The sequence below is a fragment of the Pipistrellus kuhlii genome, unplaced genomic scaffold (genome assembly GCF_014108245.1).
Source record: "Pipistrellus kuhlii isolate mPipKuh1 unplaced genomic scaffold, mPipKuh1.p scaffold_m20_p_1, whole genome shotgun sequence".
NCBI classification, from domain to species: Eukaryota; Metazoa; Chordata; class Mammalia; order Chiroptera; family Vespertilionidae; genus Pipistrellus; species Pipistrellus kuhlii.
The window spans coordinates 62,190,843-62,262,931 of NW_023425404.1; the positions used below are offsets into that span (position 1 = coordinate 62,190,843).

General features: G+C 39.4%; 1 pseudogene and 6 gene segments (V, D, J or C); 6 read left to right on the top strand and 1 right to left on the bottom strand.

Annotated features, from left to right (window-relative positions):
* The first annotated feature begins 12,393 nt into the window (after window positions 1-12,393).
* On the top strand, window positions 12,394-13,273 carry LOC118714278. The segment is given in 2 exon segments: window positions 12,394-12,503; window positions 12,669-13,273. Coding segments are annotated over 2 exon segments (657 nt in total).
* Window positions 13,274-20,959: 7,686 nt separating this feature from the next.
* LOC118714329 lies at window positions 20,960-21,542 on the top strand. The segment is given in 2 exon segments: window positions 20,960-21,059; window positions 21,238-21,542. Coding segments are annotated over 2 exon segments (351 nt in total).
* A 14,272-nt stretch (window positions 21,543-35,814) lies between these two features.
* On the top strand, window positions 35,815-37,123 carry LOC118724764. The segment is given in 2 exon segments: window positions 35,815-35,977; window positions 36,149-37,123. Coding segments are annotated over 2 exon segments (648 nt in total).
* Window positions 37,124-46,696: 9,573 nt separating this feature from the next.
* Window positions 46,697-47,352, top strand: LOC123652745. The segment is given in 2 exon segments: window positions 46,697-46,801; window positions 46,946-47,352. Coding segments are annotated over 2 exon segments (459 nt in total).
* Window positions 47,353-62,360: 15,008 nt separating this feature from the next.
* Window positions 62,361-63,063, top strand: LOC123652748. The segment is given in 2 exon segments: window positions 62,361-62,476; window positions 62,645-63,063. Coding segments are annotated over 2 exon segments (474 nt in total).
* Window positions 63,064-66,182: 3,119 nt separating this feature from the next.
* On the bottom strand, window positions 66,183-68,155 carry LOC118714377 (annotated as a pseudogene).
* A 2,584-nt stretch (window positions 68,156-70,739) lies between these two features.
* On the top strand, window positions 70,740-71,845 carry LOC118724781. The segment is given in 2 exon segments: window positions 70,740-70,858; window positions 71,263-71,845. Coding segments are annotated over 2 exon segments (438 nt in total).
* Window positions 71,846-72,089: the final 244 nt, after the last annotated feature.

Below are 72,089 nucleotides of genomic sequence, written 5' to 3' on the forward strand. Positions count from 1 at the left end.
TAGATTTCTCTGCTTTGGCCTTTATGTAAACAGAATAATTTGGCATATTCTCTTGTCTCTGTTTTTTTACACACTCTTAGCTTTGTGAGATTTATTCATATTATGTATAGCTGTTATCTTCATATTCAGACTATACGCATGGCCTTCTATTTTCATTAATTATTTTATTTGAATATATTTAGCCTCTCATAGCATATTAGTGTCCAGCTAGTCTTTGTTGATTACATGTCTCAGGCTATTGTCAGTTGAGAGTATGTTGTAATTTCAGCTATCTATGGCTGCCGCTCTGTAACAATTAGAAAAGTATAAACAAATTTTTGCACCATCTAGAGAAAGGACAAATGAATTTTCTTTGTGTATGTTTTAATTTATTTTGGTTCATTTTTTATTGAGTTATATTTTTTCCACAATGAAATTCAGATCTTAAATATTCAGTTCAATGTGTCTTGAAAATTATATATATCTGTGTAACAAAACATTACAAAGAACATTTTCTTATTTTAAAAAAATATTTTTATTGATTTCAGAGAGGAAGGAAGAGGAAGACAGAGAGAAATATCAATGATGAAAAAGAATCATCGATTGGTTGCCTCCTGCAAGCCCCCCACTGAGGACTGAGCCACAACCCAGGCATGTGTCCTTGACCAGAATTGAACCTGGGACCTTTCAGTTCACATACTGATGCTCTATCCACTGTGCCAAACTGGCTAGAGCTAAAACATTTCCTTCACTTCAGAAGCCACCCTGTGTCCCTTTCCAATCAAATCCCTTCTACAGACAAGCACTTTCTGATACTTTTATCATTAGTTGAACAGTACTAGCATTTTATTATTTATTTATTTATTATTATTGATTTTGAGAAAGAGAGAGAGAGTTTGTTGTTCCACTTATTTATACATTCATTGATTGATTCATATATGTGTCTTGACCAGGGATCGAACCCAAACCTTCGCATATCAGGATGATGCTCTAACCAACTGAGCTACCCAGCCAGGGCCCATCCTGGGCTTTAACAAACTTTTAATTTTTCATAATGCGTCCTGGGCGTAAGATGTCACTAAATTTTATACAGCAGCTTATTAACGCCAAGCAAATCAGGCACCAAATGCCAGGCTGCTGAAACGGAAAGCTATTGAGTTGCTTCTCCTCGGGAAGGCCTTGGAGCCATAGCTGCTGCTGCAGTGGGATGAAGACATACTTGCAATTTCTGAATGGCTACATTTTTGATATAAGAAAATAAGAATGCATGGTCTGGCGGGTTTGACTGCACTCATTTTGATGTAGTGTGCAATATTGGAAAGCCAGATTTTTCTATCAGACTTACTAGTAGTTGCTGTTAGCCACGTGGGGCTGGACAATCAGGGAACTTGCTGTGATAGCATTAAGCAGACAAGGAACCTTATCCGGTGGAATTTCCCCAGACACCAGTGCCTTAAAGTACAGGGAGAAAAGTTATGGTGATTGGGAGTAAGGTTTTGTCTTCCTGTATGGAGGAAAATTCTGTGAGCATATTTTATTGTAGAGTTGGCTGGAGACAAAAAACAAACAAACAAACAAAAACAAAAACAAAACAAAAAACAAGAACAAACCACACCATACTGAAAGATGGATGACTATTTGCTCTCAAAAGCCCCCATAATAGTAATAAATTGTATTTCTTATAAAACTTACAAGTAATCTTAGATGCATTGTCTGAATATGGGAAATGGTTGCATCATTAATATCCTACAATTCAATTTAACTCATACATATGTCCATATGTAATTGTTAATGAATTACAAAAAGACTAAATAGGGCCAAAACCAGTTTGGCTCAGTGGATAGAGAGTGGGTCTGCAGACTGAAAGGTCCCAGGTTTGATTCTGGTCAAGGGCATGTCATTGGTTGCAGGCACAACCCGGTAGGGGGTGTGCAGGGGGCAGTTGGTAGGGGGTGTGCAGGAGGCAGTTGGTCGATGATTCTCTCTCACCGATGTTTCTAACTCTCTATCCCTCTCCCTTCCTCTCCGTGAAAAATCAAATTTTATTTTGATCAGCTGCCTCTTGCACACCCCCCACTGGGGATGTGCCCGCAACCAAGGTACGTGCCCTTGACAGGAATCAAACCCGGGACTTTTCAGTCAGCAGGCTGAGGCTCTATCCACTGAGCCAAACCGGTTTTGGCTAAAATATATAAATAAAAAAATAAAAAAATAAAAAAAAGACTAAATAGGCAGGTTAGAATCTCCAACCCATGGCATCACACAGACAAACTGGTATCAGCAAATTACACTATCCTACTGCTCAGTGACTGTGCACATGCCCTGTGGGGTACAGGCCAGGCATTTGAACCTGACCTTGAGATAGAACACAGCACATTTCACTCAGAGGAAGAACTTCCAACACGCTGCTCCCAACTGGCTGAGGGCAGTCACAGTCTCCATCTGCCTTGGTAAGGCTGGCAACAATGGCCACAAACACAGACTCAGGCTCCTCTCAGCTCCCCAGTCTGTGGGTAGAAGCAGGTTATTATTGTCTTGGGGGGAGGGCACTAAGGAGAGTAGAGTAATGGGCAGGAGAATCAGAACTCTCAGACCTACATCAGTTCCTTGTAAGACTATGGGACTGCCAGGAGAATCAGCTTCATTCTCCATTCTCTCTCTCTCTCTCTCTCTCTCTCTCTCTCTCTCTCTCTCTCTCTCTCTCCAACATGACCCAGAAAGGCCAGACTGCAACTTTTATGCTGGATAAGAAGACTGTGACCTTGAATCGTGTGTATGAAGCTAGTAGCTATAGTTGTTATTTATTCTTGTACAAACAAACACCAAGTAGGGAAATGATTTTCCTTATTGATCAGGAGTCTTAGAATGAGCAAAAAGCAACAGAGGGTTGGTATTTTTTGAACTGCCAGAAACCAGCCAGTTCCATTAGCCTCACAGCTCGAGGGCTCAATAGTGTATTTCTGTGCTTTAAGAGATGCTGCAATGGTGTGGGCACCTGTGGGAGCCCCAGGCAAACCTCAGATCACAGCGTAAGACATCCTCCAGCTATGAACACCTGGGCAAGAGTCTCAGTTTGGACAGGAAGAGGCGGAGATGTGTGGGCAGAGGAGAGGGGTTAGAAGCAGAAACCTTACTCTAAGATAAATGCAATCTCCCTGGCTCAGAGAACACGCCTAAAAGTGCCATTCATCAAAAGCACCCTTATCTTTAATTCTTTATTTTGAAGAAGATCATTTGGCAAAATATTTAAAAAACAAACAAACACCTAATTAACAATACCTAAATGGCTTCCTTGTTTGAACCAGTACTGTAAAAAGTGTATGCTTGTCACACTGTATCCCAGGTCTGTCTTGCTGTTGAAAAGGGGAGTCCAGGATTGGGAGAATTTAGTACTGAAGCTGTGTTCTTTGTTGTTTGTTCTTTTGCTCTTCAGAAGCCTCCCTAATGTCCCCTTCTGTTTACTACCTGCTCTTCTGGAGAAACCACAATTCAATAACTAGATTAGTTTGACCTGTTTTTGAACCTTATATAAATAGAATAATATAATTTGATTTTTTTCTCTTTGGTTCCTTTTCTTAATGTTATATTTCTGAGATTCATCCATGTTGTGTACAATTTACTTTTATTTTCATTGCTATTTAATGGTTACTTGGATTTTTCTAGACTTCAGCCATTATCAACAATGTTGTTATGAATATTCTTATACATATTCTTTGGTGAACATGTTTATACACTGCTATCAGGCATATAGGTTATAATTGCTAAGTCAAAGAGTTTACATATATCTGGCTTTTATTCCTCTATTAGGTAAGCCCTCAATAAGAGTACTAATGACCTCTGTTGTAAATCAACAAAAATTTTTACTTCTATCATAGTTAACTTCTTAGAAGCTTTTGACACATGAATTATGACCACTTATTCTTAAAACTCTCATTTCCCCAGGCTTCAATGACAAACCACTCTCTGAAGGTTTTACCTATTTGTTGGTCTTTCTCTTTGACTACTGCACAAACTCTCATCTACTTTCCAATCACTAACTGTTGGAAGTCTGTAAGGTTTAGCTTAGGCCATATTTTCTCCTTAGGTTATATTCTCTCTCTCTCTCTCTCTCTCTCTCTCTCTCTCTCTCTCTCTCTCTCTCTCTCTCTCCTTTCTTCCTTCCACTATCCCTCCCTCTGACATTTTAGTCATATCTATTTGATTCACATATTTACATCTCTGCACCAGGCCTCACCATCTACTTTCTCTTGTCTTTCATTCAAAGAAAGTCACCTCTCTGTCAAGTATAATGCATATAAATAACAGGAAAATCATCCAGAAACCTAGTAAAGTGAGATAAATTGTCATTGCAACCAGGTGGAACCCTTGAAATCCTTCAGACCATAGGGTACTTATTTTAACCTATCTTAGCAATCTCTTGAATCTCCCCTAACTTGGCTTGAGGAAGACTAGAAATGCCAATTCCTCCCTATGCTTTAGTGAATTCTGTTTTCTCATATATCTTTATTGTGGACAATAGGCTAAGGAAATTTTTTAAAATGGAGTTCATATATGTCTTACAAGAATCCACAAGCATATATTGTGTTCTCTCTTTATGTGGTCTCATATATAGAGGACTCTCTCCAAAGTCCAAGAAAAAGGGAAATGTTTCAATTATGTAGTATACTTTATATATCTATGTTTATATTTATACTTATGTTTAAATTTTTTTTAAATTGCTGTTATGCCTATATCTGTGAGCTTCATAAGGTCAGGACATATGTATATATTGTGCATTGCACAGTACTTAACACATAGTAGTTGCACATTAAATATTTGTTGGTTAAAAAAGAATAAACTAATTGATAGTATCAACAGATATAAGGCTTCTATCCTTTGGATGCTGTTAGAGAAGTATGGATCAATTATTTCTTGTATTTGTCTACTCATCACCATGAAAACATTCCTTTTATTTGCATATGCCATAAATTCACTTTCTATTTTTGTATATTTTCCTTACTAGGAACAATTTTCAGCTTTGGAGACACAAGTCCTATGAAATTAAGAGTGGTGAGGGGTGGGGCTCAAAGCTAAAAGAAAATCATAGGTAACTCAGTTCTGTATCCCCATACTTTTCCTTTGCATCCTAATTTTCTGGGGCACAAATGGAATGATCTTTGTATGGTACGTGTTCTTCAGATACTATTTAATGCTCCTGTATATAATTGAGGTCAACTTTTCTGTTGCCATTTGTCTTCATCATTGCCATGACTTGCTCTACTTCTTTGCATATATTTTTTTCTTTCAGGTCTGGTGACCTTGCTGTTGATTTATTGATACTTAGATTGGGGGTAGATAGTCCTATCATTGGGAGTCCTAGTCCAATACTTAAGAAAAATGAATCTGTTTTTCTAATTTACTAACTTTGGTTCCAAGGGTTGAACTGTCTCAATTGAGGACCTTTTAAAGCTCCTCAATTATTAACCCTTAAGAAAACTTTTAGAAAGTATTATCTTGTATAGCTATGGTGGCTCAGTAGTTGAGCTTCAACCCAGGAATCAAGAGATCATAGTTCGATTTCCGTGGCCCCAGTTGTGAGCTCAATCCCCAAAAGAGGGTGTGCAGGAGGCAGCCAATTGATGGTTCTTTCTCATCATTGATGTTTCTATCTTTCTATCCATTTCCCTTCATCTCTCCAAAAATAAATAAAAACATATTAAAAAAATAAAGTCTTGTTCTTAATTGTAATGTTGGTCTTTTCAAAATCCTCCTTATGAAAGCAAAATCAGGACTCTGCCCCCAGGACAGTAGGAAGAAGCATTTCCATGTTCTGTAGGACCTGGGCTAAAACTTCATGAAAAAAGTAGGTGAAAAGATGTAATTTTAGCAAAAAATAATAATAAAAAGAAGGATTTTTCATTCGTGGGACAATTTGTGGAGGATATTCTTTTCTTCAGGGGACAGTTACTCAATTACCAAGAAAGAAGACACAGAAGGAGAATTTCGCTTATAGTTCAGTGTGTTGACCTAAAGATGAATGTACATTTTCCTCAGAAATTTTAAAGTTTAAAAGAATGTGAATGTTCAGAAGGATTACAGTTACCTTGATTGTAAGATAGAAATAACCATTTTTCCAAATCCAACCTAAAAAACATTGCCCTGTGATTCATGATAGGTGATTTCAGAGGCTGATGAGTTGAGAATGGTTTGGTTTGGGTACTACATTTTAAAATTTACTTTTTAGATGAAGAAATCATCCTACCTAATAAAAAGATAATATGCAAATTGACTGCATCTTTGCTACATCCAAGCCACGCCCATCAGCCAATCAGGGTGAGCATGCAAATTAAACAAACCAAGATGGCGATTAATTTGCATATCAAGACAGGGTAGAAAAATGCCAAGTGCTGCAGAGAAGCTGCAGAGAAACAAGTGGGGCAGGGGAGAAGGAAGGGAAGCAGGTAAACTGGGGAGAAGGAAGGGAAGCAGGTGGGGTGGGGAAGAGCACAGCAGAAAGTGCTATTGCAGGAATCTTCCTGCAATGGGCTACTAGTAGTAAGTATAAAAAGGGAAATTTGCAGGCTCAAGGTAAAAAGGTTTTTCACTCCTCTCTGAGAATCTCTCAGCCTACATTTTAGTTATGCTGCTTTGAGCTGGTTACTTGATCACAGCAAATAGGTAAAACCTAAAACAAAGACAAGGACACATTCATCTTTTTAAAAAATAAAAGTTACAAAAATTAACTCAAAATGGGTAATGAGCTTGAATGTAAAACATAAAACTATGAAACTTTCAGAAAAAAAAATAGGAGAAAATCTTCTAGACCTAAGGCTAGGTGAGGAGTTCTTAGATTTGACACCAAAAGTGCCACACATACACACTCACACATTGACTTTATCCAAATTAAAAATATGTCTGTAAAAGACCCTGTTATAAAAATGAATAAACTCGAGAATTGGAGTAAATATCTACAAACCATATGTCTAACACAAGATCTGTATTTAGAATATATAAAGAAGTCTCCAAACTCAACAGTAAAAACAAACAAAAGAACCCCGCAAAAAAACAAAAACCAAACAATTAGAAAATAGGCAAAATATTTGCATACATATTTACCAAAGAGGGTAGGTATTCAGACTTCAGTAAGCAAAGGAAAAGACATGCAACATTATTAGTCATCAAAGAAATTAAAATTTAAGCCATATTGAGATTTAATTATACCTGGCTAAAATTAAAAATAGTGAAAACACCAAATGCTGGGAAAACATGTAGAGAAATAGGATTACTCATGATTTGCTGGTGGGATACAAAATGGCACGGGTATTCTGGAAAATAGTTTGGCAGTTTCTTATAAAACTAAACATACCTTACTATGTGACCCAGTAATTGCACACTTGGGCACTTATACTAGAGAAATGGAAACTGATGGTCACACAAAAACCCATACATAAATATTCATCACAGCTTTATTCCTAGCAATCAAAATCTGGGGGAAATGTCCTTCAATTGGTGACTGGGTGAGCAAACTGTGGCGCATCCATACTATGGAATATTAGTCAGAAAGATAAGGGAACAAACAGGTTGGATACACACAATAACTTGGGTAGGTCTCATACTTTTATTACCTACACTGAGGGGGGAAAAAGCAGTCTCAAAAAGTTACTGCTACATAATTTAATTTATATACTATTATTGAAATAACACAATTGTAAATATGAAGAACAGATTAGTGATTGCCAGTGGTTAATGATGGGGAGAGGGGACGAGTGCAGATACAAACAGGTATAATGAGGAAGCCTTAGGGTAATGAAACAGTTGTGTATTGTGGCAGTGAATTGTGGCAGTGAATCTGTACATAGGATGCAAATAAATTCATGAATCTGTACCTATTATATGTAAAATTGCATAGAACTACAAACACACATGCACACACACACACACACACACACGTGCATGTAAAAGTGTGGAAATTTAAATAATCTCTGTGGATGTAGCAACATTAATTTCTTGGTTGAAACAGACAGGAGATGGGATGAAGACCTTCCTGTACATTTTTGGAACTTTCATGAATCTATAATTAACTCAAATTAAAAAATGTTTTTAAAAATTAAACACAATTTTTGTAAAGCTCACAGCTGTGAATCATCTCCTTTGGCTCTGTTACACATCACCATTCTGCCCCTTGGTCTTTTAGTTTCTATCCTGCGAAGAGCTCTGGCACTAATCTTGCAGTTATCTCTCTCATCTTCTATCTGAGATCCTCATATTTGGAAACAGAGAAAAACAGCCCTTAAAATATGATTTGTCAGCGTCAGAGTTTGCTAAGGGTGGCTAGAATAAATCAAATCAATGATAAATTGTATACAAGTCAGTATCATAAATTTCACTGAAAAATAAATCAGTCCGCAAAGAAAAAGCCAAACAACAACAAACATTGTTCATTCTGTCAGTGCATGAATTATGTGTGGCTTATTTTTTCTTGCTCAAAGTGTGAGAAGGGATGGAGTGATATCAAAGTAGTGTATCTGTGAGTTGATGCTCTTTTTCTGAGTTGTAGCTAATGGGAGCAGAGTGTGGTATTATGACAAGTTCAAAGGGAATTTATATGAAGGGTGACTAATTCAATAAGAAAAACATATGTTCAATGACAAAATCCAATAACGTGTCATAGAACCAAATAAACTAGGCAACTAGTTCTGCCATACATGTCTTAGCCTAATGTATGACTTAAGTTATGTATGTTAAGAAACAGCTTGGAACTTAAGTCAGGATATTATTGAGGTTAATTTTCATAAGGCAACCATTCTCTAAATTCAGTAGCTCTTGTTTGTATAGTAATGTAATATTGTCTAAATATGATTACTTTGAAAGTTTTACATATTTGTTTAAAACTAGACATGCTGATTCTAAAATTCAAGTGATAACTAAATATGCAGAAAATCAGAAACAGTTTTAAAGCAGAAGAATAATGGAGGTGGAGTAGAGAGAAGCTGTATCACACATTAAATAGTATTATAAAGCTTGAATAATTAAAAATAGTTTGTACTAGCAAATGCATAACTAAACAGGTTGATAAAAGAGAAGAGAGAATAAAGAAATAGAAATGAAGTACTGTAGAAAACTCTTATACTATTGTACAAAGCTAGTTCTAATTGGGGGGAAATAATAGATTATAGCAAATAATGTTGGGGCAATTGATGAGCCACATATAAAAACATCAAATGCCTACTTTACTTTTTAGATCAAAATAATTCCAAATCCTAGACTTGAAGTGTTAAATTTTAAACAAAATAAACATTTTCAGGATTAAAAAAAATAGTGTTGGAGTGAGTCAAGACAAGGTTCAAAATTCAGATCAGAATAAGGAGAATGCATTGAATAAAGCAATAAATATATGAAGCAAACATTTCAACATGGCAAAATACCAATAAAAAGCCAAAATCAAATGCAAAATTGAATAAAAAGATGCAAAAATAGAGAAAATATAACTTTAATGTGTTAAGAACTTTTGTAAACAAGATTAACTCTCCAAAAGAAAATTGCATCAATAACATAATAGCTATTATAAATCATGTTTGCTATACTTTAGGCATTTCTTTATTTTATCTTAGAATCTAGCTAATCTATTTATTTGCTGTCTAATCTCTGTCTAAACACATATTTCAAACGATATGGCAATTCTATAAGATGTGTACTATTTTCTCTCAATTACTCAGCTGAGGAAACTAAGTCACAGGGAGTCCCTGAGCAACTGGTTCAGAATCTCATAGCAAATAAGCCATAGAGCTATAGTGTTGACTCCAAAACTAACAAACAGAATTTTGAATAGACTTTTCAAAGAAAAACATGCAAATAGATTTAAAAATCATTTTTAGCCCAATCAGTGTGGCTCACTGGTCTCTATGAAACAAAAGGTCATGGTTTGAAACTAGGTCAGGGCACATGCCCAGGATGCGAGCTCAATCCCCAGTACCAGGCATGCAGGAGGCAGCTAATCAATGATTCTCTCTCATCATTGATGTTTCTCTCTCTCCCTCTTCCTTCCTATCTGAAATCAATTAAAAAATTTTTTTTAAATAATTTTAAAATCCCAGCTTCACCAATAACAGATTTTAAAATGGTAGTCTGATTTAGCATTTTTCATCCACTAAATTAAGAAAGTTAAAGAAGTTTGATTATATTATTTGGTGGCAAGTGAGTGGAGAAACACAATGTAAATTGCTATTATTTGTTTAGGGGCATTTTGCTATACTTATTAAATGAAAAATGTATGTATTCTTTGTCGTAGTTTTTATACTTTCAAAAATTTTATATTCATGTTGGCAAAAATCTTTGTATGAAGGTATTTATTTTAACACTAGAGGCCTGGTGAAATTCTTGCAGGTGAGGGGGTGTCCCTCAGTCCAGCTTGCAATCCAGCCTGCACCCTCTCCAATCTGGGACCCCTCCAGGAATGTCCAACTGCCTGTTTAGACCTGATCCCACGGACAGTCTAAACTGGCAGTCGGACATCCCTCTCACAATCCAGGATTGCTGTCTCTCAACTGCTCGCCTGCCTGCCTTCCTAATAGGCCCTAAGTGCTTCTGCCTTCCAGCCTGATCACCCCTTAACTACTCTCCTGCCAGCCTGATTGATGCCTAACTACTCCCCTGACAGCCTGTTTGCTCCTAACTGCCATCCTCTGCAGGCCTGGTCACCCCTAATTGCTCTCCCCTGCATGTCTGGTTCCCCCCAACTGCTCTCCCCTGCAGACCTGGTTTCCTTCCAACTGCCCTACCCTATAGGTTTGATCACCTCCAACTGCCCTCCCTTGCAGACTAGGTTCCTCCCAATTGCCCTTCCCTGCTAGCCATCTTGTGGTGGCCATCTTGTGTCCACATTGGGGCAGGTTCTATGACCACATGGGGATAGCCATCTTGTGTGTTGGAGTGATGGTCAATCTGCATATTGCTCTTTTATTAGATATGATAGAGGCCTGGTGCACAGGTGGGGGCCAGCTGGTTTGCCCTGAAGTGTGTCCTAGATCAGGGTGGGGGTTTCCTTGAAGCATGGGGCGGCCTGGGCAAGGGGCCTGTGGTGGTTTTCAGGCCAGGCACACCCCCTGGCAACCCAAGCAGAGGTCCTGGTATCTGGGGTTTATTTACCTTCTACAATTGAAACTTTGTAGTCTGGAGCAGAGCCAAGCTTTCTGCTTGCTCTGTGGTGGCAGCCATTTCTGTTGGGATTTATGTATCTTCTATAATTGAAACTTTGTAGCCTTGAGTGGAGGCCTAGGTCGGCAAGGGCAGGCGGAAAGCTTGAATTCCTCCATTGCCAGGTAAACCCAAGTATCCCTCCTGCTTTCTGTGGCTGTAGCCAGCTTAGTTGGGTTTATTTGCATATTTGCTCCTTGATTGGCTTGTGGGCATGGCTTGTGGTACAGCAGAGTGATGGTTAATTTGAACATTACTGTTTTATTAGATAGGATAATATGTGGTAGTAGAAATTCAGAAATAATCTAAATTTGAAAAATGTAAAAATACTTAAGGAAAATTTGGTATATTCATATAATGGTATGCTAAGTGGCCATTTTATATGGGGAAAAAAGCAAATCACAGAATGGAAAATATAGATTTGCTTGATAATGAGTGTGTGTGTTAGATTACTTGGCTCTGTGCATGAACTGTGGCACTAAAGGATAAATGAGGAAGGAAGACTTCTGCACGTTATTTATAGTGTGTAAAGTGTTTATAATTTGCATGGATAATAATCACCCCTCCCCACAAACTGCCCACCTCCACAGTGACTTTCTGATCTCTCTGATGTCTAGAAATGGAGTTATTTTCTCTCTGGGTGCTATTCTCTCCCTGCCTCCTAAGACCTGTCAAGTCTGTGACTCAGTTTTGGCCACTCTTGGTCCCTGTAACCAGGCATAAAATTACTTGAAGAAATGGATTTCTTAACTTATGTTCCCAATTCTCTATCAAAGAGGTTTCTCAACATATCCATAACCTAGTTAAGTCCCCCATTTTCAGTATGCTAATCCTTTTAAGATTTCACCTGCTGAAATTCTTGTGTATTATAAAGAGAAGCAATAATCAATTACATCTACACTTCTATGACTCTTTTATAACATCTGGTAGTAGTTACGTTTTAAAAGCTATATAGCGAACAATGAGGCAATTAAAAGTGCAAGTAAGAGAAGGCTTTTCTGGTTACTCTTCATACCTCATCTATATCACCAAATCCTTCCCTCAATCTTTGCAGCTGGGATGAAGTGGGTACCATGCAATTGTGTTTATGACCACAAGGTGGCAGTGGTTTCATTCCTCTGATTCCAGGAATGTCTTGCATGTCAAACGCATGACAGCTACTAGATTTGCTTTTGATTGGCTCAGCCACCAACAGAAAGGCTTTCTTGGGCATGGGAAAATAAGAACTAAGACACAGAAACAGTTCTTCAGAGAAGAGACGTCTTGGAATTGTTACAAGCCGCATCAAGACAGATATCAGATGGAGAACATGCTGGAGTGTGCAATCATAGTCTTGTGGCTTCAGCTTGGCTGTAAGTTAGAGGTTCAGAGATGAGAACCATAAGGTCCATTTATCCGAGGCTGGGAAGATGAGATAAGGGTTTAGTTTTGGCTCATCCCAGGTTTCTCATTGGGATTTTTCAAAGCTGCTGAACTTAAAGCTGTGTCTCATTTCTGTTTTTTGTTTTCCTGAACAGGGCTGAGCGGAGAAGACCAGGTGGAGCAGAGTCCTCAGACCCTGAGGGTCCAGGAGGGAGACAGTGTCAGTCTCACCTGCAGTTACACAGTCAGTGGTTTTAGAGGGCTCCAGTGGTACCGGCAGGATCCTGGGAAAGGCCCCAGACACCTCTTCCTCCTGTACTCAGTTGGGAAGGGAGATCAGAAGGGAAGACTAAGCGTCTCACTATCACAGAAGGAAAGTTCTCTGAACATCACAGCCCCTAAAGCTGAAGACTCAGCCACCTACCTCTGCGCGGTGGAGCCACAGTGCTCCCCGGGCACCTGCAGCCTGCACCAAAACCCTGCAGCGGGACCCTGGCATAAGGGCTGTTGGTTGTTTCCCTCCTCGATGAGGTATTTACTTAGCACTCAGAACCGCTTTCCAAGTGGTCCTGTGGAGAATGAAGTCTGTGACACGGCCGGGTGGCAGAGACTACTGTTCATTCTGCCCAGGCATCCTGGGCCCCTCTGCCTGCTCATAGGTCAGTCTGCTTTTCATAGCGGCCCAGAGCGCCCTTCACCGGGACGGAGATGGCGTAGCTGTGATATGGACAGTCTTGGTTTCTGGACTTGGGCCACTTGAAAAGAAACTTCACAGGAATACACTTTTCCCTGAAATTTCTTTATTTTTTTTATCTTATAACAATCTGATCACATGTCTATTGATAAGTGAATGTTTCCTATTTTAATATCTTCTTGAGGCTCCCATATCCACAAGCCACATTTCTGCATTTCTCTTCTCCTTAATAATCAGAGTAGATCAAAGAATTGTCTGCACCGTACTGTCTCCATTTTCTCAACTCCCATTCCTCATCCACTTGAACCTGACCTGTGTTGGCATCACTTCAGATGCTCTCACTTTAATACGAATGTCAGTAATGTCACCTGAGAATTAAGGAGGAGGCGAGACTGGAGTGTGTCTCCTCCTCCTTAATTCTCAGGTGACAGCACTGACATTTATCTCATTATTTTAAAGTGCTATTTATTTTCTTTTTATTCTCTCATTTCTTAACTTTAATCACTTTATTATTTTTTAATTTTTTATTTTTTGTTTTGTTGTTTTTCTTTTTTAATTTCTTTATTGGTTGTTTTTATTTTTGATTAAGGTATTACATATGTGTCCTTATCTCCCCATTCTTTTCACCCCCCAATCATGCCCCCAAACTCACCTTCACCCCCTGTTTTCTGCATCCTTTGGTTATGCTTATATGCATGCATACAAGTCCTTTGGTTGATCTCTCCCCCTCAACCCTACCTTCCTCTGCCTTCCCCCTGAGGTTTAAGCACCTGATCAATGATTCTCTGTCTCTGGATCTGTTTTTGTTCATCAATTTATGTTGTTCATTATAATCCACAAATGAATGAGATCATGTGATATTTATCTTTCTCTGACTGACTTACTGCTCTCCAGCTCTATTCATGCTGTTGCAAATGGTAGGAGTGCTTTCCTTTCTCCTTCTTCTTCTTCTTCTTCTTCTTCTTCTTCTTCTTCTTCTTCTTCTTCTTCCTCTCTCTCCCTCTCTCTCTCTCTCTCTCTCTCTCTCTCTCTCTCTCTCTCTCTCTCTCTCTCTCTGTAATAAAAGTACAATGCATAAAATAAAGTGCACAAAACTTACAAGCCTACAAATAAATAAAAATTTACATTTGTTTCTGTCTATGTAATGCCACGCAGATCTACAGTATATGTTGAATATTTCTGTTTCTTCAAAAGATTTCCACATGTTCCTTCCCATTCAGCAGCTCTTTCTCCCAATTCTCCACTCAAAGGGACCACTATTCTGACTTCTTTCATCAGTTCTTGAGCTTCATGTGACTGGAGCTGTATAGAACGATGCATTATGAGTTCTCATATCTAGCTACCTCCACTGAACATTTTCTCCTTCTCCCCCTCCCCCTTGCCCCCATTGACCTCCACCCCACACCTGCCCCTCCCAGGCTTCACCACAATATTGTGTTTGTCCATGGCCTATACACATAGGCATATACTGTAAGTTCCCCAGTTGATCTCTCCCCCTAAAGAAGAAAGTTTTAAACAAGAATGCACTGAGATTTAGTTAACAACTGACAGTGGCCCAGGGGTCTTATGGTTTTCTTTTGAAGATGTCTTTAAGCGGATACAGCTCAGCATGCCTCCACAGGCTTCATCAATACTTAAGCCTCTTTGCTTTTCTTTGATACTCCTTTTTTCTTTGATATTTTTTCTCTGCCCTTGTTTCACTTAGAAATGTTTTGGATCCCCCCTCCCCCTCAGGTAGGCAAACTTGTATTATTTTATTGTATTACCTCCAAAATCTATAGTTTATGCCAGATCATTCCATTTGCTTATACAACTGAAATTTTGGAAGTAAAATGGTAAAAAGGACACCTTTATTTTTTCTTTTCCAGTTGTACATCCTTTCCTTGAGCTGCCTGAAGAAAGGAAAGATCATTTGGTTTTAAAAAATCAAAAGAAGCAAAACTCTGTCAATATTGCAAAAAAAAAAAAAAAAATGTACTCACTGCAATCATTCTGACCAAAATTCCTTTTTCTTTCTGTTACATTATAAGCACACATAAACTATTCTTATCCATATCTATAAAGTGATGTTACCAGTCCAGGTTGCTGGACTTGCCCGGGATCTGAATGAAGGCATTCACGTGGTTAGTCACAAGAGGGAGCTGCTATATCAGTCCATAGCATCCCTAGTCAGTGGGGGAAAGAGTGATTGGCTCACATTCAATCTTGAAGTTATGCAGAAATGGTGACAAATGCAAATGATATATTCCATTATCTTTGCTATAAGCAGAACAGTCTGTGCACAGCTTCCAACATTCAATGATTCTTGGCCTTGTCCCAACACATTATGAAAAGTCTTCTTTCCACTCAAAATAAGATGGCACAGGAGGAAGACAGGAAGTGCCTATGCAGCTTTCAAGGTTAATTTATTTTTGTCAATATTTTGTAGTAATGGAGAAAAGTAGACTTTTTTTTGTTACAAAGGAAATTACTTTATCTATTTCAGTTCTCTTATATGAGAGGAGGTAATAAGAAAATGGTTTTAAGGCTACTCCCCCCCCCCTTTTTTTTAATCCTCACCTGAGGATATTTTTCCATTGATATTTAGAGAGAAAAGTAGAGAGAAGAAAAGACAGAGAGAAATATGGATGTAAGAGAAACTCATCGATTGGTTGCCTCCTGCATGTACCTGACCAGGGTCCAGGCTGGGGAGGAGCCTGCATCCAAGGTGCATGTCTTTGACTGGAATCGAACCTGGGATCCTTAGACCATAGGCTGATGCTCCATCCACTGAGCAAACCAGCTAGGGCAGCTACTCCCTCCTTTTTTTCAGTGTCTTTCTTTTCCTCCCTCCATTCTCTTCCACTCTGTGTGTGAGACCTCTAGGCTCACATGGAGAATGCAGAAAGGTGGGTTACAAACAGGGTTTGTGGAGTAAAAGGGTGAGTGCCATTCCAGGTCTCTGGTTTCTTTATACTAAGACCTGAGTCTACTAATGCCTCCCTAGAATCACATGATCCCCAGAGGCATTTTAGGGTACCAGAGAATTCCCAATTGGCTTTCATTAGACTCTGACCTTAACCTTCCCAGTCACTTTCTGCACATCACACCCACATCTGAGTTTTATTTGCTCTTTCTTGTCGTTTAGATGGGCTTTCTCCATTTTCTCATTACTCTAAAAGACTTGGTGGTTTTCCTGGATGTAAAGAAAACTTTGTTGAACTCCACGGAGCATCAGATCACCAATAACATGTAGTCTTTCTCTTGGGCCATGAAAAAGCAATAAGAAAAGGATTCTGAATGGATGCTGTCCTTATTTTCCTTTTTCAGACTCATTCTCTTAGAGTTTAAAAATAGTCAATTCTTTCAAGGAACCCTGGGATTGAGAGTGGATGCTTGTTTCATTTTTTTATCAGGGACATGACTAAACCTGGGGAGTTGTATCCACTAGGGAGCTACCATCTCATTGGCTGACTCTAGGCCTTGGGACTCCTCAGCCTGACAGCAGCCAAGTGAGGGGAGGCACTGGCAGCAATGCAGCTGATATATCTGTTCTGTTACCTCCCCCAGCCCAGATTCAGACACAGAAGCTGAGCTATGTGCCCTGAGTGCTAGTGTCTGGTTGAAATATGAGGCAGATGGAAGAGTCTGTGCTTCTGGCTCTAGGTGAGCCAGGAGCCTGAGAAAGGATGGTGTTGAAAACTAAGGAATCAACAGACAGCCCTATCTCCATTTGCCTCACTGTCCTTTCTCCAAGATGCTTATAGCAAGAATTCAGATCATAGTTGAATACTTTTTGGAGAAGTCATATTCCAAGTGTGAGGGCTGTATCCAGTATATTAGTATGGGAGTGTCATGACAAATACCAGAGATTAGCTTACTAGCAATATAAATTGATTGCCTCACAGATATGCAGGATAAAAGTTGGAAATCAAGGTGTTGGCAGGGTTGGTTCCTTCTGAGAGCTACAAGGAGAATTTCTGTTCCCAGCTCCTCTGCTTGTCCTATAGAAAACCATCTTCTCCCTATGTCTCTTCACAGAACCTTCTCTCTCTGTGTATCTCTGTGTCCAACTTTCCCTTTTTATCAGAATACCAGGCATAATGGATTAAGGCTCCTCCTAATGACCTCATTTTAATTTACTCCAGTAAAGACCTTATCTACAAATAAAATAACTTTCTAAGGAACTGGAGGTTAGGGCTACAACCTAGGAATTTGAAGGGGAAACAATTCAATCCATAAACCTCAGTGATCACAAAAGAGCTTTCGCTGCTATAGAGAATTTCTTATATTCATTGGGCCAAAGGGGGAATGGGAGAGAGCATGGAGTTCTGACTCTTGGTCAGTGAGTCTAGATAGCGACAGCCACATTTTGTTCTTTCTATAGGATGAAAATGAGAGAAAGTTGAAGTAGAGAATGGGAGCCAGGTAGGAAAGTTCTAGAGATATTGTATCTTGACCTTAAAAATCTACCCTGGTCTGGAGACTATCTTATACATATATTTTCCCTTCTTAGGAATTATGTGTAATGCTAAGGCCATACAGCCCAACTCCTTGAACAGTTACTGAAGGATCAGGTGTGAACATACCCTGTTCCCATTCCACCTTTGGAGGAAATGAATACATCATCTGGTAATGACAGTTTTATAAGTAAGCAGGGCCCACAGTATTAGATTTGAGATTTAAAGAACAATGTGGTCAATGATGTGGCTTCTCTGCCCATCACTGTGAACAGCAAGTTCAGTAGTCTGATCCTATACTAGGTCACCTGGAGGACCGCTATGTATTATTGCACTCTGAAAGTTGCACAGTGTCTCTTTCTGGTGAAGGGGAAATCTCTATTCAAAGGGGACATTACACAGAAAATGTAAGTTTAATGCAATAAGGTAAAAATAAAAAATAAGAAGAGAAGAAAAAAGAAGAAAAAAAAAGTAAAAACTACATGAAATTAAGAATTTGGCCAGGGAAAAAAAGCTGGGAGAAGGAGGAGTCTGGATGTGTGGCCTATCTCCACTCAACCATTCTCATTCTTGTTGAAGGTCTAATGTGAAGTTCATAAATGTAACATTATTCCTCTGAGCAATGTATGTATTCTCTCATTTTTTTCAACTATAGTACCTGCATTTGAGAAGTAAATGAATCTTGAATGTTTGCTAGAAAGGAACAATTATATAAATATCTCTTATTTTAAAATTCTCCTTAGTTTGCTATATAGCTGTTAAGTTCTTTATTTTATGGTTAAACAAGTTTTAAGTTAATATTTAATTGTTTAAAGTATTGAAGAAATTTAAAGCACATAGAATGAAATGTAATACTACCTTGATTTGTTCTTCACAAGTCCTAAATTATTAAGTTTTAGTGAGCACATTTCAACTGTTTTTATTCATTTACATATATATTCATAATAAACGTACTGTTTAAAAACATAAATTACATTTAGATTTAAAGTACTATGATCTAATTGAATAAGCCAGAAAATTTTTGCAAGTCAAAAAATTCAAGTCTACTTATTCTTTTTCACAATTGTATGGTATGCCATACATGTATTAAATATTTGCATTGAAGATATTTCTTTTTCAAATTTTCCCCTGCTGCATACAATGCACAATATTATATGTCCTATCGAATAAAAGAATAATATGCAAATTAACCATCACTCTGCCACAAACCACAGATACATCCACCAACCAATCAGGAGCGAGTATGCAAATTAACCCAATCAAGATGGCTGCTGCCACGGAATGAGCAGGAGGCTTGGGTTTCCCTGGCAATGAAAGAAGCCAAGTTTTCTGCACACCCTGGCTGGCCTAGGCCTCCACTCAAGGCTACAAAGTTTCAATGATAGAAGATAAATAAATCCCAGATACTAGGGACTCTGCTTGGGTTTCTGGGGGGTGTGGCTGGCCTGCAAACCACCACAGGCTGCCTTACACCCCAAGGAAACCACCACTCTCATCCGGGACACTCTTCAGGGCAAACCAGCTGGCTTCCAACTGTGCACCAGGCCTCTATCCTATCTAATAAAAGAGTAATATACAAATTGACCATCAATCCAACACACAAGATGACTGCCTCCATGTAGTAAAAAATGGCTGCCCTGTGTGGACACAAGATGGCCACCACAAGATGGCCAGTAGGGGAGGGCAGTTGGGAGAGACCAGGCCTGCAAGGGAGGACAGTTGTGGGCAATCAGGTCAGCAGGGAAGGGAAGTTCGTAGGGACCAGGCCTTCAAGGGAGGGAAGTTGGGAGGGGGACCAGTCCAGCAGAGAAGGGAAGTTGGGAACAACTGGGCCTGCAGGGAAAGGCAGTTGTGGGAGACCCAGGCTTGCATGGGAGAGCAGTTGGGGGGGGGGGGGGGCGGAGACCAGGCCTATAGGGGAGGGTAGTTAGGTGCAAACAGGCTGGCAGGGGAGCTGTTGGGCATCAATCATACTGGCAGGAGAGTGGTTAGGGGGTGATCAGGCTGGCAGAAAGAAGCAGTTAGGGGCAATCAGGAAGGCAGGGAGGCGAGCAATTAGGAGTCAGTAGTCCTAGATTATGAAAGGGATGTCTAGCATCAGGCCTAAACAAGCAGTCGGACATCCCTCGAGGGGTCCCTGATTGGAGAGGGTGCGGGCTGGGCTGAGGGACACACCCCCTTGCATGAATTTTGTGCACCAGGCCTCTAGTATTTTATAAGGACATTTCTTGAGAAAAACTTCCCAACCTAGCAGGATTTTTGGCATATCCATAAATATTGGTTTTGCTTCAGTTATTAGATACAAGAGTGGTAATTTCCTTACATCACACATATTGGATAATAATATTATCCTAAATAATAAAGAGGTAATATGCAAATTAACTCTCATGCCCTCACAAAATGGCTGCCTACAACCTTGATGGCAGGGTTTAGTGAGGGATGGCCAAATGGCTGAACAAGCAGGCTGCATGGGGCAACCAGGCTGGTGGGGAGTTGTGAGGGGCAACCAGGCCAGCAGGGGGGACATTTGGGGGCAACCAGGCCAGCAGAGGGGAACAGTTAGGAGTGACCAGGCTGGCAGAGGGGGGCAGTTAGGGACAACCTGGCCAGTGGTTGCAATTAGGGGTGACCAGGTCAGCAGTGTGGAGGGCAGTTGGGGGTGACCAGGCAGGCAGGTGAGTGATTAGGAGCCAGCAGTCCAGTATTAGGAGTAGGGGATTGGGCCTAAACTAGCAGTTGGACATCCCCAGAGGGGTCCCGGAATGGAGAGGGTGCTGAGCTGAGGGACCCCTGAGCATGAATTTTGTGCACCAGGCCTCTAGTTATTTTATATTCTTTGCAATCTGTGGGTGATAAATGATATAAAGGAACTTTTCAAGGAAATATAAGTTAAGGGAAACCAGACATTAAGTGCTTGAAGTGATAAGAGGAGGGAACACATATAAGAAATTGTTTAAAGTACTTCTTTTCTAATATAAGCAGTACATTTCTTTTTATTAACTGATTTATCTACATTCTACAAATTTGATATATGTATGTATGTATGTATGTATGTGTATGTGTGTATATATATATATATATATATATATATATATATATATATATTTAAATTGTTTTTATTCAGAAGAGATAAGCATTTTTCTAGCAATGCTGGGCTGTGTCCCTAGATGGCAGTGCTTCCATTTCTGTTCCCCACAATGCAGATCAGTGTGGGTTTGTGTGTGACTTGTTTGTGATTGGTTGGGCTGACTATGTGTTTCCTATAGAAATGTTTGAACATTTGAGATAGCAAAGTAGATCCTTTATCTGTGAGCCTTCAATACTACAGACACAAGGATAGTTCCCGGTGAGTTTAAGTGACGGAAAAATGGACAAATTCCTGAGCCTGCTCATCATTTGGCTGCAACTAGACTGTGAGTTAGAGGGATTTGGGAATGGGCAAAAAAGGAAAAAGAGAAAGACAGGGAGCTGTACTAGTGTAATTTTCTGGAAGTTTCTTTAGAAATTTAAAAAACTAAATTAAAAAGTAATTTCCAGAGAATAATCAGCCACTAACCAGTCTCTCTCTCTCCATGTTCTCTTTCTAAACAGGGGTGAGCAGTAAACAGGAGGTGAATCAGAGTCCTGGAGCTCTGACTGTCCGAGAGAGAGACAGCTTGTTTCTCAACTGCAGTTACACCGATAGTGCTATTTACTTCCTTCAGTGGTTTAGGCAGGACCCTGGGAAAGGGCTCACACCTCTGCTGTTAATTCAGTCCAATCAGAGAGAGGAAACAACTGGAAGAATGAAAGTCACGTTGGATAAAACGTCAAGACACAGTGCTTTATACATTGCAACTTCTCAGCTTGGCGACTCGACCACCTACCTCTGTGCTGTGAGGCACAGTGCACAGTAAGCGCCTGTCACCAATACCCAAACTGTGCTGAGGCTCCAACCACATGTCCTTTCTTTTTACTTTTATTTTGTTTGATTTTAGAGAAAGGGAAAGGAAAAGGGATAGAGAGATAGAAACATTTATGAAAGCGATCCATTAGCTGCCTCCTGCTCACCTACCACTGGAGATTGAGCCCACAACCCAGGCATCAGCCCTGATGGGGAATCAAACCCATGACCTCTCGGTCATGGGTGGATGCTCAATCACTGAGCCACCCTGGCCAGGCCACATGTCCTGTCTTGAAGCTGAAGAACTTTCCTCCATTGGGGGATTTTTGAAATTGACTTACTCTGAGATAGAAGCAATTAAATATACAAACCCTGCTATCATGAAATAAAATGAAATTGTGAATTCTTTTATTTTTAGATTTTTATCAACATCAAATTAAGTACCAGCTTTATTGAAATTAATTTACATGTCATACAATTCACTCTTTAAGGTGAACAATTGAGTGGTACCTGATGCATTCACAACATTGTGCAGCCACCACCTCTATCTAGTTTTAAAACCACCCTGAAAGGAAACCACATGCCCATTAAGCAGTTGCTCACCATTCTCCCCTCCCCTAGCCCATGGTAACCACCAGCCTGCTTTCTGTCTCTATGATTTACCAATACTGTACATTTCATATATTCATACATTTCATGTGGCCTTCTGTGTATGGCTTCTTTCACTCAGCATAATATTTCAGAGGTTTGTCTAACTCAGAATCAACTGGAAAAGGACAAACATTTACCGCTCATCAGTCACAAGATTCCCAACTTCTAGTTAGCTTGCTTACATCTTTCCCATTTACCCCTTCATTTTGCTAGAAGTTTGTCAGTTACATTGATCTTTTAAACAAACCAGCTTCTTGTTTCATTGATTTTTCTCTGTTGTTTTTCTAATTTCAATTTCATCAATTTCTGCTTTTATTTTTATCATTTTCCTCTTTCTGCTTGTTTTGGATTAATTTTTCTATTCTATTTCTAAGTTCTTGAGGTGGGAGCTTAGAACCATTAACAAGTCCTTCTTTCTTTAAAGGCTTGATGGTCTACTGTCAGCAACCTTCCAATATTGAAAATTATATCCCATCTCTCTAACTGGCTCTAATACTCTTATAGTTTTACTAGAGGCCCAACACACAATTAAATCGTGTGTGTGCATGTGTGTGTGTGTGTGTGTGCGTGTGTGTGTGTGTGTGTGTGTAGTCCCCTAGGCCTAGCCTGCCATCAGAGCCATGTCTGCCATCCTGCAAAGCCTCACACTCTTTGCAGACGCTGCCAGAGCCCATGACACTCCAGAAGTCCCACCTGCTATGGCTGCTGTGGGTCCCATCAATGCATCTTCTGTTGAATCCAGTTGTTTGTCATGATGACATTATGGTGTCATGACCACAGGCCTTTTATGCAATAGACTAGAGGCCCCGTGCACAAAATTCATGTACAGGGGCAGGAGGTCCCTCTGCCCAGTCTGCATCCTCTCTAATTCAGGACCCCTTGGGGGATATCCAACTGCCTCTCGCAATGAGAGACCACTGGCACCTAACCACTTGCCTGTCTGCCTGCCTGACCATTCCTAGCCCCTCTTCTTCCCTGCCTGATTGCCACTAATTGCTCCCCTGCTGGCCTGATGACCCCTAACCACCTCTGCCTTGCACCCAGGACCCAAATTCCCTCCTCTGGCCAGCCACAGGCACCTAGGACCTGAGCTTTCCTCCCTCTTGCCAGCCACAGACACCCAGGACTTGGGCCAGCTTCACCCAGGCTGGCCACAGCTTCAGGGGACTGTGGGTGGCCTCACCCAGGCCACAGCTGCAGGTGCTGGTGCCCGTGACTGCGGGGTGGGCAGCTTGTTCTTCTCCTGGGCCACAGGTACAGCTGCTGGTGCCTGGGACTTCGGGGATCATGGGGTGTACAGATTGTCCCTCTCCTGGGCCACAGCCTGGCTGATCCCCATTCCTCTCTTGTGAGCTCATTTGTGCCTGACCAGTCCCCATTACTCTCTCCCCAGTGTTGGGTGTCTGAGCCTTTATGGCATGAGGGTGTGATGACCATTTGCATATTAGCCCTTTATTATATAGGATAGCCCGCTGTTGCCATGTTTATGCATTCTGCTCTCTATAAACTGGATTCCTTACCTTTGCTGGAGGTTGACTTTCTTTATGTTCTTCCTTTCCCTTGAAATGGCCTTGCTCAGGTGTATCTATTAAGGTTTTTATTAACTTCTTGCTGATTGGTCACAAAATGTTTACATTTATGGGAATAATAGAAAACTCATAATATACCTGTACTGTGAGGATACAACTGTCATAGACAGAATTCTAAAATGGTGCTCAAGATTTCTGCCTTTGTGGTATACATGCCCTGTAGAATCTCCTCTCCTAGAACTTGGACAGGACCTAGAGGTGATGGGTGGCACTTGTATGATTAAGCTTCATTATTGACAAAGATGAAGGATTTTTGACAATGTTATTGAAGTTCCTAGTCAGTTTGACTTTAAGTTAATTAAAAGGGAGATTGTGGGCCTGATGTCATTGTGTGTGCTCTTTAAAAGAGGTCTGAGGCTTTTCCTGAGATTAGAGAGACTCTCCTGCTAGTCTTAAGGAAGCAAGCTGCCCTTAGTTCTACAGCTACAAGGCAGTGAATTTTGATAACAACCACATGAGCTTGGAGGAGAACCCTACTCTTCAGACCACATAGCAGCCTTAGTTGACTCATTGATCGCAGCCTTGTGAGATCCAGCTTAGCTCTGTCCAGATTTGTTACCTACAAAAATGGTGGGATAAATGGGTGTTGTTCAGGGTAATTTGTTACACAGCAATAGGCAGCTAATACAGAATTAATATACTGGTTAATGAGTGTCATCAGTTCATAATATTTAGGGTTTGTTACAGCATAAGAAAACTAGAAATGCAATGAAATGTTACAGCACATAGTAACTTGGTAGACATTTACCAAAATTTGACTATTATTCTAAAAATGTACATGGTACTAAAATTCTCCGCAAATTAAAAAAAAAAAATTGAACACTGGCTGGTGTAACTCAGTTCGTTGAGTGTTGTCCCACGCACCAAAGGTCATCAGTTCAAATCCTGGCCTGGGCATGTGCCCAGATGGTGGACCCCCTCCTGGTTGTAGACCCGGTCTCCAATGGAGGTGTATTTGGGAGGCAACCGATTGATGTTTATCTTTCACATTGGCATTTCTCTCTTTCCCCTTCTACCTTACTTTCTTTCTAAAACTCAATAAAAACATTTTTTAAAAACCATAAATTCGATCAGCCATGCTAAGAGTATACTGAATTATCTTTCTTTTCTCTTTATAGGAAGTATTACACATGTATTGTCATATGAAGAAACAATTTAAAAGTATGGAGCCAAAAAACATAGAAACAAAAAGTATTGCAGAAATGTGTAGAGAAATAAGCAATAAAATATTATGTAACTTTTTAGATTTTTATGATGTTTGTGGTATTTGTTTTTCAAAATTTGTACTTTATTTCTCATTCTGAAAATTATTTTTTTTAAATATATCTTATTGATTTTTTATAGAGAGGAAGGGAGAGAGATAGAGAGTTGGAAACATCGATGAGAGAGAAACATCGATCAGCTGCCTCCTGCACACCCACTGGGGATGTGCCCGCTACCAATGTATATGCCCTTGACTGGAATCGAACCTGGGACCTTTCAGTCCACAGGCCGATGCTCTATCCACTGAGCCAAACCGATTTCAGCCTGAAAATTATTTTGTATGCAATTTTTATCCATAATTTTGTGCTCTTTTTAACCCCCCCCCCCCACTTTATAAGTTTGCCTGCAAAACAAAAATACTCCTCTGTACATAATCCTAATGCTTTAAATGTCAACTATTGAGAGCAGAAAGGAGGTGGGGAATGTTCACAAAAATTGTGACTATCTCCTTTGCTCTTTATTTGGCTCCTAGAGGGCATTATTGCCTAAATTGGAAATGGCTTTTCGGAATAAGCTCATAAAAAACTTCCCTACAACTTAAAGAGGTGTCCTGACTGCAGTTTTTAAGATAATGACATACAGAGAATTTCAGATGCCTGGGGCAGGCAGTTTTGTCAAGAGAGCATTTCTTCCTAACAGTCCCTACAATGTCTCTGAGAAGAAATTTAAACCCCCATCATTCCCCATCAATCTCAGAGCATCTGGCTTCAAGTCCCCTCAGTCATCAGACTGTTTTTGTTTGTGGGGAAACTCTCAGGAGGAGCTTGCTGCTGTTTTACTGCTGGGCCATGACCTTAGTGTTCGCCTTGATGCTGGGAGTGCACCTGCTCCTGAGTGAGTAACATTCCATTTCACTTCCTTGTCCACAGATAGAACACTGTTTTGATTTGACTCCGAATAGGGACTTTATGTTTTAGCTGAGTTTACTGACATGGCACTGACATTTCAGGAACCCAGTCAGTGACCCAGCCTGACAGCCACATCAACATCTCTGAAGGAGCCCCCCTGGAGCGGAGGTGCAAGTATTTTTCTTCTTTTTCACAGCTTCTCTTCTAGTATGTGCAATACCCCAACCAAGGACTTCATATTCTCCTGACGTAAACTCTGGAAACAGCCTTGTCTCAGGCATCAAAGGTTTTGAAGCTCAATTTGGGAAAATAAAACCTTCCACCTGAGGAAATCCTCAGCTCATGTGAGCGACTCTGCTGAGCACTTCTGTGCTCTGAGTGACACCGTGACTGAGATTTTAGGGAGAGCTGAACACAAACCTCCTGAGACACTATAGCTTAAAAGACTCCGAGTGTCAACGAGGGTATTTTCAGGTAGCTGATATGGCATCCTTTGTGAAGACAAAAAATTCAGAGAATACAGAACATTGGAAAGTGCTTAGTTCCTATGGAAATACTATTTTTTTTCTTTTTTCTCTCCATCTTTTAAAGGCAAGTCCTGTTTTCTGAACTGCAGCATTTTTATCCTTTAGAATCAAGAATCTAGAGGGAATGAGGCCATAGGATTTTCAATAAACCGGAGAAAGTTACTTGTTCCCATGTCATTTGAGACAGTGATGGCTAAGGTGGCTTCAGGCTGGCTATGTGAGTTGGTATAAGGCAAATCAGAGAATTGCTTTATAGTATTCATCTCATTTCTTGAACAATCAGAAAACAAAGGGCAATTGCTTTTTTCAAACAGTTTCATCTCCAGACTATTTTATTAATAGCCAGAGAGGTCTCTTTACTCAATAGATGTCAGCACTTTGACTAAAGTATTTGAAATTGGTGGACTTAATTAAGGATGTGTACAGGTGACTTTTCAAAAACAATATAGTATGAAGGAAAAAGACCTTCTTTATCCAGTGGTCCCCAGTAGCAGGCATCCTAAATTAAACATAATATCATGACAAAGTTACGTGTAGAATCCTGGGTTGGGTGTCTATGAGTGGCTGACCCACCCTTTATTTATCAGACCCATCCTTGTTACTTGTCTCTTCCTTTTCTCCCTTCTAATTCAGTTTCTCTAATGTCCACTGAGTGCCCATAATAATTAGTGATCACCCAATCCTGTTTACTTATTTTTATGCATTACTTCTCACAGTGCCTTAGTAAACATTTGCAATATTCTTGAACAGTTTATCTTACGTTAAATGTCTGTAGGTCACTTTCTTTTTACTTCAGTGAAAATACAAGGTCCTTATTTTAATTGCTAGTACTTCCAAATTTATCTATTGTACAAAGGATTATTATTTACCAGGGGCCCTGTGCATGAATTCGTGCACCTTGAAAAGAACTGTGGGCCACAAGGCTGTGGTGGGCACAGGGTGGATCTTGGCCCATCCTCCGCACCCCTGCCTGACACCTCCTGTCATAGTTCCCTGGGTCCCTGTCTACTGACAGCCCCGCTCCTGCTGCTGCTTCCATGCATTGACAACATCGACTTTGCTTGCACCCTCTGATGGTGCAGAGCGATTAGTGCTGGTGCCAGCAGTAGGTGAAAGTGGAGCTGGCAACGTCAGTGGGTGCGAGCACCAGCTGCTGCCCAGATCAACGCTCAGGAGCAGGTGTAAGTGGAGAAGCCCTGAGGGGTGATCAGGGCTGGCACCAGCAGCAGGTACAAGTGCATAGCAGGACCACAACGCATAAGGGGTCAGATGGCTTAGCCAGGGTGTAGAAGTCTTGGCAGACACAGAGGTGTCTAGCTTTTGCATGGGGGCCATTCCCTTCCACACATGCACACACACTCCTGTGAACCTGACTGGCCCTTCTCCCTCACAAAAGATCCGAGTGAACCAACATCTGGCTTCTGGCAGACCCAACCTCTGGCTCCAGAGGCCCTGCCCTCCAGATTCCTAGTGGCTCTGCCATACTGAGGTCAGGGCTAAATCCAGTACAGATTGAGTCATGTGGCACCAGTTGGGGAATCATACTCATCAACTTCTCAGAAGACTGACAGGCACCTCTCCTACATGGGAGATCCACTAGCTCTTACCTTCTCATTCCACCATAGGATCTTTCAGAAACTGAGCCTAACAAACAGTCAAGAGTTGAAGGCAGTCAATGGTGGATCTCAGGGTTCTTTGGGACTATTGTTGTCCTGTCCTGGGACTGATGCTAAAAAAGGCTGGCCTTGGTGTGCAGCTTGCTCCTTCCTGTGTGCACACAAGCCCAGCAGAGGTAGCCATTAACTGCGGGGATTGCTTATAGCTCCAGACATGTTGCTGAGGGCATAGCACAGATAGCATCAGACATTGACCTGCACCAGAGTCCCTTCCAAGAGGCCCCAAACCAACACACACAGTGACCAGCTTTAGACAACATCAGAACAGGATTCAATAAGGTTCACAAACAACAAATCCAAAGGGAGCTCTTGGCAGGCAAAATCCTGCTGAGGTGAATTCCACTCAATGCAGTCAGCTTTTACACAGCAGCTTATACACTATGGTGGGGATTTAGCCTCTCACTCAGCCAGCCTGAGAGTTTATCTCATGCATAAATGGGCCAATAGTAATCAAGACTCAATTACAACAGGAGGGACCACATAACAAATATAAGGGGCATTCTTAGAGTACCCAACCAGGTGATCAAGGAGACTGCACAACTAGGTCCCACTATGTAAGGGGACTCCAAGAAGACTGTGAGTCATAGTAGATCTATCTAATACAAAGAAACAAATATAAAAATGGGAGACAAGGAAATAGGCCCCAAATAAAAAAATAAATAAAAACAAAACAAACAAACAGGAGAACTCTCTAGAAAAAAAGCTAAATGAAAGCAAGTAATTTACCAGATATATTATAGACTTCAAAGAAGTGGTCATAAGAATGTTTAAGAAACATAGTGAGAACTACCGTGTTTCCCCGAAAATAAGACATCCCCTGAAAATAAGACCTAGTGCAACTTTGGGAGAAAAAATTAATATAAGACACTGTCTTATTTTCGGGAAAATAGGGTATAACAGCATGAAAAAAATATATAGAAAGAATTAAAAGAACCATTCAGAAATGAAGTATAAATATCTGACATCAAGAATACACTGGAAGGAATGATTAGACAGAAGATCAAATCAGCAATTTGAAAGACAAGGTAGATAAAAACACCCAATCAGAGCAGCAAGAAGAAGAAATCTAAAAGAATGAGGATAGTTTAAGGAACCTTGGGACAACAATATCTGAATCATAGGGGTACCAGAATGAGAAGAGACAGCAAGGATCTAGAACTTATTAGAAGAAATAATGACCAAAGCCAAGACTGGTTTGGCTCAGTGGTAGAGCGTCGGTCTGCAGACTGAAGGGTCCCAGGTTCGATTCCGGTCAAGGGCATGTACTTTGGTTGCGGGCACATCCCCAGTAGGGGGTGTGCAAGAGGCAGCTAGTCTGTTTCTTTCTCATTGATATTTCTAGCTTTCTATCCCTCTCCCTTCCTCTCTGTAAAAAATCAATAAAATATTTAATAAAAAAAAAGAAAGAAAGAAAGAAATAATGACCAAAAACTTCCCTAACTGGATAAAGGAAAAGACACACAAGTCCAGGAAGCACAGAGAGTCCCAAGCAAGGTGAACCTCAAAAGGCCCACATCAAGATACATCATAATCATAATGACAAAGGTTAAAGACAAGGAGAGAATCTTAAAAGCTGCAGGAGAAAGTTAAGTACCTCCAAGGGAGCTCCCATAAGACTTTCAGCTCATTTCTCAACAGAAACATTTCAGGCCAGAAGGGAATGGCATGAAATATTCAAAGTGATGAAAAGCATGGACCTCAAACCAAGACTAGTTTACCCAGCAATGCTATCACTTAAAAGTGAAGAAGATATATAAAGCTTCCACCCCCCCCCCCAAAAGAATTTGTTTCCACCAAACCAGTATTACAATGTTGAAGGGTATGTTTAAAGAAAAAGAAGAAAAAAAAAGTAGGAACAGAAGGTGGAGGAGGTGGTAGAGGAGAAAGAGAGAAAGATAGTTAAAAAAATAAATGGCAATTAATATGTACCTATTAATGATCACCTTAAATGTAAATGGTTTGAATGCTCCAATAAAAAATATTGAGTAGTTGAATGGAAAAGAAAAGAAGACCCATGTATGTACTGTCCACAAAAGACCCACCTCAAAACAAAAGGTACAGCTGAAACCGGTTCTGCTCAATGGATAGAGCGTCGGCTTGGGGACTGAAGGATCCCAGGTTCGATTCCCGTCAATGGCATGTTCCTTGGTTGCGGGCATATCCCCAGTAGGGGGTGTGCAAGAGGCAGATGATTGATGACTCTCTCTCATTGTTTCTAACTCTCTATCTCTCTCCCTTCCTCTCTGTACAAAATCAATAAAATATATATTTTTTTAAATCACTTCAACTAAAAAAAAAAAAAAAGGTACACAGAGACTTAAAGTAAGGGGATAGAAAAAGATATTTCAGACAAATGGAAATGAACAAAAGCTGGGACAATAGTACTTATATCTGACAAAATTAATTTTAAAACAAAAGCTAGAGACAAAGGACACTACATAATGATAAAGGGAACAATCCAATAAGAAGATAACCTTTGTAAAATTATATGCACTCAACATAGGAGTACCTAAATATGCAAAGCAAATCTTGATGCACATAGAGAGAGTAATTGCCAATAATATGGTGATAGTAGGAAATTTTAACACCCTACTGACATCAATGGATAGATATTCCAAACAGCAAGTAACAAGGAAATGGTGGCCTTAAATGACAGATGTGATTAGATGGATTTAATTGATATCTTAAGAACATTTCAATCCAAAGCAGTAAAATATATGTTCTTTTCAAGAGCACATGGAATATTTTCTAGGATAGACTACATGTTAAGGCACAGAACAGAACAAGTATTAATAAATTGAAGAATATTGAAATCATATCAAACATCTTCTCTGACAATAATGGTATGAAACCAGAAATCAGTGTTTCTCTCTCTCTCTCTCTCTCTTCTCTCTCAACATTTCACAGATCTAGAACCACAAAAGACCCCAAATAGCCACAACAATCTTGAGAAAGAAAAACTGATGAGGAATCAGTTGGAGGAATCACACTACCTAATATCAAACTATACTACAAGGCCGCAGTAATCAGCACAGCAAGGTACTGGAATAAAAATAGACATATAGATCAATGGAACAGAATAAAAAGCCCAGAGATAAGCCCACACATTTATGGTCAATTTATATTTGAGTTAAAGATAGTTTTTTCAAAAATGATATTGAGAACATTGCAAAGATACATGCAAAAAAAATGAAACTAGTCCACCTTGTTATATAGTATACACAAGAATAAGCAAAAAATTGATTAAAGACTTAAATGTTAAACTTGAAACCATAAAAATTCTAGAAGAAAACATGGGCGATAAAATCTCAGACATTTCTCGTAGCAATATTATTCCTGATATGTCTCCTGGGCTAGAGAAACAAACAAACAAACAAAATAAACATATTGGTCTTCCTCAAAAAGGTTTTGCACAACAGAGACTATCAACAAAATGAAAAGATAATCCATTGAATCAGAGAACATATTCACCAATGATACATCTGATAAGAGGCTAATATCCAAAATTATGAAGAACTTACACAACTCAACAGACATACACACACACACACACACACACACACACACACACACACCAATTAAGCAATGGGCAAAGGACCTGAATAGACACTTCTCTAAAGAGGACATTCAGATGGCCAATAGACATATGAAAGGATGATCAACATCATTAGTCATCAGATAAATGCAAATTAAAACCACAAATTGTTGTCGTCTCACACCTTTCAGAATGGCTATCATTCATGGATGTGGAAAAAAGGAAACACTCATATACTGTTGGTGGGGATGCAGATTGGTATAGCCACTATGGAAAGTAGTAATGAGTTTCCTCAAAAAATTAAAAATGGCCATCTTGTAACCCAGCAATTTCACTTCTGGAAATATATTTAAGGAATACCAAAACTAATTCAAAAGAATATATACACTCATATATTCATTGTAGCAGTATTATTACAATGGCCAAGATTTGGAGGCAGCCCAAGTGCCCATTAGTATATGAGTGGGAAAAGAACAACACTATGATCCATTTACACAATGGAAAACTACTTATCCATAAAAAAAGAATAAATCTTGCTTTTTGTGACAGCCTTGGCAAGTCAGTCAAATAAAGACAAGCTCCATATGATTTCATTTGCAGAGTATATGTGGAATCTAATGAACAAAATAAGCTAACAAAATGGTGGCAGACTCACTGATATAGAAAACAGACTGGCAGCTGTCAGAGGGAAGGGACTGGGGGCTGGATGAGAAAGAGTGAAGTGATTAAGCAAAAATAAATAAATAAAAGACTCCTGTCTTGAAGGTCCCCCTCAGGGATTCTGGCAGCAAGCTGCAGAGATAGGCAGGTGACAGGCTCTCTCCCCTCCTAAGAGCTGGTGCCATCTCAAACCTTGATCTATTCCTGCAGGTCCCACCTGCACCTCCTGCAGGTGCAGACTCGCAGGGCAAAGGGGCCACAACTCAGAGCTGGGAAATTTGGTGCATTCACACAATGTAACACTATGCAGCTATAAAAAAAGGAAGGATCTCTTACTCTTTGGGACAGCATGGATGGAGCTGGAGAATATTATGCTAAGCAAAATAAGCCAGTTATAGAAAGACAAATATCACATGATCTCACTTATATGTAGAGTCAAGGAACAAAATAAACTTATGAACAAAATAGATCCAGAGACATAGAATCATGGAACAGACTGACAAATCCCAGAAGGAAGATAGATGTGAGGGAACTGGAGGGAGAGAGATTAACTGGAGAACTTATATGCATATATACATACCCTATGGACACAGACAATAGTGTGGTGAAGGCCTGGGAGTGGCAGATGAGGGGTGGAGGGGTCAATGGGGACAATAAAGGGGGGGGGGGGAATATCTGTAATACTTTCAACAATAAAGATAAATTTAAAATAAATAAGTACATTGGTAAACAAGATAGGACTATAGACATGAAAGCTTGAAACTGACAGATCTCAGAGGGAAAAGGGGTGGGAAAAGATTAACCAAAGAATTTATAAGTATATAAGCATATCCCATGGACAAAGACATAAACAGGTGAAGGCCTGGGGTGGGGGAACAGGAGACATCTGTAAGACTCAACAATAAAATAAAACTGTTAAAAAAGGCTCCTGGACACAGACAACAGTATGGTGATTGCCAGAGGAAGGCTAAAGGGAGGATGAATGATGATGAAAGAAGACTTCACTATTGGTGGTAAACACACAATACAACCTACAGATGATGTATTTTAGCGTTGTCTATCTGAAGCCTATATAACTTTATTAACCAGTGTCACCCCAACAAATTCAGTAAAAGTAAATTTGAAAAAGAAATGAAAGTAATATTGTTTATTACTGAGAACTGTTCCATGAGAATGAGCAACTACTGTGAATACTTCGCTGATTCCAGAACACCTTTCACAACCACACATGAGTCCATAACAGAAGCCAGGAAACGGGTGCTCAGCATTTCTGGGAAACAATATTTTATTATGTAAGAACCTATTGCACCCATGACATCTGAGAGGAAAAAAAGGCCTAGTTAATTTTTGTTCTGATCCTTCAAATCCCCCCAAATTCCAAATCAGAATCTGTCTTGTATGTCAGTAAGCAGCACAACCCACAAAATGTTTGGATATTCAGATACAGTTTCAAGGACATATGCTAAGGTAGTGAATGAGCATTTTCCTTGAGTCTGCGTGGTATTAGTTATTTAAGGTTATATACACTGTGCCCAGATTCAAGTGGCAGAGGCACTCAGGGTTCTTTATACATTTATTTTGTTTGTTCTTGTGTGTTTGTTTTTAGTGGCCCTGTCAATATTCTTGCTCATGTTCTCTGTTCCTTGTTTTAAAATAAAGGGCCACCTTTCAAAGATCACTCATCTTTGCTTTTGTTATTATCCTTTCTTGTCACTTCCATTAGAAGACTTACAGAATCACATCTTCCATTGAACTGTCGTCTCCTGTAATATCGGCTTGAAGTAATTGCTACCGTCTTGTGTTCATGTTGTATTTATCACATGTTTTTATTGAGGTTTTCTTTAGGCCTTTATTACATTTATAGATATATCTGTCTCCCCAACTGTATTACAAGTTCTCTGAAGAAAGATAGAATGTCTAATTTATTCTTGTATTTTCCCATGTCTAGAACTTAAAATATTGGCTAAACTGAATACAATCACATTGGAGGGCTATTTTTTTTTTTTAAATAAGTTTAGAGGAAAGAATTAAATGAATTGTTTTCATACAATAAAACAGAAGATTACATTATACAAAATCATTTATTTTCACGTAAAGGCACTGTGGGAACTCATGGTCCTGTTTATGGTGTTCTCTGTCCTTGTGGACACTGGAGCTTCCAGTCAATCCACAAGCACAGCCCTAGAGAGGGAGGAGGGGCTGAGCCATCCCTGTTTGCTGAGCGGCGAGTGCTCCTTTCTCAAGGTTTTAGCCCACTAGGGGGCACTGTAGGCTTTTCTTAAACCAGACTGAGGAACCTAGCTACAATAGTTGTGAATGCTGGTTGAAAGATTTGAGAAATTTTCTGGGTGTGCAATGGGGATTAGTGATAGTAAAGAGAGAAAAATAATTGTATGAGAAAAACACAAATTTTTTTTATCAGCATATAAGAAACATGCTTTTTTGCTGAGTATTCCTTTCAATTAATAGCTTTACCTATTCCTTGATTCAACTACTAGAAGTTGATAGCAATAATTCATATATATATATATTATATATACATATATTTATTTATATATATACATATATATGTATATATTTACATTGTTATTGTTATCTTTATGTCATTATCTATATCTGTATTTCCTAGAAAAAAAATCCTATATCAAACAGAGAGTCATAAAGCAAAAGGGAAGGTGGAGAATTTCAAAGTATAGATATTGGATTTTAAAAATTTCTATTGCCTATGATTTTTAAATATTACCATTTCCAAATTATTTCTAAAAAATTGAATGCCATCTTTTCTTTAATATTCTTTCTATCTCTTTCTTGTCACTAGAAAACAAAAAAACAGGAAAGAGAGAGCAGGCAAGGGTGAAAAGGAGAATGTGAAAGTAGAAATGTAATGAGAAGGGAAAGTGGGAGGAAAAGAGGAAGACTGAGGAATGAGAAAGAAAAAACGATGAACTGAACTGCAAGCATGAAACACAGGAAGTTTTTACAGAAAAGAAATTAGAAAACAAAGCAAGTAGCAGCAATGATAATGTCTGTATATATTCTATTTTCCTCCTCACCATTTACAGTCTCACTTGGTTCATTTTTTATAACAATATTTGCCACAAGTCTTGATTATTCCAGGAGAGTCCCATCCATATGTCACATATTCCAGTTATAGGAATTCATTAAGTAGACAATATATAAATTTATATTCTTATTACTTTGTATGGCTGCAATGACTGTCATATAATTAATTTGTAGGTTAGTAAAGATCCTTTTGTCAGGACATGAACCTGTTACTTTGATTTAAAATGTGGATGTTCTTTTTATGAAACTTACCAGGCTTTATTAGCCTAGATACGGGAGGAGGCCTCTCCCTTTCCTGCTCACACTCTTCATTATGTAAAGAATTACCAGAAAATGTCCCTCAAGTAATAGAACAGTGGCCTCTCTTTTCCCCTCTCACTCCACCACTCTCCAGCCCATTCTCAGTGGGGGCGAGGCTGGAGGGCGGCTCCTCCTGCCACTGACTGAGCAGGGTTTGTGGAGGGAGTCTGATTGGCTGCAGGAGCAGGAACAGTTCTGAGAACCAAGTCATGCCACTCATCCTCCCAGAGTACAGTGAAATCTATCTTAGGGTGAAAATGTCCCGAGCAACAAGGCAAAGCGTCACGAAGAGGCTGTTGGGCACTGTGCTGGGGCTTTTGTGCACCCATGTTTACTGTGAGTTGGGGGTGACCCAGATGGGAGTCCGAAAGGAGTATTGTCGCGGGAGGGAGGAGAAGTTGCTCATCAGTCTTGCAGACTTTCTATCCTTCTCCTGGCGAATGGGGATCTTTTCCAGGTTTTGTGGGTGTTGCAGTGACCTGTGACTGTGTCTTTGTTTCTCTTCAGGTGTGGGAGGGGTGCAGGTGGAGCAGAGTCCCCCAGACTTGATTCTCCGGGAAGGAGCCAGTTCCACGCTGTGGTGCAATTTTTCCATCTCTGCGAACAACGTGCAGTGGTTTCGCCAAAATCCTGGAGGCCGCCTCATCAACCTGTTTTACATTCCTGCGGGGTCAAAATGGAATGGAAACTTAAAAGCTACGACAGTCCCTACAGAGCGCCACAGTTCACTGCTTGTTTCCTCTGCCCAGACCACAGACTCAGCCATTTACTTCTGTGCTGTGGAGCCACAGTGCTTCGCAGGCACCTGCAGCCTGAACACAAACTCTCAGCCGGGGGCTCCTCCCCCAGCCATACTCACCGCACAGATCACCACACAGCATATGCACAGCTCAATATTCCAATCCCGCCCTGGTAGGGTTTCAACCACAGATACTTTTTGCTCTTCAAGTTTGGGATTTGGGTCCTTATCTTTCCTTCTTAAGCTACATCTTTTTATGCACTATAAACCTCTAACTTGGAACCAGTAGAGAAGCTGATAAGGGGACAGAATGAATATAAATATTTAAGCCACAGTATGCTTGACTTCCAAAAGAGTAAAAAGCAGAAGGAATAAGAAGAAAAGAAAAATTATTCCAGTAAAGACGTTACAAAATGATCCAGCTCAGGGGGTGTCTTAAAAATGTTTCAGATCAGCGTCACCACAATGTGTCCCAAGACAATTGCAAATACTTATATCTCATTCTACTAGTGCAGCAAAGCAAGTGACATAATTTTTGCTAAGTGATCAGACATTGATAAATCTATGGGGGAAAACTTTAGGATGTATATTTATTTCATTCATTTAAGTCGCAGTTATGTTCTTGAGGCTTGTTTGTCCTGGGATATGGTCAATCCTGAAGAGTGTTTCCTCCATGAAGAAAAAGCATGTGCACTCTGTTCTTCAGGGTGGATGTCTGTTAGGTCTACTTAGTTTATAGTTTTGTTCAACTTTCTTAGTTATTATGGCTAGTTTTCCTATTATTGAAAGTGAGATATTTAAATCTCAAACTATTATTGTTGAAAACCTATTTGTTCCTTCCATTCTGTCCAGTTTTGCTTCATCTATTTTGGTGCCTCTTGTTAAGTACTTATATATTTACTAGAGGCCCAGTGCACAAAATTCATGCCTGGGAGGGGTGTCACTCAGCCTGGCCTGCACCCTCTCCAATCTGGGAGGCATCAGCTATCCCTCTCACAATCCAAGACTGCTAGCTCTTAACTGCTTGGCTGCCTTCCTGCCTGATTGCCTCTAACCACTTGCCTGCCAGCCTGATTGCTCCTTAATCGCTCCCCTGCTGGCCAGATTGATACCTTATCGCTCCCCTGCTGGCCAGATTGATACCTAATTGCTCCCCTGCTGGCCCAATTGCCCCCTACTGCCCTCTCCTGCTGACCTGGTCACCCCCAGCTGTGCTTTCCTGCCAGCCTGATTATCCCCCAACTGCCTTCCCCTGTGGCCATCTTGTGGTGGCCATCTTGTGGCAGCTATTTTTGTGATGATGTGAGAGCATCACACAAGGGCACAAGGTCCACCTAGGGTTTTATTAGTATAGATAATATCTTCCTGAATCATTGGCCCTTTATCATAAAATACTAGAGGCCCAGTGTATGAATTTGTATACAGGTGGGTGCTGGGGGTTCTTGATCCAGCATCTACAAAGGTTCAGGAATCTGGAGAAGTACTGTGTGTAAATTACTCAAGAGTCCAGAGATGAAACATAATTTTGGAAGGCATTATGAGGGGCCAGAGAAAACTTAGCTAAAGAAACTTAGTTCTCCCTTGTCTCAGGACCCCTTGCTTTTTATTAACACAAATTTTCCTAAGACAAAATAGATATACACATCAAAGACAAGGGTTTAGTACACAAAATCCATTGTCAGATTGGGAAGATTCCCTAATGGCTGTTCAGGTGTTTGGCCAGTAGAAGGCAATAACATGTAGATTGAAATGCCCTTAGCTGTCTGGCAGCAAGCAATCATCTATGCATCCCTTTCAGATTTGGGGAAATGCCCTCAGGCATCTCCAGATGATTCAGACCTGCTGACATGCTAGAATTGACTTCTAGCAAGTTGGGTCCAGCCAGGGGCCTATCAGGACTGGGCCTGTCAGAAGGAGGTGATGGAGGGAGGTTGGCTGGCCAGCCCACCCCTATTGGGGCATATCAGGGCCGGACCAGCTGGGGAGAGTGGGCAATTGGCTGGTAGGCCCTGCCTCCGATTGGTGTTGAGGGGCAGATTGGGGGCCATTGGCCTGGGGGAGGTGCCATGGGTGGTTGGCCATCTGGCCCTGCCTATGATTGAGGTGAGGGGCCGATCTGGGATAGAGGCAGAGGCAGGCAGGGGGAGGGGCTGTAGGAGGTTAACCAGCCAGCCCCACCCCCTATTGGAGTGGGGGGCCCATTGAGGGTGAGACCAGCCAGGGGGAGGAGCTTCAGGCCCATCAGGGTGGTAGGGCCCCATTGGGAATGGGGCTGGCTCAGGGGAGGGGCTGCAGGCCTATCGTGGTGAGGCAGGATGATTAGAGGTGGGGCTGGCTGGGGGGAAGTGTAGGGGTGGGCATTTGGCTGTCCGGCCCTGCCCTTGATTGGAAAAGTCTGATTAGGGGCAGGCTGGATGGGGGCGCGGGAGGGGCCACAGGAGGTTGGCCGGCAGGCCCTACCCCCTGGCCAGTGGGTGTCATTGAGACCAGTTGTCAGTCGTTCCAGTCGTCGCGGTAACTGGCTTTTTAAATATGTAGATTCTTCTTTATCTCTAGTAAACATTTTTTGGTTTAGAGTTTATCTTGTCTAATAACAGTATTGCAGCTCCAACTCTCTTTCATTTGCTGTTTGCATACCTTTTCCCATCCTTATTTTAAAATATATATATTTCTTTATTGATTTCAGAGAGGAAGAAAGAAGGAGACAGAAACATCAATGATGAGAGAGAATCATTGATCAGCTTCCTCCTGCATGCTCCCCAGTGGGGATCAAGCCTGCAACCCAGAAATGTGCCCGTAGCCAGAATCAAACCTGGGACCCTTCAGTCCACAGGCTGACACTCTATCCACTGAGCCAAGCTGACTAAGGCCCATCCTTTTAATTTTAACCTAATTTTATCTTTGAATTAAAAGTATGTCTCCCAGCGGCCAGGCCCGGAGCAGCAGCTGCCAGGCTGGGAGCGGCCAGGCCCGAAGCAGCGGTTGCCAGGCTGGGAGCGGCCAGGCCCGGAGCAGCGGCTGCCAGGCTGGGAGCGGCCAGGCCCGGAGCAGCTGGGTCGGGTGCGGCCAGGCTCGAAGCAGCAGTTGCCAGGCTGGGAGCAGCTAGGCCCGGAGCAGCCGGGTCTGGTGTGGCCAGGCCCGGAGCAGCAGCTGCCAGGCTGGAAGTTTCCAGGCCCGGAGCGGCTGGGCCATGAGCAGCCAGGCCTAGAGCAGCCGGGTCGGGTGCGGCCAGGCCCGGAGCAGCAGCAGCCAAGTCCAGAGCAACTAGGTCGGGAGCGGCAGTGACCAGACCCGGAGCAGCTGGATGTGGAATGAACCAGAGCAACAGAGGCCAGGCCCGAAGCAGCCAAGCCCAGAACAGCTCACTCCTCACCTGCCCCTGCCCCATGGCTGCCTCTCAGACATGGCTGGAAACTTTTGTGGGAACTTGAGGGTCTGCTGAATCAAGAGATGAAGGCTTAGATCTGGATGTGTTGAGTTAGTATAGGGCTGGGGTGTTGATCTGCGAGTGCCTTGGGTGGGGCCTGGATGAGGCTGGTTGACCTATTTGGAAATGTCTTTTGTGTGAAATGTATCATTGGGCATGTGGAGGTATTATTGATATGAGAAAATGCTAAGTAACTGATTTACTATCTGAAAAGGGATTTACTGTCAGGGAAAGGGAGGGAGGAAGAGACTGAACATAAACTGCACCTATGGATGAGGACAATGGGGGAGGGGAGGGGGCGGAGAGTGGGGTGGGAACCTGGTGGAGGGGGGAAGAAATGAGGAACCTTTGTAATAATATGAACAATAAAGATTAATTAAAAAAAAAAAAAAGAAAGTATGTCTCCCAGATATAGTATACTAGAAGCCCTGAGTATAAAATTGGTGCATTTTGGGGGGAGAGGGGTCCCTTAGCCTTGCCTGTTCCCTCTAGCAGTCTGGGGGCCGGGCCTAAGCTGGCAGTTGGACATCCTTAGTGCTACTGTGGAGGCGGGAGAAGCTCCCACCACCACTGCTGCACTCACCAGCCATGAGCCCAGCTTGTGGCTGAGCAGCATCCCCCTGGTTTATAGGTCAACACTCAACCACTAAGCCATGCCCATCAGGCTGCACTGTATTTTTTAAGTACCTAAATAATTACCTATAATGGTGTGTAGTCTGGGGTCATTTGCTTTCAGCCAGAAGAACTTCCTTTATTATTTCTGTAAAGCAGATATGAGATCAATGAATTCTCCCAGTTTGTATTTACCTGCAAATACAGGTCTTTTATTCTCTTAGTTTTTTTTTTCCAGATATTTTTTTCAAATATAGGATTTTTTTATTGATGGTATTTTTTTCTTTCTCTTTTTACTTTGAATATATCACTTTTTTGATTGTCCTTGAGAATTCAGTTTTTATTATAGTTTTATGAGAGTTACCTTGTATATAAAAATTTTTCTCTTTTTGCTTTCAAGATTTTTTGTTTATCTTTCAACATTTTTAGTATGTATCGGAGTGTGGATCTCTTTAAATTTACCCTACATGAATAGATTGTTTTCTGTTAAATTGGGATAGTTCTCAGACATTATTTCTTGAAATATTTTTTTCTGCTACTTTCCTCTCCTTCTGGTACTATCATTATGCATTTGTGGTATTCTTAATAATGTTCCATATTTCTCTAAGTCTATGTTCATTTTTCTTCATTCTTTTTTCCTTGATGTTTTTTTAGATGGCACAATCTCTGTAGATCTACATTCAAATTTACTGATACCTAATTCTGGAAACTCAAATTTGCTATTGAGAACCTTGAGTGAATATTTCATTTTGGTTATTACATTTCCCAACTCCAGAATTTCTATTTTTTTTTTCCTTTTGAAAAATAATTTCTGCCTCTTTGTAGATATTCTCTTTTCAATGAGATGAAGTCAACATACCTTCTTTAAGCATACTTTTCTTTAGTTTTAAAAGCCATATTTAAAGCACTTTAAAATCTTTATCTGATTAAGTCCAATATCTGAGTCCTTTCTATAACAGTTTCTATTGCGCATTTTTTTTTTCCCCCTGTGGAAGGGTCACACTTTCCTGTTTCTTTTCATGTCTCATAATTTTTATTGAAAACTGGACATTTTAAATAACAAATTATGTATAGTTTCCTATGACACTGGTATGGGTAGACTTGTGCTCCCCAACCCCAATTTATATGCTAAAGTCCTAACCCCCAGTATCTGAGAATGTGACCTTATCTAGTAATAGGTCACAAATGTAACTAGATAATTTGAGATTAGGTCATTAGGATGGGCCTTAATCCAATATGACTGGTAGCCTTACAAAAATAAAAATTTGGACACAGAGACAGATGCACAGGGAGAACACCATATGAAGATGAAGGCATAGATTGAAGTGATGCTTCTACAAACCAGAGAACACAGAAGGTTGTCACCAAACTGTTGCAGTTGGAATTGAGGCCCTTTCACAGAGTCACAAGAAAAGCATTCCATGGACCCACATATGGGAGTTTATTGAAGTTGAAGTAAACACAAAGGGCTGTCCCTGGTTTAGCTCCAATGTCTCATCTTTATCATCCTGCTGTGAGGAGAAAGTTCTACCTTGTCTTCATCAGGTCCAGAGCTGTGAGAAGGCCAGAGGCCTGCTTGTCTCACAGTGGCTTGTCAGCTTTAAGAACACTGTGCTGTGTGGGAACAATAACCTCTGGTTTTGCCTTGCCTTTCCCAGAATGGAACCATCATTGTATATTGAGTGGGAGTAAGGGCAATCAATAGAGGCAATGTTCTCAATTTATCATGCTCTATGAGTGGGGACGGAAGGTAAAAAGCAGCTCTAACCCTCTCAGCTCCTATTGCTTGCAATAGAGTTTCTAGAAGACAATGTAACTTGTGCTGAAATGAACATGGGGGTGCATATATCCTTTCTGATTGGTGTTTCTGTTTTCTTGAGATATAGTCCTAGACGTGGGATTACTGGGTCAAATGGGAGTTCCAGTTTTGTTTTTTTGAGGAAACTCCATTCTGTTTCCACAGTGGCTGTACCAGTCTACATTCTGACCAGCAGTGCACGAGGGTTCCTTTTTCTCTGCATCCTTGCCAGCACTTGTCATTTGTTGATTTGTTGATGATAGTCATTCTGACAGGTGTAAGATGGTATCTCATTGTCATTTTTATTTGCATCTCTCAGATGATTAGTGATTTTGAGCATGTTTTCATATGTCTCTTGGCCTTCTGTGTGTCCACTTTCGAAAAGTAACTATTTAGGTCCTTTGCCCATTTTTTAATTGGATTTTTTACCTTCTTTTTGTTAAGAAGTATGAATTCCCTATAAATTTTGGAGATTAGGCGCTTATCTGATATAACATTGGCAAATCTGTTCTCCGATGGAGTGGGCTTTCTTGTTGTTTTGTTGATGGTTTCTTTTGCTGTGCAGAAGCTTTCTATTTAGATGTACTCCCATTTGTTTATAGTTATGATTGTTTTGATGGAAAGAGTGTTCATGGGTACTGCTATTCTGGAGCCTCCTGTTCCAGTTATTAGCACACAGAATAGACCTAGAGAGAAGATAACCAAGAGGTCAGCTTTCCTTTGAAATGCATTGACTTTCTTCATTGAGAAATTAAGTTGTCATCTTGTCCTTAGCCTAACCCTGCCACAAATGTAATTAATCAAATATCATGTCTCACCATCATAAAACCATCCTGTATTTTTTAGAATATTAATGATAAAAAACAGGAATGCCTTGTTTTTTCTTAAATCAAACACTAATTGTGCTTAGATGTTTTGTTTAAAATAAATGAAGATTAAGGCTAATCTCTTCAAAGCTTTTAACTCTTTAACAGAAACTTTATTAGTGTTGGGTTTTACAATGTCCAACATGTATAACACGTATATTGAACACATCATAATTATGAAAAGTACTGTTATTTTTTACCAATGAAAATAATGAACAAACTACTTAAATACCCACCATTTTAGGACCTGTTACCCAGTGGCAGGCCTTGAGATGAGGATTTATGCACCTGAATCAGGAATGGGAAAAGGCTAAAAAAGGGTCTGATTTCAGGTGATGTTCCTGACAGCCTGATATTGTGGGAAGCTCTAGAGCATAAATCCTATTACAGTTTGTCTTATCCTTTGACAGCTGTCAGTGCATATTTCCTATGGGATGTTTGAACTTTAGCAACATTTTTTACTGTTTTTCTTTTACATTCGCAACAAACCTAACATCAAGGATGTCTGTCTTTGTTTGAAACCCAACATCAGCAGAAGTAGCTGACATGATATCAGAACTTGTAAAATCATAAACATTTATGATGATGGGAAACTGAGTTTTTCATTACAGCTCAGAATCATGATGTTTACTGTTCTGTATATCTGCCAAGTAACTGATTCTAAAGGCAGATTTTTCAAAGAAGTTATGGGATTACTTTTAGGGTGATTGTGTCCACATAGTAAGGAGATTATGTATTGTATGAAGAACATGCCATTTAAAAAGAATCTTAATAAAGAATAAATTACTCAGTTTAAAAATGGGCAAAATATTTTAACAGACTCTTCATAAAAGATATATGAATGACTAATAAACACATAAAAAGATGCTATACATCAGGGGCCAACAAAATATGGCCCAAGAACCAAATCCAGTCAGTTTTTACTTTTATATATAAGTTTAATTGTAACACAGCACTGCTCACTTTATTAATGTACTAGAGGCCTAGTGCATGAAATTTGTGGATGGGTAGGTTCCCTAGGCCTTGCTGGTGATCAGGGGCAACCAGCAGAGCAATTGGGGGCCTGGTGCCATCCACTCACCTGCTCCACCATCCGGCCACAGTCCCACTCTTGTTGGGGCCCATCGGGTCCAGCAGCACCTCCACTGCCACAGGCTGCCAGCACTGTGTTGTCAATACCCATCATGTTCTGCATTGCCCCCTGGTGGTCAATGTACATCTAACTTCTGATTGGTTGAACTCCCACCCATGGGGACAATTTGCATATTAGCCTTTTATTATATAGGATTATCAATGACTTTTTTCTTGGTACAATGGCAGACTTCAATAGTTGCAACAGACTGAATGGCCTGCAAAAGCCAAAAATATTTACTATTTGACCCTTTATGGAAAAAGTTTGCCAACCTCTGTTCTATATCATTAGTTATCATGGAAATGCATGAGATTACTATAAACCCATTATGCTGGCAAAAACAAAATAATGACTATATCAAGTAGAATTTAATTTACAATTTATTTAAGAACATGTTCATTCTGAAGGGCTCACCAGCATCAGATGTTTATAGTATAGGAGGAAGGAAAGCCTTATGCAATGACTCACCCTAATGGCCAATTTTTGCTTCTGAAGGGATTCTAGGGCAGGTGAGATGCTACTAAGACTATTTCAGGACCCTTGTTTTCTATTGGTATGGCCCAGATCCCAGCCAATGCCTTCAGATCTGCTTGAGATACACCTCAGTAAAGACTACCAAAGGTTTCATAGTGGACCGCAACAAAATCTCCTTCTATCTGAAGAAATCTTTGGCTCAAGAAGACTAAGCCATTTGTTTCAATGCTGTGATTGACACAAGGGTTGCTGAGCACACTTTTAAGAAGCTGTAGAAAATGATTCAGTGTAACTTCTCTAAATGGCCACAAAGGGGCAATGCTGCTTTGGGGAAGATAAATGTTTGCATGTATACATATCCATCAAGTAGGTAGAAATTATTATTTTTTAAAATCCAGTATTATTAACTATTCCTTTGTTTTAATTGATAGCTATTAATCATGTCTGTATGTATGTATTTATCCATTCACCTAAATAATATGTGTCTCTTCTAATCTAACCAGTTTGATAAAAATAGCTTTGGAGACCAACAATTCTTTGAGTAATACAGATTTCCCTTCAAGGTCAGGGCCACATTAGCTTCTCTAATATAAATTTCTAATGTTTTTACCCATGAGTAACCTCAATATCCAGCCACACTAATCTGTGCACAAAATTCTCTTATCCCATTCTTTTTACTGGGAAATCTATTGATGGGATGGTGTAAGTCTCAGTTCAAGCATCTCCTTCAACAGAATCCTTCTCTAACAGGGCCCATAAGCACAGTTTTTTACTCTTTTTTTTTGTCACATGGTACAGATGCATAATTTTATCTGACTGTTCTTGAATATTGGGCCTAGATTGATTAAAGATTGAGGCTGTGTCTCTTTCATGAATGAGACCCAAGTATTGCACATTTATAGGCACTTATTGGGCACTAAGTAAATATATATTAAATGTATACATTATTGACTGAATAAATGAAAAAGAAAAAATCACATAAAATTTCAACAAATAATTTTAAAAATTCCCTGAAAAAATTGGGGTTAAATAAACTGGATTTAGATTGAGGAATAGAGACTCCTATCATTGTCTCCTGTTAGACTGTGATGATTGAATTTGAGATGATATAAAAATACAAATAATAAAATTCTCTCTGGACTTCAAAAATGTGCTTCTTATTTATTTTAACATCTGTTATTGAGAATACAGATCAATCCTACTTTTAAGGCAGTTTTGGAATTTATCTTCAACTTATGTCTGTATGCCCTGCTGTGTTACATGAAAAGCCAAATTGATTTTTTCATATATTTATATCTCATCCATGAGGATAAAGTCTAAAGAAAATGTTCAGTGTTTGTTCAAACCCACAATGAAAGCTTCCAAAAATGCTGCATTACTGGATGGTCATGGCCTCATATTTTCTGATGTCTACAGAATTTTTCTATCCTCTCTCATCTATTAAGAGACCACAGCTCCTCTAAAATACATCTTTCTGGTACTTGTCAATTTATTTTCCTCACTGAAAGTTTATAATAAAATTCTAAGTTCCCGGAAGGCAAAGGGACAATATAATCTCTATGTTTTGATCTATGGCCTTAGCTTGTAATGAGATATTATGCTACTTGTGTGTCCCCAATAGACTTCAATTTATATTTATGATAAAAAATGTTTCTATATATGCTAATCTTGTGGCTTTGTGAGAATTCCTCTTTTCCCCACTGTCAAATAATATAATATCCATTGACATATCAAAATTGTCCTAGCACACAATTTTAACGTTCTAGGAGGTGTGAGGAAAGGAAGAGGAGGAATGAGAGAGAGAGAAATTCTAAACTGATCCTTATCTATATGTGTGTAGGGGATTTTTCATTCCTAATAAAAGTATTTTCAGCAATTCTAAGTTAGGGCAAAAAGAGGAAGTGCTTTCTTTGACAGAAATAACTTTATGTGAAAGTACATGTGAAAGGGTGGGGCCAGTTGAAAGAATAAAAGCAGGTGTGAATTTTTAAGCTCATAGTTCCAGCTGGCTGAGAAGACCATAGATCACTAGAGCTGTCACTAACCTTTGGTTCCAGGAAATGAATAAGATCATGAGAGCGTCATTTTTAATTCTATGGCTTCAACTAGGCTGTGAGTTGTGGAGGAGAAACTCTGGGCATATCATTAATAGGGGCAAATAAGAAAATTGGGGTATGGACAAACTTATGCAGATAGAAACTTTAAGAAGAAAATATAATTTAGGGAACTTAATGACTTTTTTTTCCTTTTAAGCAGGGGTGAATGGCCAACAGAAGGAAAAACGTGACCAGCAGCAGGTGAAACAGAGCCCTCAATCTTTGTTACTCCAGGAAGGAGAGATTTCAATTATGAACTGTACTTATGAGAACAGTGCATTTGACTACTTCCCATGGTACCGGCAATACCCTGGTAAAGGCCCTGAATTATTAATAGCCATACGTTCCGTTAGAAGTAAAGAAGAAGATGGAAGATTCACAGTTTTGTTCAACAAAAATACCAAACACTTCTCATTGCACATCATGGCCTCTGAGCCTGGAGACTCAGCCACCTACTTCTGTGCAGCAAGTGCACAGTGCTCTCCAGGCACCTCAGCCTGTACTGAAACCAGCAGCAAGACTCCAGACAAACCCTGTCATGCAGATGAGATAATCACACACACTTAAAAATCTGTTTGGCCATTTAAAAGTCTTAATATATTTTAAAGGACTGAAATTATACAGAATTTATTCTTTGACCAAAATGGAATTGATTTAGAAAATCAATTGCAAAAATATATCTAAAAACTCCCAAATATTTAAAATTTAAGCACTAAACTTTAAAATAAGCTACAGGTTGAAAAATCAATTACAATAAGTATTATAAATATATATGTACATATTCTTTTTTAACATCATGGAATTTATTTTTATTGCTATGAGAGAGAGAGAGAGAGACAGAGAAAGAGAGAGAGAGAGAGAGAGAGAGAGAGAGAGAGAGAGAGAGAGAGGGAAAAGAGAGATGAGAGATTGGTGGTTGCTTCCCATATCAGCCCTGACCAAGAATCAAACCTGAGACTTTCCAGTGCATGGGAAATGCTTCAACCAATTGAGCCACATCAGCTAAAGCTAGAAGACATTTTTGAAAAGTGTAATGAAAAAACATACATATACATATATATTATGAGATGCAGCTAACATAGTATATAGAAGGAAATTTATAACTTAAAATACCTATATACCTATATTACTAAAGAAAAAAAGGTTGAAAAACAATGATCAAAGCTTTCAACAAAAGAATACAAAAAGAACAAATTAAAACTGATGTAAGCTAAAAGAAGGAAACAATAAAAAAGTCAAATTGGTGACATATAAAACAATAATACAGATAACATATTAGAAATATAATTTTCTGACCGAAACCGGTTTGGTTCAGTGGTAGAGCATCGGTCTGTGGACTGAAAGGTACAGGGTTCGATTCCGGTCAAGGGCATGTACCTTGGCTGCGGGCACATCCTCAGTAGGGGATGTGCAAGAGGCAGCTGGTTGATGTTTCTCTCCCATCAATGTTTCTGGCTCTCTATCTCTCTCCCTTCCTCTCTGTAAAAAATCAATAAAATATATTAAGATATATATATATATATATATATATATATATATATATATATAAAATTTTCTGAAAATTATTATGAAATTAATATATACTTCAGTAGACTTACCAAGGGAAAAGAGAGCAAAAACATCTATACTAATAAAAGGGTTATATGGAAATTGGTCACAATGCCCTCACAGTAACAACTGAACAGCAGGCTGCATGGGGCAACCAGGCCAGCAGAGGGGCAGTGAGGGGTGACCAGGTCAGCGGGGTGGCAGTGAGGGGTGATCAGGATGGCAGGCAGGGGCAGTGAGGGTTAATCAGGCTGGTGGGGAGGGCAGTTAGGGGTGATCAGGCAGGCAGGCAGATGAGCAGTTAGGAGCCAGCAGTCCTGGATTGTGAGAGGGATGTCTGACTGGCAGTCAAACATTCCCCCGACGGGTCCCAGATTGGAGAGGGTCCAGGCTGGGATGAGGGGACCCCCACCATGCATGAACTTTGTGCACTGGGCCTCTAGTTAATTATAAATATAAGGAAGGAAGAAAAACATATTACAGACTCTTTAACAATTAAACTAAAATAAAAGTATATCATTGACAATTTTATGCCACTGAGTAAGAGCATAGAAGTAGAGCTACACAAATGAGAAAAACTAATATTTTTTACAAAGATGCAAAGTCAATTCAAATTCTAATTAACAAATTATGTATAACAACTTGTTTTTCATAAGCAAATAATTGAATCTTGCTCTAAACTTCACAACTTATTCAAAAAATTTGAGGAGAATCTCAAAATGGATCATTAATCCTAGTGTAAAATGTAAAACTATAAATCTTTTTTAAAAAATATAAGAGAAGGTATACATGACCTAAGGTTAGACCAAGAGACTTTTGACATGACACCAAAAGTCTAATTCATAATGAATAACTTAGAGTTCATTAAATTAAAAATTTTCCCATGTAAAAGATACTGGTAGAAGAATAAAAAAGACAAACCACAAATTGTTAGGAAATAGTTCCAAAATATATTTCTATCAAAGTAATGGCATACATACACACACACACACACATACACACACACACACACACACACACACACACACACACACACACACATTATATATATATATATATATATATATATATATATATATATATATATATATATATATATAGTTAGAGGCCTGGTGCACAAAATTCGTGCACAAGGGTGGGGAGGGGGGGGTGTCCCTTAGCCCAGCTTGCACCCTCTCCAATCTGGGACCCCTCAAGGGATGTCCGACTGCCTGTTTAGGCCCTATCCCAGTGGCATCGGGCCTAAACAGGCAGTGAGACATCCCTCTCACAATCCAGGACTGCTGGCCCCCAACTGCTCACCTGCCTGCCTTCCTGATTGCCCCTAACTGCCAGCCTGATCACCCCCTAACCACTCCCATGCCAGCCTGATTGATGTCTAACTGCTCCCCTGCCAGTCTATTTGCCCCCAACTTACCTCCTCTGCTGGCCTGGTCACCCCTAACTGCCCTCCCCTGCAGGGTTGATCACCTTCAACTGCCCTCCCCTGCTGGCCATCTTATGGTGGCCATCTTGTGTCCACATGGGGGCATCCATCTTTGACCACATGGGGGCAGCTATTGTATGTTGGAGTGATGGTCAATCATATATTACTCTTTTATTAGATAGGATAGAGGCCTGATGCACAGGTGGGGGCCAGCTGGTTTGGCCTGAAGGGTGTCCTGGGTCAGGGTGGGGGTTCCCTTGGGACATGGGGCGGCCTTGGGCTAAGGGCCTGTGGTGGTTTGAAGGCCAGCCACACAACCTGGTGACCCAAGCAGAGGCCCTGGTATCTGGAATTTATTTACCTTCTACAATGGAAACTTTGTAGACTGGAGCAGAGCCAAGCCTCCTGCTCACTCTGTGGCTGCTACCATTTCTGTTTGGATTTGTTTACCTTCTATAATGGCAACTTTGTAGTGTTGAGTAGAGGCCTAGGCTGGCAAGGGTAGGCAGAAAGCTTATCTTCCTCTATTGCCTGAGAAACCTAAGCCTCCCTCCTACTTTCTCTTTGGCTGTAGCCATCTGGGTTGTGTTTATTTGCACACTAGCTCTGATTGGAGCTAGTGGGCATGGCTGGTGGGTATAGCAGAGTGATGGTTAATTTGCATATTACTCTTTTATTAGGTAGGATATATATATATATATTTATGAATATAAAGAACTGCCTAAAATCAATAGGAAAAAAAAACACCACAAATAATGCAATTTAAAAATAGACAAAAGACTCACAGAGACCTTCACCAAAGAGGGTATGAGACAGGGAAATAAGCATATAAATAAACAATGAACATATGTCCAACATTATCAACCATTAGGGAAATGTAAATTAAAACAACAATGAGACAGCATTCCACATCTGCCAGAAGAGTTAAAATAAAATAAAAATAAAAATAAAACATTGATTATACTAAGTTCTAGCAATGAGGAAGAGAAATGGAATCACTGGTACATTGCTGGTGGGTGAGTGGTAGAATCACTATGAAAAACAGTTCAGCAGTTTCACATACAGTTAAAATTTAACTTACCTTACAACTTAGCAATCACACTCCTAATTCTTATGCTAGAGAAATGAAAAATTTAAGTTTGCAATGTTTTTACAACTTTTGTGCAAGTAAAAAATTATTCAAAATAAAAAGCAAGCATGTAAGATAGTCAGATTCAGAAACTGAATTGGAATGTAAATGGGTAACCACTTTAGCAGTTTCTCAAAAAATTAAATATATATCTACCACACCCAGCAGTTCTTCTTCCAAGCATTTGCCCAAGGGAAATGAAAACTTATTTTCATTTCATATAAGATGGTCATAGCAGCTTTATTCATAATAGCAATTAACTAGAGAAAATATCCACAAATGCCAGATTAAATAAATTGTGTTATACATATACAGTGGAATACCAGTCAGGTGTAAAATGAACAGAACCACCTCTACTCATAACAATATATATAAGCAAATGCCTAGCAAGATTCCATATACAAAACATCCTTTTGATTCCTTTACATGAAATTCTAAAATAGGCAAACTAATCCTCAGTCAAATAATACACAGCAATGGTTACCTGAGAGCTGGGAAATTTGGGGGTACAACGGATCTTGAAGTAGTGAAGGAAATAACCTATTGGTTGATAGGGGTATGGCCTTTAAGTCTGCAGTTTCAAGGACAGATGAACTAGTAAATACATTTCTTCTTATGGAGACAACAGGACTGAAGTTCCTGATCCTTTTCAGAGTTCTAGAAGAATTTTGGATAGGATTGCCTTTCATCAATAAATCCAAAGATCTGTGAGGTTTTTTTGTTTGTTTGTTTGTTTGTTTGTTTTTTAAATTGATTGGATTCTGGATGAAAGAATGTAAGTACAGGCTAAATTAGTGACAAGTAAGTAGATTATAAAGATGGTTCACAGCACATAATAAAATGCATTTTAAATGGGTCTCCCAAATTTTTCTTCTGAAAATGATCAATGTATGTCAACTAGTTCAATTTTCAGTTCTGTTCAGCTCTGACCTTTAATACTGATTGCTTTCTCCATGCCCCCTTTCAGGTACTGCTTAACTTAATTACCAGTGAAAGACAAATAGACAAAATAAAGGTTTGGAGAGAGCCAGACTCTTTTCTCAACTGTGCATAGATCATGTGGTCAATGAACTTAAGAAACCCTATTTCCTGTTTGGGGAGCAGCATCAGAACCCAGGAACTACATATATACATGTGCAGGCACACAGAGCCACCAAACTCTCAGCTTGGGCAGCACAAGACACATTTGTGTGGAGGAATATGTGCCACATGCTGTTCTCCAGCCTGCTGTGGGGATTCGTGGTCTTCATCTTCTCTGGTAGGGATGGTTCCAAACAAGGGTGAGAATATGCAGGATGAAAGGATAGCACACAGGCATGTGGTATTTCACATGGACTCGAGGAGGAAAAGGGGAGGGGAGAAAAGCAGGCAGATTATGGTTTCAACTTGGTCTGTTGTTGAGTCCTGAATTATTCTAACTCTTATAGTATTTTATTCACTACATCAGCTCTGTTTTCTGATTTCCACCCCCACACAGGATCCAGCATGGCTCAGAAAGTTATTCAAGACCAGCTAGTCACAGAGAAGCAAGAGGGGGCACTAGTCACCACCTTGAACTGTCGGTATGAAACAAGTGAAAGCTACTACTATATATTTTGGTATAAGCAGCTGACAAGTGGAAAGCTCATTTTCCTTATTAACCAGGCTTCTTCTGGCCAGAATGCAAGGAATGGCCGCTATTCTATAAACTTCCAGAAAGCCACTAAGTCCATCAGCCTCACCATTTCAGACTTACGGCTCGAAGATTCAGCAACATATTTCTGTGTTTTGTGGGAACTCACGGTGTTTAAAGTAGTGGTAAAAGCTGAACAAAAACCCCAGACCTCATTCAGAGAGCCCCCCCACTAAAGAAGCCACGCTGAAATGTACACCTGCCGATCCCAGACACAAAAATGGCAGTGGCTATGGTTGCTTAATCTGTGGTCTGAATCAGAAGACTTAATTCTAGGTAAAACCTCTTTCTGTGTCATTTGGCAACAGGTGTCCAAATGTAGCTTTCTTCTAATACATTGTCAGTCATAAAAAGATGCTCACATACAAATCTGCATCTTGTTATCTGGAATCATCATGAAAAGCATTTCCTTAGATCTTTTCTTTTAGGGGTTGAGTCAGTTAGGGTGCAATCAGAGAAGCAGAACCACCACAGTGGTGTAGCTTAAGAAACTAATTATAAGAATTAGAATTCATGCAATTTCTGGAACTGGTGGAGGAGTCTACACAAAGTATGTGCTTGCATCTGGCAGTGAACCTGAATTTACTATAAGTCAGCTAGAGTAGTATTTGTGAAGGAAAGTTGAACATGGACAAAAGTATGGACCAACTGTGGTCTGTAAAAATATACTAGAACTCACGAGTACTATTGGAAGCCATAAAGACAAACTAAAACTTGTCTGCCTCTTGCCTCCTTCAATCTCATAGTGGTGAGTGACCTTCAGGAAAAGTGGGTGTCATTTGCCAGCAAGCTACTTACATACTTGGATCAAGACAAACAGAAGCTGAAGAAGTAGATCTGGCAGGAGGTGGAGTTATAGTCAGCAATAAGATGAGCTATCAGATCAGAAGCAACATGTGTGAGTGCCTGGAGCCCTGCACCAACATGCAGAACATAAAAAAATAAATATGGCTGCTGCATTACTACTACCTTCTAAATCTTGCACAAGTCTCTTGCATGATCAATCCTAACCCAGAGTAATAAAATAAATATATTTTCAGATGGTTACAAAGCAACCACAGTGCCACATAAAAACCAAACTAAACTGAAAAGAAGACACAAAGTTAATTTATCCATCTTTGGGTGGTATACTTTCTTCTTTCTACTCTCCCATAGATATCCTTTAACTTAATTACTGAAATATAAAGAGATACTGTATAAGATTAATTTTTATTAGCATACCTTATGCTACAAACAGAAGAGGGAAGTAAAAATGGTTAATAAATACATAAATATATTTATATCAAGTAAGAAATTATTTTTATAATTATTCTAGACATTGTTTCTGCAAAGAATTTCAAGATTGTAGCAGGTATTTTTAAAAACCTCTTCCATTACCTACTCTAAAATATCTTTGCTCATAGCAAGCATCTCCATTTACTGCAGTTCTTGATTTTCTATAAAAACAAGCTCCTTATTCTGGGGAAATGTTATGTGGAATGTCATAAATTGAATAGGAAATTCTGCAAGTCCACCATTATGGTTTTGGTAGAAGCATTGCAGACATTAAAGACAAATCCATATTCAGAATGTCTGTTTAGTTGGGAAAAAATCTTGCTATTACCAAGATAAAATTGAAACATGTGCTATGAAACATCATTAAGAATGTTGCCCAACTTCTCATCAGAAGCAATAGATACTAATCCTGAAGTACTCCAAGCATGTTGCCATATCAAACTTTACCTCTTGCCTTTGTCCTCCCTGCCTGTAATGATACCTGCTCACACATATGCATGGTGTAATTCTGAAGTTCCTTTACATTTTTACCTAAATGTCCCCACTTTGTGAAGCCTTATCTAAATCTCTATGTTCCTTCCTTGAGAACACTAGCATACTCCAAGTATCATGAAAGAAGTTCTTTCCTGAAGCACTGCCACCTGGTGTCCTGCTAGGATACTTTGTGATGCTTACCCTGGCTTCCCTGCTGCCCTCCAGTGTTCATTAGTTAACAATGCCAAAGCCCAATCACATCAGGAGCTACCATTGCTAAACCAAATTCAATAACCTTCCCATTGAGAAACAGAAACAGCCTTTAACACTGTCCTGCACTAGAGATTGAGAGGTGTAAAGGATCTACCTAATACATAGTCACAAACCCAGACAACCAAAATGAAGAAACAAAGAAACAACCCCTAATTGAAAGAACTTAGAGAATTCTCCAGAAGAAGAGATAAAGTAGAGATAAGAAATTTATCTGAAACAGAGTACAGAGTAAGGATGTTAAAAATGCTCAACAGTATGAAAAAAGATATAGTAACTATGAAAAAAGAACAGTCTAGGATAAAGAATGACATAACACAAATAAAGAACACATTAGAATTAATACACAGCAAATTAGGGGAAGTTGAGGATCAAATCAGTGAATTTGAAAATATCACTCCATTAGAGAACAAAAAAAAAAAAAAAAGAATTAAAAAACAGGAGGACAGCTTAAGGGAGCTGTGGGACAATGTAAAATGTAACAATATTAGAATAGTAGGAGTGCCAGAAGAGGCAAAAAGAGAGAAAGGAATAGAGAAGGTGTTTGAAGAACTAATAATAGAAAACTTCCTTAACCTGATAAAGGAAAAAGTCACACAAATTTAGGAGGCACAGAGAACCCCAACAAGAAGAACCTAAAGAGACCCATGCCCAAATACATCATAATTAAAATGCCAAATTTAAAGACAAAGAATCTTAAAGGCAGCAAGAGAAAAGAAAACTGTTATCTACAAAGGAGTTCCCATAAAGCTGACACCTGATTTCACACCAGAAACTCTACAGGCCTGAAGGGAATGGCTTAAAGTACTCAAGGTAATGTAAAGCAAGTATCTGAGACTAAGATTACTATATCCAGCAAGGCTATCATTCAAAATAGTCTAATAAAAGAGCTTCCTAGACAAAAAAAAAAAAAAAAAAAAAAAAAAAAAAAAAAAAAAAACCTAAAGGAGTTCATTACATGAAATGCTAAAGGGATTGCTGTAAGGAATTGCTGAGAAGAAAAAACAGAGAGAGTCCTAGCCATACAGAATTAAAATGGCTATAAATAAATATCTCTCAATAATAATCCTAAATGGATTAAATGCTTTAATCCAAAGGTGTAGGATAGCTGAAGGGATACAAAAACATGACCCAACTCTATGTTGTCTACAAGAGATCCACCTCAAAACAAAAGGCACACACAGGATGAATGGGAAAAAATTTCCATGCAAATGGAAAAGAAAAAGAAAAAAAGCTGGAGTAGCAATACTCATATCCAACAAAGTAGACTTTAAAATGAAGGCCATCATAAGAAACAACAAAGGTCACTACATAATACTAAAGGGATTGGTCCAACAAGAGGATATAACCCTGGGAAACATTTATGCACCCAGTATAGATGCATATATATATATATATATATATATATATATATATATATATATATAAACTTCTAGAGGACTTTAATGGAGAGAATGACAACAATACTAGTATAGCCATAGTAGGGGACTTTAACACCCCTCTGACTTCCCTGGACAGATCTTCCAGACAAAAATTTAACAAGGAAACAGAGACTCTAAAGGACACACTGGATCAGATGGATCTAATAGACATTTATAGAACATTTCACCCCAACGCAGAAGAATATACATTCTTCTCAAGTGCACATGGATTCACAAAAGTATGGAGTTTCCTCAATAAATTAAAAATGGAACTCTCATTTGACCCAATAATCCCACTTCTAGGAATATACCCCAAGAAATCAGAAACACAAATCAGAAAGAATATATGTACCCTTATGGTCATAGCAGCACAATTTACAATAGCTAAGATTTGGAAACAACCTAAATGCCTATCAGCAGATGAGTGGATTAAAGAACTGTGGTACATCTACACAATGGAATACTATGCTGCAGTAAAAAAGAAGGAACTCCTACCATTTGCAACAGCATGGATGGACCTGGAGAGCATTATGCTAAGGAAAATATGCCAGTTGGACAAAGATAAATATCACATGATCTCACTCATTTGTGGAATATAATGAACAACACAAACTGATGAACAAAAATAGAGCCAGAGGGGGAAAATATACTAGAATATAATAGAAGTAATCCTGTTATTTTCAGATTCTTAATATTTCCTACAACTTTTGTGATACCATACTGTGTTCGTACAGTTTGGGTAATATTATTATACTTAAAATCTTTTTATTCTTGAGGTATTTATCTTTATTGCATATAACATTATTACATTTAAAATCATTTTTCCTTGAAATAAAAAAAAGCTGGAAAAAAAATAATAACATTCCCAATGCTGTAATCATGCAACAGAAGATTCAGGAGGACTGTTTGGGTTTTAATCTCTTGCCCTCCCAGATGTGAGTGATTGACTTCAAAATGACACATATAGGAGATGGCATGTTTTAGGTTGTAGAGTAATAGAATGTCTTGGAAATGAAGCTTTGCATTTTGCATTAACTGAGAGGTTTTTTGTTTGTTTATTTGTTGTTGTTTTGATGTTAAATGTAATTGTGTCTATTGCTCTGTCCTATATTGTAGTATATAAATATCCTGAGAAGTGGGAGAAAGAGCCAGTGATGGGAGAAAATAAACCACTTTAGTGGACACTGCTTCTTAGAAAATTTGCCCCACTCTTTCAATATAACATTCAAATGCACTGTTTTCCCATTAACAGTAAGAAACATGATAGACCATGGATACTTAGAAAAATAAATGAAATATGCTACATAAACTACAAAATACACCTCATAAAAATGTTGAGTTTTATCTTGTGGACAGACTCCACTTCAACCTCATTTCAGATTATGTATTTCATTGCCTCAGTATTTTATACACTGCATGCATCTGATTGAGTGCCTAAGGTAGGAAGTTATTGTACTGAGTGATTTGCATGTTCTCATTTAATTTTTATAGGAATTTTTCAAGGTTGATTTCACCCTCCTTTATGGAGGCAGTGTAGCAAAGTGTTAGAGACCAGGGACTTGGGTTGGATTTCTTGATCTACCACTCATTAGTTGAGTGACCTTGGGTAACTTACTTAATAAATTTTATGCTTCAGGTTCTTCATCCCTACAAAGTGGGTATTGGTAGTATCTACCACCCAGAGTTATTATGGAAAATAAATGAGATGATAAATGCCAATGCTTAGCCCAGTGCCCAACAGGAAGACAGTGGCTGCTTACAGAAAAGAAAATTGAATTTAAGAAAATTAAATAACTTGTCTGGTAACACAAAGTAAGTGTTTAAGTGGAGCAGATATATAGAGCAGATACCTTTTCTTATCTCAAGAGTAACTATTTCAACATAGTATTGAACTGTCTTTATAGTGCTTATCATTATTTAAAAATACCTTATTTTTTAAATTCATTTACTTAATTTTTCCTCTCCCACTGCCTTTTCTATCTTCTTCATTACTGCACTATCTCTGTTTGAAAAATACTTAGTTCACAGGATGCATAATAGATATATATTTGTTGAATGAATAGGCAAAAGATAAAATTATTTTTAGAGTCCTTACAATACAAACACTAACATAAAATATTAAGCTGGGCTATGTTTAATGTTATTTATTTAGAATTGTCCATATTTTTACCCTGCAAATCATTTAAGATCAGATTTAATTTATGCAGCATGCCTAGTGGTCAATTGGTTTGGTCTCTATTTCAGGGAAAGTGGGTGGCTATAGCTCGCAGGTATTGTCCCTTTCTTGGAGGTATGCCCTTTTTGTTCTGGCTTTAACATGTGGGTGAATTTATCAGTGAATCATTCATGTTTTCATTAGAAACAAGCTTTACAGAAAGTGGGCTTTCTGAATGTGCAGTCATGCCCTTTTCTACCACTGAATCATCTGAATGCTGTGATCTGGAGAAAACAGAAGCTTGACTTGTAATAGTTTTTATTTGTCTAGCAGCCCTTCCCTAAGTCTAGCCCCTACACTTCTACTTTAGGACAATTAGGCACTTAAAGATTGTCTTTATTAACCATGATTCCATCTCTTTTCTTGGGAAGAAAATCTAGAAGTTAGCCATTGAAACACCTTCCAGTCTTGTTCTATTTTTCAGAACATGATTTGTATGTGGAAGGAAATGTTCCCAAGTATTAGCACCAATCCCATGCTGTTTTCTTTATTCATTTCAGTTGTTCACTGGGAAGAAGGTATTAAAGTTATTACAGAGTTTGTCCATTGTGCTAGCAGAACCAAACACTCAACAATGAGAATTATAGTGAAAAAAATTTTTTATCCTATATAATAAAAGCTTAATATGCAAATCAACCAAATGGCAGAGCTCAATGCAGGATCTGCCCCCTGGTGGTCAGTGAAGTTATGGTTGGTGAGTGCAGTGGAAGTGGTAGGAGCCTCTCCTCTCTCCACGGAGAAGAGAGCTGAGCAATAAGGATTAAGGGTTCCCAGATTGCGAGAGAGTGCTGGATGGGCTGAGAGACACTCCCCCACACAGTGCATGAATTTTGTGTACTAGAGGCCTGGTGCATGAAATTTGTGCAAGAGTAGGCCTTCCTTCCCCTGGCTGCCAGTACTGGTTTCCCTTTGGCACCCAGGACGTGGGCTTCCCTCACAGCCCCAGCTTCATCGGGAAGGTCATGCAGAAGGACATCTGGAAGGATGTCCACTCTAATTAGCATATTATGTTTTTATTATTATAGATGATGACACTCAGGAGAACAGGTAGCTAAAGCTCAAAAGCCTTCCTGTCAGATCCAGGGTGAGATGGATTTTTAAGGTTATAGGGAGAAACAGGTATGCAGAAGCACTGATTGGATAGGCTCAATTGGAGGACCTTGGAGCATGGCCATGTATGGGAAGGGGTGTCAACACAGGACTTTCCTGGACATTGGACCTTCTGCTTCTGAAAGGGTTCCAATGTTCAAGATCTGGTTCTGTCCCAGTCCTTTGGTTGGAGGATAGGGAACAGGACTTTGGTTCTGGATGCAGCTGGAAGTCATATCACTCCCCTCTGTGCACGCCTTGGCTACATCACTTGTGGTTTTGGTCTGTTGTCTCTGAAAAGCAATTCATATCTTGTTAAACAGGATAAGACCATTTTGAGCTGGTACTATGGTTACAAAGTTAATTAATACTATCAATGTCCCAGAGGTTAGATTTCTATCCTAAACAATTTTAATTAATGTGCCTTGTACTATTAAACTTTCCTTGGAGATATCTTATTTATCTGACTATTTTTTGGCCTCACAGAGAATTGAGAATGTTGTGGAGAATAGTGAATGTTGTGGAGAATAGTGAATGTTGTGTTTTTAAAAAAATAATTTTCAGAGCCCCTGGGAAATTCTAAAGACAGAAATCACTATTCAAACAAATCATTGTATGTTAAATCAAACTACATTATCCATGGACTGTGATGATGGTAAGAAAAACCATAATTCTTATTTACTTTCAAATAACTTTATTGACTTATATTTTACATTCCGTAAAATTCATCCATTTTGAATTTACAGTTCAATGATCTTTAGCAAATTAACTGAGTTATGAAACCATTACCATAATCCAGTTTTAACATTTTTATCACCCCCAAAAGATCCTTCATTCAGTTACAGTTAATCCTTATTTCCATCCCCAGCCCCAGGAAACCACTGATCTACTTTATATCTTTACAGTTTTATTTTTTAAATATCTATACTAATAAAAGGGTAATATGCAAATTGGTCAAGACACCCTCATAGTAACAATGAACAACAGGCTGCATGGGGCCACAAGGCTGGCGGGGGGGGGGGGGGGGCAGTTGGGGGCAACCAGGCTGGCAGAGGGGGGCAATGGGGACAACCCGGTCAGCACGGGGGGCAATTAGGGGCAATCAGATTGGCAGGCAGAGGCTGTTAGGGGTGATCAGGCTGTCAGGGGGGGAGTTAGGGGTGATCAGGCAGGCAGGCAGGTGAGCAGTTAGGAGCTAGCGGTCCCAAATTGTGAGAGGGATGTCCGACGGCCAGTTTCAGCCTGATCCCAGGGAATGGGCCAAAACCAGCTGTTGAACATCTCCCAAGGGGTCCCGGGTTGGAGAGGGTGCAGGCTGGGCTGAGGGGACTCCCTCCCCCCCATGCACAAATTTCATGCACCAGGCCTCTAATTTTATATAAATGGAATAATTCAATATGTGATCTCTTGTGTCTAGCTTCTTTTCTTAACATAATGTTTTTGAGATTCATCTATATTGTAACATTTATTAGTATTTAACTCTTTTTTATTGCCAAATAGTTACCCTATTTTGTGTATCTATTCACCAGCTCATGAATATTCAGGTAGTTCCCCCACCCACTTTTTTTGGCTATTAAGAAGAACAACGCCAAAATAGACTCACCCTCCTTTTTTCAGAATATATCTTCTTTAAGATTAAAACATTTAGTGAATATCACAAATGTAGTGACATGGCAAATTCCAAACATCACAGACTCCAGAGCCAGGTAGCTATATATTCTAATTCTTACTATGCCACCTACTAGATAATTGACTTTGAATTAATCACTTAATCTCCTTGAGCTTTAATTTTCTTATTGTAAATTATATTATTTTATATAAGAATGATGTACATAAAGCAAAAGATTGTTTAGTACATAGTATGTGTGCACATTTATAATCTGAGGGGATTTAAAATTTAAAAAAACTTTTTTCAAATTCACATAAAATATTTCTAATCAAAGGGCTTTTCCTTCCACATTGCCATTCCACTTGCAACTCTCTCTCAACTTAATACCCTGTTTCCCCAAAAATAAAAGTGTCTTATATTAATTTTTTCTCCCAAAGTTGCTCTAGGTCTTATTTTCAGAGGATGTCTTATTTTCGGGGAAACACGGGTAGCAGTTCACAGGAAGCAGTTCACGGGAAACATGATTGGGCAGCCCACTTCTGAAAAATGACCAACTCCCTTTGTGTTGTGAACTCATGGGAGATTTCTTCAATGTTTATGAAGTTGGCCTTAAGAAAGCCAATGCTGCACTGTGGAAAACAGTGTGGAGTTTTCTCAAAAAATTAAAAATGGAATTGCCATTTGACCCAGTGATTCCATTTCTAGGAATATAACCTAAGAAGCCAGAAACACCAGTCAGAAATAATATATGCACCGATATGTTTATAGCAGAGCAATTCATAATAGATAAGATTTGGAAACAGCTAAACTGCCCATCAGCAAATGAGTGGATAAAAAACTGTGGTACATTTCACAATGGGACTACTATGCTATTTTTTTTTTTTTTTAAAGGAACTCTTACCATTTGCAACAACATGGATGGACCGGGAGAATTATGCTAAGCTAAATAAGCCAGTCAAAGAATAAATATCACATGACCTTACTCATATATATTGAATCTAATGAAGAAAATAAATTGATGAACAAAATACATTCAGAGACATAAAAGCATGGAACACACTGATGAATTTCAAAGGGAAGGTGGGGGTAAAGGGGTGGGTGGGGAATGATAAACAGAGGAACTTATATGCATATGCATAACCCATGGATACAGACAATAGTCTGGTGAAGGCCTGAGAAGGGTAGGTGCAGGGTGGAAGGGGTCAACGGGAGGATAAGGGGACATCTGTAATACTTTAAACAATAAAGATAAATTTAAAAAATAAAAACTTGATATTTGGTTTAAAAAAAAAACGTTAGAAAAGCAAAGAAAGCAGTGTTTGATCCTTCCTTTTGAACCACAGGAAGCTGAATCTAGGGGGCAGAATTGGTGTGTTTCTAGTACATTTACAAGAGCTTGTCTCTGATTGGTTCAGCAAACAAGTACAGAATCCTGCTTTCTGAGGCCGAATGTCCCACAGATCTAGGCTGCAGGACGTTACTTTGCTGAAGATACTTGGGCAGAATAAATGGAGAATCATCTTTTGCCAGCCTTGTTGTTAATCCTATGGCTTCATCTTGTCCGTAAGTCCTTGGGTTACTGAAGACATTCCTAACACTCTGGAGTGGTGAAGGGGAGGGAGGACGATGCAGACAGACACCCCTAGGTTTTATTTGAGACTATGTGAAGAAAATAAAAGCTCTATAAAGAGACCAGTTTCTAAGACTCACCTTGTCTTTCTTTCTGAACAGGAGTGAGCAGCGAACTGAATGTGGAACAGAGTCCTCAGTCACTGCATGTTCCGGAAGGAAAGAGCACCAACTTCACCTGCCGCTTCCCCACCAGCTCTTTCTATGCTTTACACTGGTACAGGTGGGAACCTGCAAAAAGCCCCACCATCCTGCTTGTAATTAGCGTAAATGGGGATGTAAAGAAAAAAGGTCGAGTTACAATTACTCTTAATACTACAGAGGGTTACAGCTACTTGTACATCAAAGGATCCCAGCCCGAAGACACAGCCACATACCTCTGTGCATTTGGCACAGTGCTTTTAAGGCACCTGCAGCCCATACTCAAACCTGGGTCTGGTGCTACTCGGGTCCCAGTGTTGATGAAGAGCCCTGTGTGGGATGAAAAAGGCAAATTCAATGGATTGCAGTATTTTCAATAATCAGGGGAAGTGCAAGCACAGGTAAACAAACATTCTAATCATTATAGCTCCTTCAAGTAATTGGACTGTTACTAAACACTACCAACCTTAGCCCCCTTCCCCCAATATATTAGCTATACCATTGAGATGAATCATTTGCCTTCACTTTTGGCATGATTCCAAATGAATTAAATGGTTTAACAACCTATCTAAAACAATCTGGTTAAACTAGTGTGATATTTACCCCACATTACTGCTACTTTCTAAAAGCTAGTCCTTCTGTTATGTTTCTTCACATGCATAAATGGAACTCTCTTATCAAACACCCAACATGGAAACCTACATGTTTCATACCAGAATAGGCAATGCCGCCTCGTTTAATTCATTGGGGATTTTAGTTTAGGTTACTTCAACCTTCTCCCTACATGAGCATCTGTATGTCATTTCTTCTTACATAAGGGTAATTACAATAAAAAAAAAAAAAAAGCTCCTGTGATACTGAAAAAAGCATTGATAGGCGAAGTTCACTACTAAATTTGATCTATCCTCCAGTTGGTACTGTGATTGTGCCACTGAATAGGTAATTGAACTGTATCGCCTAAGTTTCTTTGTTTATAATTTCCAGGTATAGAAGGCAGGTCAAGTCTCTGGTGCTGTACTCATTTTGTAGGTTTCCAAACCATCTATGAGCAAAATACCCCGCTGGTTCTGTAGCTTCTAATTCTGGAGCCTTCCTGCGTTTTATCAACATGATTTAACTACTTTCTGGGCCTCTTCATCTAATAGTTTGAGTTTCAGTTTCCTCTGACCCCTACATTAATAACTACTTACCCATCTCATGTCATCTCTCTCTATCTCTCTTTCTTTCTCTCTCCTTAGAAATCTCATTATGGCCATCACATATTGAGAAAAAAATAATGCATATTTCAAAAAACAAATTGTAGGGCCCCTCATTTATTGTAGGGCCCCTCATTTAAGAGACATACACATGGAAATTTTTTAAATTAAAAATTCATTCACAAGGTGATATTGAATCTGCTTGATTGTCAGACTGGGGATGATTAAATCTATATTACTTGAATGTGTGTAGAATTGGGAGAGTATAGCACAGGCCTGAGTGAGGAGAGCCTATGGTTCACTGTACACCAGAGTTATTGAAGTGAAACAGAACAAAAGAAGAGCCATTATTGTTCCTGCTGCTGATCAACTTCCCAAATCAGTCCCATCATTATTGGAATAAAGATCAACAGAAGGATTTCTAATTGTTAGGTTTAATCAAGCAATTAAATAGAATCCCCTCCCCAAGAAATGACTTTTCAGGCCATTTCACTATGGACATTCTCGTTTGCTGAGACCACATTCCATTATCTCTCCCCTCCAGAGCTGCACAGAGAATTCTCTAGCCAGGAAAAGCCCACCAAAAGTCCTTTAAAAACTACTGACTCCAGTCACTGGGTACTGGAGTTATCTAGGGCTCAGCCACCTGGTGTGTGAATGATCAAATAAATTCATAATCCCTCACCATTGTGCCTCATGTGTTTGTCTTTAGGTGACCTAACACTAATCTATATATATAAAGTGCCAGGGTCTGTCACGTCCAAAATAACCAGAGGGATGGCTGAACGGGCTGTGCATGCAGTAGGCTCTGGTGGGCGGGGACTGGCAAGTGGGCTGAACTGCTGTCATGGGTCCTGGCCCATGGTGGAAGTCAGTCCTGGGTCCTGAAGCATGGTGGGGTCGGGGGAGTCTTGTGAAGCAGTTGAAGGGCCGCAAGCATCATGGAGTATCCTGGGGTGAGGAGCTTCATGTATTGGGCCTAGGGACCCAAACTGCACATGATTTTGTGCATGTTGGTCCTCTAGTATTTTCAGTATGATCTTATTACTGGCTAACTGAATAGGTAGAAACAAAAGGCACAGGGAAAATAAGTTGATCTGAAATTTAAAATAATTTGTTAATTTTTTTATTGTAAATTACATGCATGCCCTTGTAAATGGCCCCTTATTTCTTTTTTTAGGATTTAGTCAGATGGAATGAGAAAAATGAACAAAAGATAAAAATCACAGTAAAAAAGAAAAACTTACATCTCCCTGCTTATGGTAGGGCCCAACATGAGTAATCAATCACCACCTGCTGTCATTGAAGGCCCATGGCTCTCATTGCATCTAAGGATTGCCACCACATCTTTCATGCCAGAACAGGACTTTAAGACCATATTTCAAAAGAAATATATATATTTATTGATTTCAGAGAGGAATGGAGAGGGAGAGAGAGATAGAAACACCAATGATGAGAGAGCATCATTAATCAGCTGCCTTCTGCAAATCCCGTACTGGGGATTGAGCCCACAACTTGGACATGTGCCCTGCCCTGGAATTGAACCATGACCTCATGGTTCAGAGGTCAACACCTAACCACTGAGCCATGCTGGCTGGTCCTGCACAGTTCTTGAGGATGATAGAGTTCATGCCCTTAAGTTACATGTTGTCACTCTTATTATCCATGGTTTGGAGAGACTAGAAAAACCAGCTCCCTGCTCACCACAGCCACGCAGACAGCCTGTCCCCAAACCTTGCTGTGGGACTCCAGAAGCAGCTCCCCCCTGTTTCTCTTTGGAATAGAAGTCAAAGCAAGCTGAAATCACAATGTCTATGAAGAAATTAAAATCTTAATTTTAAAAAATATCTAGGCTCAAATAGTTTATATTGGAGAAGTCTACCAAAGATTTGAAGAGCTCACTTGAATTCTATACAATTTCTTCCAGAAAACAGAAAATAAAGAAAAAGAATTTCTAACTCAGTTTATGAAGTTAGCATTACCTTGATAGCAAAAGCAAAGACCATACAAAAAGGAGAGGGGGTGGGGGTACTACAGAGAAATTTCCCTCATGAATAGGGACACAACTTTCTTAACAAAATATTAGCAAGTAGAATTCATTAATACAGGAGTGAACAAAAGTAGATTTATAGTTGTGAGTATGAGAAACACAACATTTATTCTTTTAGTATTAAATATGTTATTTTCCATATTAACAACTATAAACCTACTTTTGCTTACCTCTGTATAATAAAAGAAACATTTTTTTTCATGGATGCAAGACTGCTTCAATATTTGAAGATCAACTGATGGAACCCATCATATTAATAAGCTAAAGAAGAAAAATCACATGTCCATACGGAAAAAGAGCTTTTGCTATTTTCCACTTATAGTTAATGAAGCCAAATTAATATTTTATATACCTACTCAGTGGTGTGATGTTGTAGGCCATAGCCTGTGCATTTTGGCCTAGTACACACTCCAAGCAATCAATCCCCTTTGTTGGCCATTCCAACTATGCCAAATGGATAGACTTTACCTTTCATATTCCTTTCCTCCATGATCTCAATTATTTTTTGGTATTCAGTCTGTGTTGGATTAACACTCCTCAAAGGATTAATGACTTTATCAGAGTACATGGTAGGATCAGCTTCTTCAGTAATTCCATTCACTGGGGGTGTTTTGTTGACTTGTTTTGCACTGACTTTGCTGCCTTTGCCTTTGGTCAGCCTATACTCCATCATGTCTCCCAGTTCCAGGCTATTGACATTACTAGAGAACTCACTGTAATGGAAAAAAGATTTTCTTATAGTGATTCGCTTTTTCAATAAATTCATAATTATACTTCAGAGTTGCTACACAGCTAACAAGCCTTTCAGCCTTATTTCCTATTTGAGGAGAAGTAGATCAGTGGCTTGAAAGTAATAGTCAATTTTATTCCACAATCATCATAAAAAACATCCTTAGCCTCTCTCTCTCTCTCTCTCTCTCTCTCTCTCTCTCTCTCTCTCTCTCTCTCTCTCTCTCTCTCTCTCTCTCTCTCTCTCTCTTTCTCTCTCTCTCTCTCTTGCCTTTATTTGAGTTAGTGGTTTTAGGATTTTAAAAAAGTTACTTCTTTTTTTACAGTGCCCAGAAAACTATCTGAATAGAAGTGGAATAAAACTGTGCCCTTGGAATACTTTTTAATCCTAACAGCATGATTTCTTAGGGCAGAGAGCGTATTAGGAAGTATAGTAAACTCGACTTCCTCTGCAATATGCATCTAGTTCCCATAAAGAATTTCACTACAGGGGAAGAACATAGGAGTATTTGGTGAGAATCCATACATTTGATGAAACTAAAAATATTCCTGTATGATAGCAATTACACACATTTTTCTGGCTTCATCAGTGAACCAAGATGTACTTGATAGAAGTTCTAGGTTGGTTGTTCATTCTAATTTGTCACTTACATCTGTTGAAATATTAAGCTTAGCATGGTCACCTTCCAACAGGGTCACTTTGGATTTTGTATCTTTGTCTACAAAGGGAAGGTCTTTAGGAATCACAAGGTCAACTTCGATGTGTCCTGTCAACGGGTCATTCTGTTTTTTCTCTGAGTGCTTTTGGGACAACATTGGTTACAGTTCCTTCAAAATGTTCAATGCCAGTATCTTCAAAAATGACTGTTCCTTGAGGCAATAGTCTGATGTCTATTTCAACTTCTTTACCATCACTGTCCTTGTTATGAGTTCCACATCATCTCCAAGTTTTAAGGCTGCTAAATCACCCTTAAATTCATTTTAGTGAAAGAGTATTTCTTTTATAACATCACCTCTTTCATTGAAGACATGAAACAAACTACTCCCTGACTGCTGGCTTGTTTGGTTTTCAACAGCATGTTTTGAGCAGAGCATCAGTGTGTTTATTGTGATCAATTATAAAGTTTATTTTAACTCCAGTTTCCAGCTGAACATTTTCTTCCACTCTTCCGGACCATAAGTCAGATGAAACATTTCTTGTCCATTCATTCATTCTTCAGGAAGGATTTCTGCTTTTATCTTCACCAGTTTAACAGCAATGGGTTTCTGCAGGTCAGATGATACTTCAAATTCAACATTATCTCCTACTTTTAAGTCCTGTGGGTTTCCATTATACTATGAAAAGTGGTAGAAAAGTGGAGCTTGACATTCTGGAGACTGAATAGACCCGTTAGAGATTATCCATTTTTCAATAACCCCACTTTCACACAGTGCTGCTGAAGTATCATTGGGGTACCAATTGTGTCCATTGTTGTGGAGATTTGGATCAAAGCTCATGTCTCAGTGATAATCAAATATTGCACTTTCAGTAATAATTACTGATTTTTTTCCAACACATTTCAAAGGATGAAAGTTGCTAGTATTAAAAATATGTGAGAAAAAATGACTAAAAGCTAATAAAGAATACAACTGCTGTTGCAATGGGCAATCTCACAGTACAGCACTGAAAAGAACAAAGATGACTGATCAGCAGTAGTGCTGGGAAGTGCTCGTTGAAAGCTTTTGAGTAGGTAGACTTCTTATTTCAGATCAAGTGTTGTGTACTCTTCTTTGGTCTTGTTGGTTGTTTCAAAGTTTGTCCCTTGCTTGGTCTAAACTTGAAGCAGTAGTTTCAGGTGGTATAGTCTATTCTATCAATATTACACTTCAGAGCCCCCTCTCCAGCAATGCCAGAAGCAGCACGCCTAGCACATGGAGTTTACTTTGTTCTTTATATTTCATGTATAAGTGAGATCATGCGGAATTTTTCTTTCTCTGTTTGATTTAGCATTATCCCCTCTAGGCCAATCCATATTGTTGCAAATGCCAAGATTTCCTTTCTTTTAATGGCTGAGTAATATTCCATTGCCTATATGTACCACTGCTTTATCCATTTGTCTATCAATAGACACTTAGGCTGCCTCCATATCTTGGCTATGGTAAATCATGCTGCAATGAACATAGTGATGCATATGTCTTCTTGAATCAGTGTTCAGGGTTTCTTTGGATAACACTCAGAAGTGGAATTTCTGGGTCTTTCTTTGTTTCATATTATGGGCTTTTATAAAAGTTTATTTTGCCTGATGTAAGTACTACTGCCCTTAATTTCAATTTCATTTGTTCTTATAGTTTCAGCAATAGCATGCTATTGATGTGTGTGTGTGTGTGTGTGTGTGTGTGTGTGTGTGAGAGAGAGAGAGAGAGAGAGAGAGAGAGAGAGAGAATAAGAGAGAGGTGAAGAGAGAGGTAAAGAGAGACCTGGTACAGAATAGGCTCCCAATAATATTTGTTAAATGAATGAAGTATAATGTATAATTACTAGGACATTTATTCCCATGTCTTTATAGTCTGATATTCCCCACCCCATGTTTGATAAATTTGTTGTCTATTGAATTTTTCCCACAACTCTAACACTATATTTGTCCTGTTGAAGCCTTTTGTTCAAAATGGTTTTCACAATATTGAAAGATTATATTTAGAATAATTTAAGGAGCTGCTCAGCATAACTTCTCTCACTAAATTCATAAATAATGATTCAGCTACAAATTTAGAAAATAAGTAATTCTTGAGTGTCTAATCTGTACCAACCTTCTTGTAAACATTGAAGAATATGGGCTTTTGAAGATTAGAGAGGAAAAGAAAATTGAAGAGAAGCCAACAACTGAGAATCATAATGGAAATATCACTGAAATAAAGCAATAGTATAATTAAAATTTGGGGGGAGTGTTATAGGGTCAGAAAATAATAATGAGTACAGAGGTATTACAGCAAAGATTTTCAACTTCAAATGTGAGGAAAGAATCTTTCAAAAGATTGCTGGCCAACTTTTGGCCTGGTTTTTGTTATGCAGTTCATTTGTTCAGTCACAAGAGGGGGTTGGTTCATCTGCAAAAAACATTTCTTTCTGGGAGAAGGGCAGATATTTATGTTTTCTGACATTTTACAGGGGAAAAAAGACATGCTTTCTTCCTTTTCAGACAACTTGTACTTTATAATCTCTTATTGAGTATGTGTGGTCAAAGATTTAAGGGCCCTTAGACCAATATTCCTAGTCCTATACAATGTACCTCCATAAATAACTTTCTCTCCATTTCCCCTCCTTGATAATTTCTTATTTTCCCTATTCTTTATATCTGTTTTTCTTTTATCCGCTAACCTTCTACAATCTACCTCCTCCACCATTTTTGCTTGTTCTATTTTCTTTTCTTTCTGCCGCACCATCCCTGGTACACAGCACTCATAACCTGCCATAGAGAAGATGAGTACTAAGGATATTTCTTCAAGGAGAATGAGGATAAACACAATTCATGTAATCAGTTACTATACCAAGAAGAGATGCAATAAAAAGTGTCTACCTAGACAATAGTATAATAGATATCATGATTCCAGGAAACTCTATAGGAAACCTGAGTTACAAAAGGTTTAGCTTTTAGCTTCAACACTGTTAATTTTTCCAGTCCCCTGGAGCACATCACTGACTTCTTTTGAATCTCACATGCATTTTCTGGTATGTGAATAGAAATTTCATCTTCTTACAGCACAGAGCTCAGTACAATTTTCTGGGATTAAAGGATACTTTGTTCAAGCTCCTTGGAGCATCAGCCAATTTCTTTGGTACATTGAAGAAGAAATTATGGAAGAAAGGTCCTGGATAGATACATCCTTATGATTTATTTTTCGTATCTAGAGTCAAACGTTAAACCTCACAAATAATATTAGTGGGCATCCTGTGAGTTGGGGATATATGATTGACATTCTCTCCTTCTTCTTGGGGACATAGATAAAACAGGGGAGGTAGACTAGAGAAGGAACTGCTCTATCATTGGCTGACAAGAATGTGGCAACAACACAGTGGTGGCTGCAGTTGTAGCTGTTGCTTCTGTTCTCTGGAATCTCTTTAAGACTAAGCTCAGACACAAAGACTGAACTCTGGGCTCATGATCTCAGTCTTCTCTTTAAGAATGAGGCTGTTGACTGGAGTAACTGTGTTTCTGACCTTGGGTAAGTGTTCTATGATTACCAAAAGGACCTTGAAGGGTTATTTGCTCTCTAGTTCTCTCTCATGCTAGAGTTGGAGTTGAGAAGTGATCTATGCATTTGTCTAGGGAGAACAAACTTCTAGATGACAGATTAAATCATAACCACGATCCCAGAAGAACCCTTAGCAGTATCCAGATTGTAAGAAATTTCTGGGTTTATTGATCCAAGGACCCACGGAATAGAATCTATGAAGTCTCTGATTTTTGGCATGTACCTTTGGTCTCCATAACAAGCACTAATAATAATTTTTTTGCATTCTAGAAGGACATAAATAAAAACACTGTAGAATGGAGTAGAGCCAAAGAGTCATGGGAGTGTTGTATCCTTGATCTATAGATGCTAATTTGAATTTCTTAAACCTTTAGGGACTGTGATTGATGCTAAGATCACCCAGCCCAACTCCATGGATTATGCTGAAGGAAAAGATGTGAATCTACCTTGTAACCATTCTACCATCGGTGGAAATGACTATATACATTGGTATCGGCAAAATCCCAATCAAAGGCCACAGTATATAATTCATGGCTTACGAAAGAATGTGACTAACGACATGGCCTCTCTCATCATCACAGAAGACAGAAAATCCAGTACCTTGATCCTGCCCCGGGTTACCTTGAGGGACTCTGCTGTGTACTACTGTGCTCTGAGAGACACAGTAGGACAGATGGGGCTGCACCTGTGCAATATCTCCCTAGCAAAAGAATGTGGGGGAGGCAGCAGCTATTCTGAGCAAATCTAGAGCCATTTAGGAGAGTCAGAGAGCAATATGAAAGGAGGAAAATGAAGGGGAGGAAATAGGAGAACATGAATAAGGAAAACAAGAAAGACAGGGAAAAAAGAGGACCAGAAATGAGCACCTAATTTGTTGATGTGGCTGAGAAGTATGAGGCAGCTAAAGATTAACTGGTTAACGTAGCACTAAAAATAAAGAGGCATTGAAAATTTGTCATGGCTCCTCTGAATGTCAATCAAATGTTGGCTTCATGCGGAAACTGTAAGGTCAGGCCTGTTTCTAACTGCCCTGGAAATGGCCAAGAGATTGCAATCTCAACCTTATGTTTGCATTTCCCCAGGCCAATTTGCCAATTTCCCCAGGCCAATTTCCCCAGGCCACCTGGGTGTGGTTTCTGCCTATAAAAGCTTGTAACTAACCTCTGTTCAGGGCTCTCAAGCGGCAGTCTTTTTCTGGACT